General features: G+C 35.5%; 4 protein-coding genes across 4 annotated transcripts; 3 read left to right on the top strand and 1 right to left on the bottom strand.

The window, feature by feature from the left end:
- The first annotated feature begins 24,268 nt into the window (after positions 1–24,268).
- Positions 24,269–27,587, top strand: LOC143629314 (uncharacterized). Its single transcript, XM_077098621.1, has 7 exons — positions 24,269–24,471; positions 25,200–25,341; positions 25,432–25,579; positions 26,104–26,179; positions 26,251–26,362; positions 26,452–26,543; positions 27,232–27,587. Exons 1-7 carry the CDS (start codon positions 24,439–24,441, stop codon positions 27,277–27,279), a joined length of 651 nt encoding a protein of 216 aa, XP_076954736.1. The 5' UTR covers positions 24,269–24,438; the 3' UTR covers positions 27,280–27,587.
- Positions 27,588–45,023: 17,436 nt separating this feature from the next.
- On the top strand, positions 45,024–47,716 carry LOC143629325 (cysteine protease RD19A-like). Its single transcript, XM_077098629.1, has 4 exons — positions 45,024–45,474; positions 46,240–46,359; positions 46,436–46,679; positions 47,263–47,716. The coding sequence occupies exons 1-4, from the start codon at positions 45,037–45,039 to the stop codon at positions 47,532–47,534; spliced, it is 1,074 nt and encodes a 357-aa protein (XP_076954744.1). The 5' UTR covers positions 45,024–45,036; the 3' UTR covers positions 47,535–47,716.
- A 2,419-nt stretch (positions 47,717–50,135) lies between these two features.
- LOC143629305 (protein FAR1-RELATED SEQUENCE 5-like) lies at positions 50,136–51,290 on the bottom strand. Its single transcript, XM_077098613.1, has 3 exons — positions 50,764–51,290; positions 50,457–50,652; positions 50,136–50,309 (listed from the first exon to the last, which is right to left on the bottom strand). Exons 1-3 carry the CDS (start codon positions 51,288–51,290, stop codon positions 50,136–50,138), a joined length of 897 nt encoding a protein of 298 aa, XP_076954728.1.
- Positions 51,291–63,884: 12,594 nt separating this feature from the next.
- Positions 63,885–65,013, top strand: LOC143629304 (uncharacterized; the record flags this gene model as incomplete). Its single annotated transcript, XM_077098612.1, has 2 exons — positions 63,885–64,526; positions 64,629–65,013. Coding segments are annotated over exons 1-2 (1,027 nt in total), but the record flags the coding sequence as incomplete, so codon positions are not given.
- Between the last annotated feature and the right edge of the window lie 7,076 nt (positions 65,014–72,089).

Below are 72,089 nucleotides of genomic sequence, written 5' to 3'. Positions count from 1 at the left end.
CTCCAGATGTCCCTAGAAGTGTTTCTGGGTTAACGTTGCCCCCGGAATGGATACTGTACTGGGTTAACAGTGTCCCCAGATAATATTATATTCTGATATTGATTTATCAAGGTTTACTCAAATTGTGAAACTCACCAACTATTCGTAGTTGACCCGTTTTCTCACATACTTTTCAGGTACAATTAAGATGAAGTGATTGCTTACGTGCTAAGTGCTTGATGTGTGTAAGATTTGCGTGCAGGATGTTAGGATACATTATAACAAATAGAATTGTGTATCGTATTGTATGATGTGTGTATCACCTAGACGGTAATGAAATACAAGATAATGTAATTTGAAGTATATTAATGTATTCAGTTTTCTTTATAAACAATGTGGTTGATATCAGAGGTGTCTGTTGCATCCCGTTTACGTTTTCGCTGCGGTTGCGGGGTGTTACAGAACTTGGTATCAGAGCCATTGGTTATAAAGAATTAGGATTTCTTTAAAAGATACCTAAAATATAACCAGTAGATCAAGTATTATAGGATCTGAATGTCAACTAATAATTTATAGTGACAAGATCTGGATGAACTTGCATGGACAAGTGAGTTATTATGGTGCGGAACATAATAACAGACTTGTCTGCACGAGGGAATTCGGGGGAAGTCATGGGGTACATTAATAGGTAAAAATGGCAACATATGTGTAAAGTATATAATATTATTTATGCGTGCTAATGTGTGTATTTATATGTATATATCTTGTGGGTACATGTATTGAGAAATAGGACCCGGATAAAGAACCGGGGGATGAAATAATAAAAGTACCGAGGATGCTGAGATTTCTAGAGCATCGGTTGATGATAAGTCAGACTTATCGGGCCATAGTTATGATAGCACCAAGTTAGATCTCCCGTTTGACATTAACCGGAAATATCTAGTAACCGTCACTCCCTTCCAAAATTGATAAATCCCTTACCCTACCAACACCGGTACCGTATATCTTAATAACCCCCTATGTTCACCCGAACCGTCGACCCTCACGTACTGATGGACCTGTACCTGAACCTATTCTTATTCCATTAAGGAAAATAAATAAATAAATAAATAAAATAAAATAATAATAATAATGAGTTTGATCATAAATGAGCAGATAAAAATAATATAAAGAAATATATATATATATATATATATATATATATATATATATATATATATGTATTTCTCACTCTCAAACATATGAGTCATACCACCTCCAGATCGAGAATTACCGATTTTAGCAAACCTAGAACGCCTGAGGACATTGACTGAGCAAGTGATAGAGTTTCCCATAATAGTAATTAATAATATTTGAAGGCAACCCATGTTGCGCGATTACCTTGAACCTTGCAACTCCCTATGTTATCCTTACATCCGTTAGATGCCAATACCCATATATGCTCGAATAGAATGATTACCCATACACAAAGAGGTGTTGGAATCATTATAGCATAGTTGGTTGTTCGTTCGTCGGTGGTATACCGTGTATGACGGATATGCAAATAGACACGGATATTATAACTCCGTGGTACGTAATCGTTTGGTGCTCACGGTGAGCATGTATCGGTTATGCTGACATGCAGAAGGATATTGAAATCAAGTATATTAAACATTAATCTTTGTTGAGAAAGATCCATATGTCGGTTGGTGACAAGGGTTATGAAACATATTTAAACGTTAACCGACGTCAGGTTAAATCCATATGTTATTATACTTGTGGGACATATATACTAGATACTGGTATGTGTAATATGTATGATAATATTTGGTGTGTATGTGTACCTGCTGTTATGATTGAACTGGTAACGAGTTATACGGTGAGATTAGTATTGATTACTGCGTACAGGATGAGTACGGCAGAATGACATAAAAAAGAGTAACTCCAATGATGGAAATTGATATGATTCAATGAATTGCTCAAAGATAGCAGATGATGATACCGAATGTCGTATCACAGATCACTGCTAGTGTTGATGCAAATGTGATTGCAGAATTATAGATTGAGCAATCACATGAATATGAATATTTAAATTCTTAGTGATATTACTAAGAGTGATAATGTCCCACCGAATACTATTATGACTTCAAGTATTAGTTATAAACTAAACATGAATAGTAGTCGTAATGAATTAGATCCGGTATGAATGATATGTTTGTTGGTTGTGTTAAGGAAATTATTAATAGTTTACTGATGGTAAAGGGAGGAATAGATTAGCGGGTGGATAGAAAAGATCGAAATGGTTAAGGATATTGGTAAGAGTCTAGAACATTGTGTAGTGAAATATGCTACAGATATGTTGGTGGATTATGTTGTATCGTGATGGAACACGATGGTACAAAATTATAGTTAGAAAATTTTTACTCAGACGATATGGTTAGAATTTAAAATTCTTGTGCTAGAGCACTTTTATTCGAGTAATTAAGTTCAGAGATTGGAAACTGAGCTAAGGAAGATAGAAATGTTGTGTGCTGATCACTTAGAACACGCTAATCGTTTGAAGGAATGGTCATGTCTGGTAACATGGCTAATTACACCTGAAACTAAGCGAAGTGAGCGCTATATTGGGGACTAACTCCATCGATAAGGAGTATAGTCAATCCTGTAAAATATACAATCTTTGGAAGGGTTGTGTCGCAAGCCAGCATTGATATATTTGACTCTATGGGAAGCGGAATGGAAGGACGTTTGGTGAGACGTCGAGTGTTAAGGAAGAGAAATGATAAAGAAATAGTGCAAGATAGGCTTTTGAATAAGTAGGTATGTCCTACAACCCAGAATTATACTGAGACTAGTTCTGGTGTGAAACATGAACCGCATGAAGGGTCCTTCCCTAAATGTGGAAAATATGGTTATCGGCAGGAAGACGAAAGTCGAGTGATAGTAGGCCACAGGTGTGGTAAAGATGGACGTAATGCCCCAATTGTAGAATTAATTGAAGCCATGTGAACCGGCAACCCCAACCCATTCGTGTACAATCACTCCGAACCCAACAACTTCAATAACAATCCATCCAAAGAAACCAAATTATACCAAACAGTTGTACTTGCTATGAATGTGGCAATACAGAACGTTTCAAGAGAAATTGCCTAAAGTTGAACCAAGGTGTCGTTGGAAGACGAGCCTCATGACAAGCATTAATCTCTGATCGAGCAAGGAGCCGTGCTTTTGTGAGTAATTCGAATAAAGCACGTCATGATCCAAAGGTGGTATTAAGTACGTGGTAGTTTTAAATCAATAGGCTTCAGTGATATTTTTACAGTCGCCGATAGAAGTTAGTTCCTGTTAACCTCCTATCATTCGGAAAGATACCGATTAGTGAAACTATAGAACCCTATACAGTAGAATCACAAACGGTAAACCCCTAATGGTTAACTAAATTGTTCGAAATTGTCCTATTATTCTGAACGATTAACCTTTCCTTATTGACTTACGACCAGTAAAGTTAAGAAGTTTTGACGTAATAGTTAACATGGATTGGCTAACTCAACATGAAGCTGAAATCAAATATGAAAAGAAGATGATTAGAAGCTCTCCTACGGTCGATGAAGCGATTAGATACAGAGAAAAGTGTACGGTATTATGTTACCACTCTAATCTCATCTTGAGATGTTATAATATTTACGACAAGAAGACGTGGTGTATTTAACGAACGCGATTGCCAAAGTATTTAAAAGAAAACATATAGAAGATATCCCGATGGTACGCGAATTTCCAGAAGTTTTCCCAGAATAACTTCCTGGATTACCGCCAACCTGACAGGTCGGATTCAGAATCGATTTAATACCTCAAGCTGGCCCTGTTGCTAAAGCATCTTACCGACTTGCACCAACTGAAATGCAAGAATTATTGGATAAAGGTTTTATACGATCTAGTTGGTCGCCATGGGGTGCACCAGTGTTATTTGGGAAATGAAAGACGGAAGTGTTAGGATATGTATTGATTAGGGAGAATTGAATAAAGTGACGATCAAGAATAGGTATTCACTTCTTCGAAGTAAATGATCTGTTTAACCAACTGCAAAGGGGCGATTTATATTTAGAAAATTGGTCTTAAATATAATTATCACCAAATGAAAAAATCAAAGAGGAGGACGTTGCAACAACAGCGTTTCGGACTCGTTATGGCCATTATGAATTCTTATTTATGCTATTCGGGCTAACAAATGCGCCGGCAGTATTCATGGAACTCATGAACCGAGTCTGTAAACTTTATTCTGACAAATTTGTCATAGCATTCATTGATGATATTTTGATATATTTGCAACGTAAAGAAGAGCACGAACGACGTTTAAGAAAAATGGTGGAAGTGTTAAAGCAAGAGGAGTTATACGCGAAGTTTTCGAAATGTGACTTTGAATACAGAAAGCATAATCCCTTGGTCATGTTGTAAAGCAACAAGGATTTCACATAGACCCAAATAAGATAGAAACCATTAAAATTGTGCCAAGCGCCGATTTTAAGTCTCCCCGATGGAGACGATGGTTTTGTCGCGTATTGTGACGCATCGCGTAGAGGGTTAGGATGCGTGTTGACGCAGAATAATAAGGTTCTAGCCTATGCTTCCCGACAGTTAAAAGTACACGAGAAAAATTACACTACTCACGACTTAGAACTGGGAGCGGTTATCTTCGCACTTAAAATCTGGAGACATTATCTCTACGGTACGAAGTGCACCATCTTCACCGATCATAAAAGTTTGCAGCACATATTCGATCAGAAAGAACTGATTATGAGGCAACGAAGATGGGTCGAGTTTTAAGCGATTATGACTGTGACAGCCGTTATCACCCCGGCAACGCTAACGTCGTAGCCGATGCCTTGAGTAGGAAAGACCGGGTTAAGCCATTGCGAGTGCGAGCGCTGGGGATGATAGTCCAGTCGAACCTTTCGGATCTGATTCGAGTCGCTCAACGTGAGGCGTTGAAAGAGGAACAATTGGAAAAGGAGGGACTTTACGGCAATGAGAAGAATTTCGAACAAAGCGTGGACGAAATGCTCTATTTCAGAAATCGGGTTTGGATCCCGACCCTCCATGACCTTCGTGAATTAATCATGGACGAAGCGCATAGATCGAAATATTCCATACATCCGGGATCGGATTAGACTATTGATGATACGAATATCTGGAAGGATTTTATTAATGGCCGAGTTTGGAGAAATATATGGTTACGTATGTTGGTGAATATTTAAGTTGTGCAAGAGATAAGGCTGCACACCGAAAACCCTAGAGAACGCCACAACGACAGAAAATTCGCCAATGATAGTGGAAATAAATTACAATGGGATTCGGGACGCAGATTCCCAAGATATATCAAAGGCATGATGTAAATTGGGTAATCGCGGATCGATTAACCAATCCTCGCATTTCATCCCAATCCATGACGATTACCACAATGAATTCTCGCCCAAATTCATGATGGTGAAATGGTATCTCGTCGTGGAGTACCATTTTCAATTATCTCAGATCGAAATAGTCATCCTACTTCCATTATTGGAAGGCGGGGAAGAAAGCATCGAGAGCTTGAAGCTTTCTATGGGTGAAGTAATTATCACCAATTTGTTAAATTGAAAATGGGCGACAATCAAGACATAAGATTCGAATTGATTCGAGAAACACCAATCGGATTTATAATATTTAAGATAAGTTGAAAGCAGCGCGAGATTGGCAAAGGATTTATGCCAACATTCAAAGGAAACCATTGTCATGGGAAAGAGGTGACAAGGCATTTTTAAGGCATCACCTTAGAGAGGTGATATGAGTTTTGGCAAAACCGAAAATAGCTCCTTACTATATTGGACCTCATGAGACTATCCCCATGTTTGGTCATTTAGTTTATCGATTAAAGTACTCCAGGGGCTAAGTACTATACATGATGTTTTGCCATGTATACGGATTGAAAAGTACCTAAGCGATGAGGCAACGAAAGTACTAGTAATGGAGGTACTCATAGAAAACATGCTTGATATCATAAATAATTCCGTAGAGATAGTAAACGGGAAAACTAAACAGTTTGGACACATCAAGCTTTATTGATTAAGAATAAGTGGAATTCACAGCGAGGACCAGATTATACCTGGTAACACGAGGGTGAATTCTGAAGGGAAAACCCCCACCTTTCTCTCGGAAGGGGATAGTGGGCGTGTAAAATTTCGAGGACGAAATTTCTTAACGGGGGGAGAATGTAACGATTCCGACGAAACCCGGTATACCCTAACCGGTAGACAATAGTTACGTCATATTTAATGTCGGGTACATGAGTTACCATAGTAATTATACGAGAATACATGGTTCACTGTATTGATTGTACGTGAATATATAATTCATCGTATTGAATATGCGATTAATCGATCGATAGTTATTGAAACCCGAACGAATCGAGGGTTTAATTATAGACGAGATATATGATATTTAGTGATGTTTACGAAGTATTAAAGCTTCGGGATAAGTGAATTAAAGCACAGAAAAAGAATTTCGATTTAATGGTACGTCGGTACATTAAACGAAACCTTTAATACCAAACCGAGCAAGAGATGATCGATCAAGCCGAAAAAGATGCGCGATAATTAATGATATGATGTTTTAAGTTAATAAATGTCATGGTTTAAGTTTTTAAAGATTTTAAATCGGTTTTATATAAATTTCATTTTTAAGCCGAAAAACGACCGTTTTAGCCTCGTTTTAAGCCGAATTAAACATTTAACCGAAAAACGAACTGAACCAGATTATCCAAAACATTATCCAGATTACGGGAATCCAATTGTGTGGCTAGGAATGGAGAAGTGGGTCCCACCCCACCCCTCCAAGAAGCCGATCGGACCACCACCCCCACAAACTCACTTCATTTTCTTTTTTTACAACAAACATATCAACAAACCTTCATCTTCTCTTCACATATAATCCAAAACCGAGATTTTGGAGCAAGAAAACAAGGTAAATAATCGAGTTAATCACGTTTCCGTCTTCGTTTTTTGAGTTTATTTGCAAGAAAATGAGGTTTCAAAGATGAAAACCGAATCTTGCATGATCAAGTAATGTATACGGGTTATACAAGGGATCTTGGTCCAAGAAAGGAGTTAAACGAACCAAAAACAAATTTTTACGGTTTAAATCTTTGTTTTTGAATCATAACCGAAACTATAGTGTAAGAGGCTTGATCGTGAGTGTAACTTACTTGGTATTGTGGTATGTTGGTTGTAGGTTCTGTGTTTAGTGGTAGATAAGGCGGAAAGACGAGTTTGTAGCTTGTAGTGGCGGAAAACGAAAGGTATATTCGGTTTTGGAGTTTTTGGAGTTTTTGGATAGATTGTTGATCGTTTGGAGTTAGGTCATGAAATTTTACAGAGGTGTTAAACACATGAAAATAATAGTTCTGTGAATTTTTGGTAATTTTTGGATAAAGGATGAATATTTGGTGAATTTAATGCTCGGTTTTGGCCAAAAATGGTGAAAAATAGTTAAATATCATGACAAATTCTGGAAAATTGCAGATAAGCTTTTTATATAATATATACATCACACACAAAATTTGAGGTCCGTTGGAGAAGTCTAAGTAGGCTTTTCGGTTAAACGAGTTCTAGGGTTTTCTAGATCGGTTTTAGTGAAAATGGCATGTAAAAGGGGATTTTGGTTCTGGAAAAATTACAGGGGACTATGTGGATGGCAGGGGACATCCAGGAAAAATTTCGGATTTTTCTAAGATCGTTTGGTATTTACGACATATTTAGTGTTTAATTGGTGTTTAAAAATAGATAAATAAATTTTAAATATAGAAATTAATTCTGGAAATATTTTTATAAAATTCCCCACTGTCAAAAAGTGATTTGTCCAAAATTTCAAGATCCGAGATTAAACGGATAATTATTTGTGCTAATTATCAAACTTTTAAAGTTAAAACGCGTAAACCGGTGAAGTTCGCTTAAGCGAGCTGACTGGTGTATAAAAACCCTAAAAATGAACTATTTTCATATAAATGAGTTAAACAAGTAAAAATAAATCATCCGAAAATAATTCGGATGATTTGAGTAATTTTTGTCTGATTTAACAGTTTCCGGTACGCTAAATACGGAAACGGGTCCCGCGGCCAATCGAGGCGTCTAAACCGAGCTCTAATTTCACAACTTAAACTAAATTATCGGTCAACAACTATTTTCGGGTCGTGTGTGACCAAACTCATTTTTGAAACATAAAAACGGGTAACCGTGCTAGGCACGCAAAACGGGGAAAACAAGCTATTAGAAAATTTGACTGTTGAACTCTAAACGACATCACAATCTGAGTCCGGAGAAGTGTTTCTGGGTTAACCTTGCCCCCAGAGCGGGTACAGTGCTGGGTTAACAGTGTCCCCAGATGTACCGGTTAACTTGGTTAAAGTTATATTAATAATGAGTGTATAGTAACGATCGTAGGGATCATATTACAGATTGGACGTGCTAATTGATAATGATTGTTGTTACCTGCTTGCATGTGCTAAGGTGAGTTTCGCGAGCCCCTTTTTCTGAATTGTTTTAAAATATTTTCCCGGGGCGGAAGCATGTTACTATTGAAATGTTTAAGTACATACTGAACGCATGGATTTGCGTGGATTTATATATATTTGATTGTACGGGAATCGTATGGAATGGGTACAGTACTGGGTTAACAGTTGCCCCAGATGTCCCTAGCAGTGTTTCTGGGTTAACTTTGCCCCCGGAATGAGTACAGTACTGGGTTAACCGTGTCCCCAGATGTCCCTAGCAGTGTTTCTGGGTTAACTTTGCCCCTAGAATGAGTACAGTACTGGGTTAACCGTGTCCCCAGATGTCCCTAGAAGTGTTTCTGGGTTAACGTTGCCCCCGGAATGGATACAGTACTGGGTTAACAGTGTCCCCAGATAATATTATATTCTGATATTGATTTATCAAGGTTTACTCAAATTGTGAAACTCACCAACTATTCGTAGTTGACCCGTTTTCTCACATGCTTTTCAGGTACAATTAAGATGAAGTGATTGCTTACGTGCTAAGTGCTTGATGTGTGTAAGATTTGCGTGCAGGATGTTAGGATACATTATAACAAATAGAATTGTGTATCGTATTGTATGATGTGTGTATCACCTAGACGGTAATGAAATACAAGATAATGTAATTTGAAGTATATTAATGTATTCAGTTTTCTTTATAAACAATGTGGTTGATATCAGAGATGTCTGTTGCATCCCGTTTACGTTTCCGCTGCGGTTGCGAGGTGTTACATAAATTGAAATTCAAGTATAAATATAACGACTAACAGGAAAAAAGAAACTGAAATCTTACATATTCATTAGAGATAACTCCCCAATGAGCATCAAAAGCTTGATCCATTATTCAGCTATCATAAAACTCCTACAAATAAACATCCAAATAATTAACATAGCAAATAACTAATGCAAAGTATCAGCACAATTTGTACAAAGCTAATATAACGAGTTCAAAAAGAATGTAAAAAGGTATCACATACTCATAGTTTCTGATATTTAAACATTCTGCTTTTATTATGCCTATACATATTTCATATTTCAAACATCTCCTAATTTTTTCTTTGCTAGGACTCAAAACCACATATAACAAACATATAATCTGTTACATATAGAGATACAAACAAACATGAATTATAATAAGACACAATAGAGTTATCGTCAATTTCTTACAAGATTTAAGAAGTGGGGTGTGAGTAAATTATCAGGGAAACCAACAGTTTGAGAATATATGTATCATTCTTATTCATAAAAATAAATTGTAACCATTTGAAGGATAATCATATTGACATAACCATCCACAAATAAATTAAAATTCAAAACAAAGTTAAAGATGATAAATTCCATTAACTATCATATAGCACTATCAATTTGTGATTGGAGTGAGTCCAACCACATCAATCACTAGCCCAACCGCTACAGCCACCACCTATCACCACTAATAGACATCAAACTAATTAAATGAAAATAATAACTTTTTACCACATAATTGAAATTCGAAAACAAACTGTGTTCAAATCGAGCATATTTGATGTGGTGGAGATTCCCTTTAGTTTTAGAGAAATTGAAGGAAAGCAACATTGATTGAGAAGATGTTGAAGAAAGATTCAATGGCTAACAGAGAGGGAGAGCGTAGGTGTAAGGCCTCGTTACCGGTGTCTCACTTTAACGTCGGATTTACTCATAAACACTGTTCTACAAATCAGAGTTTATTAAAACTTTCGCGGAATATAAAACTTTAACCGTTTATTACAAAACATTTAATCTTTTCTTTAAAACCATAACATAAATCATTATATTAAAACATCATTTTTCCATCTTCAAATGCCAGCCGTTCGATCCATGTCATGTGCCAAACTCATGCTAGCTCTTTAATCATATTCACCTGCGTGCATACTAAAAGTCAACTACGCTGAATGAGTTCTAGTTAATCAGGTGACATACATTACATAAACATATCTTACATAGATACATATCTTAACCTTGTATAGATATCCATAAGAGGAACGTCACATAATATCTATTAAAAGAACTATTACTATTACCCATACTATTTATATTCTCCATAGAAGAACACTCTATATATATTCTCCATAGAAGGAACATCCTATATACTTCCATAGAAGGAACACTATGCTTTCCATCAAAGTAACACTGGACTTTCCATTAAAGGAACACTATGCTTTCCATTTAAGGAACACTTTATATATTATCCGTAGAGGAACTCTATATATAAGTTATCATTTAATATCCATATAAGGAGACAATCATCACTATTCTTGGCAATACTTGCAATATCTGAAGATCGTTCACGTATCGACAAGCAATCAATCGTATCTATCACATATATCATACATGGCATACACTTACCATTTAAGGTAAGTGTATTAACTGTCACATCGAGTATGCACACAGCCCGGAAAACATAACAAGGAAATGGGGCTAGAAACTCACCTGAACTCAGTTACTTCTTTAGTTAATGGTTACTCCTTTCTTTGGCTATGCACGGCTAGCTGTATAACAATTATGCGTATTGATTACTATCACTTTTCATATCGCGTTTCTAGTTAAATTATTACCCTCAACGAACGGGGTCCGGGGGCAGAGCCCCTGGCAGCAGGGTCTAGGGGCGAAAGCCTCTAGCAGGGTCCAAGGGGCAGAGCCCCTGGCTGGGGTCGAGCTGCCAGATCAGCTTGGAAAAATTTTATTTCTATTAATTGTCTTGTCACATTTTCCATTAGGATTTTAAATTATTATCAAATTCTCCATCTCATTCGTTATAACGAATTAAGTCTAATTCGTTATCAGATCACAGTCTAATTCGTCATCCTTCTTAAGTTGATTCGTTAATCTAGTTCGTCATCTTTCATGACCTGATTCGCTAGTCTGGTTCGTTATCTTAGTACGCTGGCCTAATTCGTTATCCTAACGAATTGAGTGGGTAACGAATCACGTGATTCGTTATCTGATCATAACGAACTGGGGAGGCTGATTCGTTATTTGGGCATAACGAATTGGTGAACTAATTCGTTACCTTGCCATAACGAATTGGGTTAATTAATTTGTTATTTTCTCTTAATGAATTACACCCATCTTATCCAGACTTTGACTCAGAGGTCAAAGTCAAAATCGTCAAGAACACCATATAGTCAACATATCTTAGATCTGCAATTAAACCTTCGTTTCTTAACCAAATAAAACGATTTAGGTATCAATGGATTCGGAATACAGCGCCTACAAACCCTAACCCTTTGTTCGTCCAAATATACATGTTTATGGGGTGCGATTTAGGCATATATGTTACGGGTCTTCATACTAGCAATTAGCCTATCAAACTGTAATCAATTTCAGCAAGTTTAGCTTCGTTGGATTCGTTTTTACCATACTAAAACAGATCATTGATTTCTAGGCTAAATCCGAACTTAAACGAACAAGTTCTTGATATAAACGTACCTTAAACGAGTAGGTTTACGAGCACGGTTTAGTCTTGATGTTGTTTTGGTTCGTCTCGATGTTCCAGCACCAACAATCTCGGGTTTTCGCCTTCGGATCTTGACTCGGGTTAGAGAATAGTGTTTATGTGTTTATCAAGGTGTAGGCTATGGTGTAGAGATAAAAATGGAAAGAATTTGGGTTTAAGGGGTTTTTATACTCCCTTAAGCCCATTGACCTAAGGCTCATCTTTCCTTTTTAGTCCATCTTTAATTCTATTAACCAAGCCCGCTACCCCTTAAGCTTTATTATTATATTATTATCATTATCCCACCAACTCAAATAATTTACCTGACGCAGGTATTATATTAAATATTAGTCTAGTTTTTGGGGATGTTACAGTAGGGATGTTGTGAATTGGGAAAAGGGGGATTGAAAATGCGAGTAGGGTTGGGGAAAGTGGGATTGTTGTTATTTGGGGAAGGGGCGAATGAAAATATCAAATATTTTTGAAAAATAAAATGTAATATCAAGTGAAGGGAAACCAACAGTTTGAGAATATCTGTATCATTCTTATTCATAAAAATAAATTGTAACCATTTGAAGGATAATCATATTGACAGAACCATCCACAAATAAATTAAAATTCAAAACAAAGTTAAAGATGATAAATTCCATTAACTATCATATAGCACTATCAGTTTGTGATTGGAGTGAGTCCAACCACATCAATCACTAGCCCAACCACTACAGGCACCACCTATCACCACTAATAGACATCAAACTAATTAAATGAAAATAATAACTTTTTACCACATAATTGAATTTGGAAAACAAACTGTGTTCAAATCGAGCATATTTGATGTGGTGGAGATTCCCTTTACTTTTATAGAAATTGAAGGAAAGCAACATTGATTGAGAAGATGTTGAAGAAAGCTTCAATGGCTAACAAAGAGGGAGAGCGTAGGGGTGTTGTTAATTTGGGAAAATGGGGGATTGAAAATGCGAGTAGGGTTGGGGAAAGCGGGATTGTTGTTAATTTGGGGAAGGGGGGAATGAAAATATCAAATACTTTTGAAAAATAAAATGTAACATTTTTAAAAGCATTCTCGATTCATTTTTTATCTCCATCTTTATAATTACACTAAAAACACTATCTTTTCTCTCTCATTTTTTATTAATAATATTTTTTTATTCTTTTATCGTTACCTTTTATTTCTCCTTCATTTTCAACAAACATTAAAAATTATAGAGGTGAACAATGTGTTTTTTCAAATTTAACCATGATCAGTAATATTTTCTTTATATACTTCTCTGACAACCACTTTTAACCATCTATACAAAATGAAGAACCCCCTCACATAACTTGAAGAATGGATTGAGAATGCTTAACATATTATAACATAAATATATGTAACTATATAAATCTATAATATATATAGAAGAAACCATAAAAATCATATATGTCGCGATGTTGTCGTTCTCCATTTTTTTTGGAGACAATGATTTGCGTGGTTTTTAAATGGAGACTTCTCATGCATTTGATCCAAAACGGGATGGATTTCTTCAAACCCAGATATTTCTTAAACATGTTATAACATCTCATTAAATTATAAACTTATCTCACCAAATATTTGATTTAAAAATCCTATAAAGTAGAGATATACTAAAAATTAATATCTGATTTATTTATAAAAAGATATATATTATTCATAATTAAAAAACCATTTTTATAGTAAAAAAATAAACGGGTCTTAGATCTCATCAAACTCATATAACTTTTAAAACTGGGCTATAACATTGCATTTATTTGTGAAACAATTTATCATCAAACTATATGTATATTAATTACTTTCATACAATAAAAAAATAAAAATTCAAAAAATAATTAAATTAATTACAAATAATATATAACAACCCTCGTAATATGGGGGGATAACAACTAGTAATAATATAATGATAACAATAAATTGTTTAGATTTAAGTGTAGTATTATAAAATAAAATTATAAAATGTACATGATATAAAACCATATGTTTTCATAACGTAATAAGTTTGGAGTTTGGATATGATTGATCCAATTTAACAGTTAATACAAACAATCGTGAACATGAACCCAGAAATGTTTAGGATAAGTAATGTGACAAGTATTCGAATATTTGATTAGCCTTTTATAGAAAATTTGGTATTAGACATTTACATTAGAAAGTTATAAATAACATGATTACCGAAACATGCATGTCACGTTTACCTTACCATATATACCCAACGGATAATTTGTATTGACCTAATGGGTGGATAATTTGAAATGATTTAATGGTCATACGCATTTTCAACACTAAAAGATAAACTAAATACCAGTTCTCAATTCATAATGTTTTGAAAGCAATAAGGATTGATATTAAGTCCCCTATACATTCCCCTCAAAATTAGGGATCGAAGATTAGCCTTGAAGAAATCTTTCCTGCTTTTTCATTATAGATGAATATAATTAAGACTGAAATTTAATCCCAAATATGGTGTCTAAATGTGCTCGACTGATTATTAGTCACTAAAATATGTCACATAGAAATCAGCTCTTAATACTACCAGCAACTAAAAACTCAGTCCTAAATACGTCTAATACCCAAGTATTTGAGACTGAAACACAATCCCTAATATGTAGCTTCTATGTTAGAGATTCACGATCAGTCGTCAAACATTTGAGTACTTTTTCATTACATATTTTGGACTGAATTTATAGTTTCTAATTAGTTTCCATCAAAACCTTATGTTTCTTAAATGCATCTAGGACTGAAATTTGGTCTCAAATAAGGTGTCATCGTATTAGCAACTGATTATCAGGAACAGGCATTAGTCACATAGAAATCAGTCCATAATGTTATTAGTGACTGATAAATCAGTCCTAGATACTATGTATTCGAGACTGATATATCAGTCCTTGATAATTTAGTTTCTAATGGTCACTTTTTTTGTAGTGTAATTAGTGGAAGACCTATGGGTGTTTGGAATTTGATTCGAACTCGATTACTAAGATTCGAATTCGTTTTTAAAAAATTCGATTTGATTCGTATTCGAATATAGTAATCGAATACGAATTTATGATTTATTATTTGATTCGATTCGAAATTCGAATTTAAATTAACATATATATATATATATAGTGTGTGTGTATGTGTATACAAATCATATATATGGCATGTATATATAGGGGAAAGTTAATGTACAAATTATATTAATGTGCTAAATCTGAGAATCAAGTAGTGTAATTATATTTACAATTAGTGTAATTATGTAATTACATCGTAGTGTAATTACATTATGTTGTACATATGAATACACTACTTGATTCTCACAGTTAACACGTTAATTTAAGTTGTATTTGATCCAAACCATATATATGTAACTATTTTTTCTTGAGCCAAATCCATAAATAATAAATGTCCACTTCAAAATATTTAAACCCAATACACATATGTTATTTCTTATTCTATACTATTTGTATTTTTATTTTGAACTTATTATCAAATGGTATTGTAGCTACTTTAAACTAATATTTGGGTGTTTTCCAATTATGATATTGGTTTTTGAAATTTTTAACATAGGTGAACTTGAATCAAATCGAATTTATTCGAATTCGGTTCGTAATCAATTCGAATTCATGTTTCAAATATGAATCAAATCAAATTTCGAATATGGCATATAATATGAATATGAATATGAATTCGATTAGAATAATTCAACTTTTATTCGAATACGAATACAAATACTAGCAAAAATCTAAATTACTCAGATTATTCGGTTCGATTAACCTGGAAATTCGTTATTCGATTCGATGAACACCCCTAGGAAGACCTATGAGGCATATAGATTACAAAAAAAATCATTCTAGAATTAGGTTAATTTTATTTTAAAGTTTTAATAGCCAAGTTTACTTCTATTAAAAAAGATTTTGTTTAATGATATTTTAAATATATGTAACATTCCACTTTTGATAATAATAAATAAAGAAATTTCGTGGATTTAATAATGTGTTATTATTTAGTTAAGTTAGATAAAAATAATAGAGTGTAGTTGGTCCATAAAAGATGGAATAGGGGATGGTAATGGGCGTTAGGTCAATGGGGTTAAGGGTATATAAACCCCTTAAAACTCCCTAAAACCCTCATTTTCATCTTCTAGCCTCCATGCACACTCAAAAACACACACAAACACCTCTATCCTATACTAATCAGATTTGAATCCAAACCAAGAAGGGTTTGTGTTAGATTTTTTTCATACAAGCAAGAAACACATCTAGGTTCACGTGTTGAACCGAACCTGAAGCTTGAAGTAAACCACAAAGATATGTTTTAGATTAAAGGTTATGTTTTTAAGGTTGGTTTGCCCAAAGATTTGATACTAAGGCAAATCGGGCATTTTATACAAGAAAAAAATAAACTTGAACGTAAAAAAGATGTTGGAATGAAACGGGTAATATGGATGACATGTGGGCTAAGTTAAAGGACGAAAAGGAACTCGTTATGGCTCATAACTCGTTTTATCGTTTAAACGGGCAAAACGAGTCAAATGGAAAAGGCTAGAAGGTGATAAGTATGAAACCATATATGAATCAAGTCCTTAAGAAACATGATTCAATAGAAAAGTAAATGAATCGATTTGATAAGTAATCGAATCGAATATAGAAATTAATCGAATCGAGTTGATAAGTAATCGATCGAATAGAAAAAGTAATAGAATTGAGTTGGTAAAGTAATCGAATCGAAGAGAAAGAGTAATCGAATCGAGTTGAAAAGTAATCGAATAGAATTGTAATCGGATCGAATTGGAAAGTAATCAAGTTGAATGGCCATTCGATTATAATTTCCATTCGATTAGAATTATCATTCGATTAGAATTGCCATTCGATTAGAATCTGTCATTCGATTAGAATTTCCATTCGATTAGAATATCCGTTCGATTTAAATCTCCATTCGATTAGAACTATGATTCAATTAGATTGGTTCAAACTTCAATTTTTCGACCCCAGCCAGGGGCTCTACTCCTAGGACCCTGCTAGGGGCTGTTGCCCCTAGACTAGGGCTGCCATATCGTGTATAGGTACACGATAAGACACGAACACGAAATGTGTATACCTGTACACGACACGAAAACTTATCGTGTACATGTAACCCAAACACGAACACTGAACATTTTACTACCTGGTATACACGATAAAGCACGATAATACACGATAATGGACAACAACGAGGGCTGAAGATGGCCGGGGAAGGTTGATGATGGTCGGAGGGTGATGAACTGATGGCCAGCGATGGGTAATGGACAGCGACAAGAGATGGATGATGGCCAGCGACGAGAGATGGATGATGACCGGCGACGGGTTGATGGGTGGCGACAGAATGATGGCCGGCAACGGGCTGAACTCTGAAGATGTAATGGCTGAGAGTGAGAGGCAGTGGACTGTGGAGGCTGAGAGAAGTGATAAACTGAGAATGAAATTTAGGGTTAGGACTTAGGATATAATATAACTATTTATACATACATACATACATACATACATACATACATACATACATACATACATACATACATACATACATACATACATACATATATATATATATAACTTTAAAAATAACTAGGTATTAACATGTATCTAACAGGTAAACATGTATTTTACCTGTTAGGACACGAAAATTAACAGGTAATTTCGTGTCTACAAGTTTAGTACACGGAACATGTTAAGGCCTTACCTGTTACCTGTTAAGGTCGTGTAGGTACGTGTCGTGTATTCGTGTCTCATGTATAAATTTCCAGCCCTACCCTTGACCCCGCTGCAAGGGGCGCTTCCCCCGGACCCCCATTCGTTGAGGTATTATTAAACTAGAAATATGACATGGATGGTGCTTGTTAATTGATACTTGTAATTGTTATACAGTTAGTCGCGCCCAAGTTAAGGAAATGAGTTACCATTAACTCTGAAAGGAATCGGACTTAGGTGAGTTTCTATCCCCATTTCCTTATTATGTTTTCGGGGTTGTGTGCATACTCAATGTGAATGGTTAATACACTTACCTTAAGTGGTAATTGTATGATACGTGGATGTGTATAAATGATATATGTATGAGGTTAAGAGTATGTATGAAAGTATATAATAAAATGTGTACGTAAAGAAATGTATGTATGGTTGTATGGAAAGGAATGACCAGACCCTAATAATATATGAGATAGAAAGGACCAGAACCTAATAATATCTGAGATAGAAAGGACCAGACCCAAATAATATCTGAGACAGAAGGGACCATACCCTAATAATATATGAGATAGAATGGAACAGACCCTACCAATATCTGATATGATAAAGATAGTTTTGCATGTAGTATGAAAGTATGAAAGTGTGAAGGTATAAGGGAATGTATGTATGAATGTATGAATGTACGAAAGAAAGGTAACATGTAAAGTATAAAATATGTATCTTCGGATGCGTATATGAAAGTAAGTGTATGAATGTATGTTTCCTGATTAACTAGAACTCACTCAGCGTAGCTGACTTTTAGTATGCACACAGGTGAATAGGCTAAGGTAGCTCGCTTGAATGAAGACACATGGCATTGGACTGAATATACTGGCATCTTGGGAAGAATTTTATGTTGTCGTATTTAATTACGTTTCTAATTTGAAAAACAAATTTGAATGATGTTAAGATAAGATTTGAAAGGTTATGTAATATATGGTTAACTTATTATATTCCGCAAAAAATTTTAATTAACTCTGATATTTAGAACTGCGTTTATGAGTAAATCCAACGGAATTAAAAGTAGGGCACCAAGACCGGGGCCTTACAATATATCTAGCATATGTAACAGAACATATCTAATGCTAAATAGGCAATTTGGAAATAAATAATCTCACCTTTTTGTGTATAGACCGATAATAATCTCACTTTTAATTATCAATACCAACGATCCAACCTTTTAACTATTATTATCTCAATGGACCTTCGTTAAAAAAACAATTAACGTCGTTAAGATTTCTTTCTAGTTTCTCAAACCGATGTTTTAGTGCTTTTAATCGAAAGAAGGATACGATCGACCGATGTAAAACTTATCTTGAACGGTGATCCAAACGACAAAACAGCGTTTCAATTCGGGTGTTTAAATTTCCAATTAACAAAAATCAAACCATTTGAATCATTATTCCGAGATAAGTTTTACATCAGTCAACTCGTATCCTTCTTCCGGTCAAAGTCCCTAAAAAATCGGCTTGAAACTCGAAAAAAAACTTAACAACATTAAGTATTTTTTTAACAGGGGTCCATTGAGACAAAAATAGTTGAAAGGTTGGACCGCTGATAGTGAGTTTTAAAGGTGCGATTATTATTGGCCAATACACAAAATGTGTGATTATTTATTTCCAGTTTGCCCACTAAATAATAAAAAAAATTAAAATGCATTCAGTATTTTCCATATGGCCTGGTTTCATATGGTCGGTTTCTTGTATAAAACGCGAACTAAACTGTTCTTTATGGTTTGAAAATTTTGAAACCTTCCGAAAGTAAAAAAACCAACAGTGAAACCAAATTGATGACCGGTTTAAACGGTTTCAAGGTTTTAAACTGAATCATAAACACTCATAATTGTTATGTTAATAACATGATCTGCACTCAAATACCTAATGCATCGTGCGGGCACCCGTATAGTATAATATAATAAAGTTATCCCCCACTTGTGGCATAGTGGTAGGCAAGGTTGCAAAAGTCAATAGACGGACACTAGGAGGCCGACTGGGGAGTTGGGAGTTATCGAAGTACTCGGGGAGTACTCGAACATGGCAAATATAAAGAAAATTAATTTTTGGATATTATATATTTGTCAAAATAAGAATAATTTACGTCAAATGAGTATTGTAGCTGACTCGACAACTTTTGAATGACTTTCAGATAACCCTAGCCCCCTAGCATGACTTTTGACTGCCTAGCCTGACTTTTTGTCCGACTTTTTACCGAATTTTAGAAATTCCTAGCCCGACTAGCCCGCCTCACCCGACCTTTGACCGCCTCCGACTAATCCAGGCCGACTTGGAAAAAGTCTCCAAGTTAGGGGTCCGAAGACCGACTTGTCGGCCTTGGAATCCGACTTGTAAGGCCCCGGTGCCTTACTTGGACGTTAGATTTACTCATAAATACAGTTCTGAATATCATAGTGAATTAAAACTTTTCACGAAATATAAAAACATCAAACATTCATTACAAAATATTAAAATTTTATCTTTAAACTTTCAAATTATCTTAACATAAAACATCATAACTTTTCTACACTAGATGGCAGTCAGTTCAGTCCATGCCATGTGTCCCCCTTAAGCCAGCCCCTTCATCCTATTTGTCTGCATGCATACTAAAAGTCAGCTACGCTGAGTGAGTTCTAGTTAATCAGGCAACATACATTACATTCATATATATATATATATACATATATCTGTAGATACATATTACAACTTAACCTGCTTCTTTCATTCATTCATACATACATACATACATACATACATACATACATACATACGTGCGTACGTACGTATGTACGTACATTCATACTTTTATATTTTCATACTTTCATTATTTACATTCATACTTTATACTTTCATACTTACATTATTTCATACTTTCGTGTTTTAATACTTACTAATATACACATAACTATCTTTACGTTATAAGAGCATTTCGTTCTACCTCCTTGAGTATGATTAGGGTCCGATTCCCTCCCGCCTCGGATATTATTAGGGTCTGGTTTCCTCATTTCTCGGATATTATTAGGGTCTGCTGCCCTCATGCTTCGGATATTATTAGGCTCCAGTTCCCTCATGTCTCGGATATTATTAGGGTCTGGTTCCCTCATGCCTTGGATATTATTAGGGTCCGGTTCCCTCATGCCTCGGATATTATTAGGGTCTGGTTCACTCATGCCTTGGATATTATTAAGGTCCGGTTACCTCATGCCTCAGATATTATTAGGGTCCGGTTCCCTTATGCATCGGATAACCATACAACCATACAATAGATATTCATATATTCATATACGTTTACTTGTATACTTCTAATTCATTCTATATTCATTAATTATATTAATATCATTCATATATCATTCCTTAATCATTAATATAGCATACACTTACCACTAAAGGTAAGTGTATTAACTAACCACATAAGAGTATGCACACAGCCTTGTAAAACATAACATGGAAATGGGCTAGAAACTCACATGTGTCCTGCTTCTTTCGGAATTGATGGTAACACCTCTCTTCAACTGAGCACGGCTAACTGTTCAACGCATACGAGTTAACTACTACTTTTGCATTCTTACGTGTCTATTCTAGCTTCTGTCTTTCTTTCTAAGTCGTTCTCATTTTAATCATCGCCTTTATGTATTAATTTATCATTTATTCTTTTCTTATACACCGTATAAGTTCATACACGTCGTATACGTACTTATTCGCCGTATATCTTTCTTTTATCCGAAAATCCACTTATCCAGCGTATATGTCCTCAGCGCATATGTATCCAGCGCATAAGTACATATACGTCGGATACCTACGTACATATACGCCCACATGCTTCCATACATATACGCCTGTATATGCATAGTACATATTCGCCATATAAGTGTTGAACTTATGTGCTCGTATATGCATAACACATATCCGTCGTAGATGTTAGGATCACTTATCCGTTGTATAAGTTAAGCTTCACATATCTGTCGTATAAGTGTTGCACATATCCATCGTATATGTATATACATATACGCCGTATAAGTGTACATATATACGTCGTATAAGTGTTATACTTATACATCGTATAAGTGTTATCTGTTCCTTGCTTATCCGCTAGGCACATATTTATCTGCCAGATATGTGCAGGTCAGCCCTCTTTAACGCGCTTTTAGGGTTTTTCATTGATTCCGGTACCGTCAGCCACCATTAACCACCATGGCCGGCCGGAATTTGATTGTTTATGCCCCAGGTAGCTTCGGTGGTCCATATCCAAGCTAAGATGACCATTAAGCTCGTTTTTTATTGATTAAACACCCGATTAAAGCTAGATCTAGATTTAAAAGGCTCATTCGGCATCCTGGGGCTGCGGTGTCAGGTTCTATAATGCCGGGTCAGGTGAGGTAAATGATTTCTACCAAGTTTCATGCAAAACCGACTTCGTTTACCCGTCCTTTTCACAAACCGAACACTACTCCTTTTACCCGGAACGAACCAAATAACCCATTTACTATCAAGTTCATTACTTTATCAATAATAGTGACCCTTTCAATCTTCCTAACAATATTCATGCAAATCCTTACCCGAAAACTAAACCTTTTTAACAAAAACGTACCTTTGAGGTTTATGTTTGAAATCACTCGAATAGACCAATTCCATATCAAACGAACTCGGAATTGAGTGATTCAAGTGGCCACGGAACCGTCTCGCCCCGATCTACGAACCCATCAGCTCACTGTCACCGGAAACCGTTGATACGGTTGCTGGAAAACCAAAGAAGTTGTCGGAATCTTAATTTTTAGTTTTTATGATTTTGCTGATATTACCCGGACTTCCCAACCTCTGATAAAATATCTGATTGGTGGGAATCCTCATTTATATGCCTTGAATACTCAGTTAAAATTTGAGACTAATTCGACGGTTAGATCTCCAGGAATCGTCGAATCTTCGTGTGTTGTTCTCTCAAAAACGGGAATTTTGGTAAAGAAGGAGTTTGGAGGCTAGGATGGTTATAAATGATATGGTGGCTAAATTTATAGGAAGATGGTAGGGTTTCATGTTTAACTTTTTCATCTAGTGACACTTAGCACCCTCATACTTTAGATAATTACATTTATGTTTTAAATTTCATTTAAACCACGATTCATTTAAAGCATTAAACGAAATTTGGGATGTTACAAATCCGAGGACTGACTTGTCGGCCTTGGAATCCGACTTTTACAACACTGGTGGTAGGAAGCTTGGGTTTTCCAATGGAGACCAAATTCGATTTTCATTATTAACACTTTTGGGTGAATATTTGCAATGAAAGATTTGAGGTAGGCCTTGCGAGGTTGTCAGTACGAATCCCAAGCCCACCCGGTTTTAGTCCCACCGTGTGTTACGCTAGGGAGTTCTGTTCTTGTTGTGGCACAACGATTGTCAAGTGTCAACTTAGGGAATGCTCAAGCCAAACTTTGAAACCAGCGTGGGCCTGGTAAAGATAACTGACTGGTCAGAATGGGATAACGGGACTCTCCAAATTGGAGAGTGCGGTTGCTTAACTTACAAGAAAGTCATTGTTATAAACAATATATATATATATATACACACACACACACTAAAGTTAGGGTAAAGTTAAAATACAAAAGGAGACAAAAATGAGAAGTGTGAGAAGGATTTTTGACCACACAAAAAATCTCTTAAAATAAATTCAAAAAAATTAATAAAAAAATCATAACTCAAAATATAAATAAAAAAAAATTAAAAAACTAAAATGTTTCCGCCATCATTCTCGTTCAAAAAAAAATAAATATGATAAAACTAAGATAAAAAAAATTGGCGAAAAGACACAATGGTGAGATAAAAAACACACTGACGAAAATGAACAAAAGACACAGTTATGTCTAAAAAAAGACACAATATCAAGGAAAAAAACAATCAATGACGAAAATAAACACAAAACACAATGATAAACAAAAAGACACGACGACTTTTTTCACTTACCATTGTATTTTTTATGAGAACGAGAAAGACGGTGGAAACATTTTTTTGTTTTTACTTTTGTCGTTTTTTTATTAAATTTTTAGTTATGATTTATTTATTTATTTAAATAATTTTTGAAGGGTTTTTTTGTGTGGCTAGAAATCCTTCTTATCTTTCTTATTTTTGTTCTTTTTTATAGAATAAATTTACCCACCAAAGTTAATATAATATATATTTAAAAGTGGTAACATATAAAGGAGATAAAGAAAAGGAAAACTAAGGATAGTTAAAAAATGGGTGTTCTTGAGTTTTTTTTAGGATGGAAAGGAAATGAGTATAAAGATTTAACAGAGATTAAATTAATGTATTTTTCTAATAAGTTATCATTTAAAAAATGAAATGATTACTAAGAATATATCCTTGTTATCATTTCCTTTCCTCTAATTTCATTTTAACTCAAAAATACACCTGATTAAAAAAAATTCGTTCATTCTCTTTCCTTTCTTGTTATTTCCTCTCCTTTCTTTTTCTTTACTTGGAAAGCAATAAACATTTTTATAATAATTGACATGAAAAAAAATAATAAAAAAAGTTAACCGAAAATACACACACATTTGAGAACAACGATTTTGACAAATTGAAAGATTTATCGGAGCATGTCTTCTGATTCGTGCAAGAACGAATAATTTCCCCAAAATATCAATCAATTCGCCTGTTGTTGTTGTTGTTGCAGTCTATTCATTTTTCAGCAATTAGCATTTGATTCATCAATGGATGTCGATCCTAGACAGTACGAACAAATCGTAAGTTCCATTCATCCCACTTGTTTTCCATAATATCAACAATCAATTCCTTCCATTAATTTGTTATGATTGATTTTATATTTTACCCAAATGGTATTATTGAAAACCTAATATATGAAATTGCTCAAAATTTGATTGAAAATTTGGTGATGGTTCAACTTTTGAACTTCAATTTGAATAGATTTTAGACTTTTGAGCCTTAATTTAGGTTTATTTAGATGTAGAATTTAGGGACACACATTCAGGTGATTTCATGCAAAGTTGTGATTTTTATCATTGGAATGACTAACTGATGTGTGTTCTGGATAATGTCGAGACGGTTTTGAAGATTTGTTTTAAAAGTCAAGGCTTTTCTCAGAAGGTTTTAATGATAAGAATGCATGTAGTCATTAGAGGCATTCTTGATCATGCCCCATTTAACACTAAAACGGTCAACAATCCACATTTGAAGACAAATTACAAAGTTGACATAGTGTTTCGTTTAACGAGAATGTTTAATTCAACGTTTGAACAAATGCTCTACTGCTTTTTAGCCTGTTAAACTAAGAAATTGATTAAGGTGATGTCAGATGCTAATCGATGTGTACAGACATCATTATATTACAGAGAATATAGTTTGGAGCTTGTATATAGGATGCGCTTTGTTTCAAAGCTTTTATGTTTATTTTTAGTCAGGGCTATAATATTTGCACTTTTATTACTTCATCTTTCTAATATAAACGTGGCAGAAAATCAATGGCAAAGACAGTCACAATATCATCTTATCATATCTCATACACGGTTGCTTTAAAGATACTGTGGAATCCCTTGTTACTTCTACTGGATTAAAAGTATCTGCTGCTCAGTTAGAGGACATGGAGAAAAGAAAACGTAATATTAAAGCTTTATAATGTTTAAACTTTAAACTTTTAAATACAGCTGCATTGTGTTTCTTTCAATTTAATATTATGACACTTTCAGGAATTTTACACCTTGCATTAAACGGGAATGTGTTAGGGGCTATTCAGTTAATAGAACAGATGTCACCCGACCTACTTGAAAATGACAAAGGCCTTCTTTTTGATCTCCTAAGCCTTCGTTTTGTTGAACTTATTTCCTCGAAGAAATGGTGAGGACCAATAATCATATTAACAGCTTGTTTATTTGAAGCGATATGTACTTTTTAAATTAGAACAAATTACTCTTTTCGTCCTTAAGCTAAGGAAATAACAGTAATTATTTTTTATATTCATTTTTTGTCGTAGTGTACATTTTTTCCACCAACGGACTTTAGATTTCTTTTGTTAAGTCCAGTCAAATGCTTTGCACATGAAGGAAATTTAGGCAATTAACCCTTTTAAATGAAAACAAAAATCAGATATATTTTAATATTTTCATTAAATATGTAAAAGGACCAAACTACCCTTATGTGCAAGGCACATGACTACGTTTAACAGAAAAATCTAACGGTTGTTAGAGACTTAGAGGAAACGATGTAAAATGTGGAAAAAAAAACATGAACATAAATGCCTATTTCTGTTATTCACTTAGTTTATGGATGAAAAGTGAATTTTACTATATAGCCGAAGGGCGAAAAATGTTACTTGTTCTTTAAATTATTTAATTTTAATATACATACATAATCCTTGGCAGCACAGAAGCTCTTGAATTTGCTCAAGCCAAGTTGACCCCTTTCGGTAAAATGCAAAAGTATGTTGAAAAGCTAGAAGTATGTTTCTTTTTATTAGTTATATTGACTACCTTTTTAGTTTGGTAAATAAATGACTTGCTTTCATGAAGGATATTATGGCTTTACTAGCTTATGAAGAACCAGAAAAATCACCTGTGTTTCATCTACTTAGCTTGGAATACAAGCAACAAATCGCAGACAACTTGAACAGAGCAATTTTGGGTGTGTATGTTTTATGATTTCTTGTTTTTGTAATTGTTTATATGGTTTTGGTGTTATATTAACTCTCATTTGCTTCATGGTACTGTCAGCACATGCAAGTAAGCCAAGTTATTCAGAACTAGAAAGGATAATACAGCAGGCGACTGTAGTTAGACAATGCTTAAATGGAGAACCTGGAAAGGTAAACTAAAACCTTTTTGCTTTCTTTTGGTTCATGTATAAATTGCTTGATCACTTTGTCTATTGAAAAAAATAGAGTGTAGATATGTAAGAGATTCTTCATTATTGGTTGTTGATGTAAAAGTTATAATACATGTGATTTATGAAAAGTGCATTATCATCACTACTAAACATATTATTTTATTTAAAGCAATTTAAGTGGTCATTTGACCCGTTAAAGCAATTTAGTTATTATTATTATTATTATTATTATACTAAAGCAATTTAGACATATTCTTTTATTTATTCAAATACCTGTACTTGACCATTTTCTTTATAGTTAGATACTTAGATCTTATAATATAGCCCTTTTGACCCGTTAAAGATGAAAATAACCATATCATTTTTGATATGTAAGAGACTGCATTGTCAATTTTTTGAAGTAAACATTGTACAATAGATGTGATTAATCTGGTACTTTTATTTTCTATCTTTTCCGTTTTTTTTATATATTATATCATTATAACAACTGTATTATCATCACCACTAGACATTTTTTCTATTATAGCAATTTAGGTGATCTTGTATTCAAATACGCTTCAGATGACTTTGGATCTGCCAGTTAACCCGTTTCCTCTATAGTTAAATCTATTAATATAAACCCATTTGGCTTGTTAAAGATAAGCATAACCCGTATATTTTTGATACAGGATGTAGCGTCACCCCCTTTCTCTTTGAAGGATTTTCTGAAAGGCTAGATTTGCGAAAACAATATCCTTCTGGTTTGATTTTTCTTACATGCCATGGGTTTGGTTTAACATGGTTTTATGTTTAGTTGAGGTCTCATGGCTCGTTTTCTGTATAAAACTGTTGTAATATTCAACTCGTTGGGGTGGAAGAATACCCTGATCAATACTTGATGTTGTTAGCAGTGTTGTTTCTTGAGGTAAAGATTCATTTGTAAGAAACTGTATTCCCATTTCCATGGGGGTAAAAGAAACTTGGATTGTATTGTATTGTATTGTGGACCATGTTTCATTGTGTTGGTGGTTGATGTGCATGCTTTCTTTGAAGGTTAATATAGCCTCATGCAAAGATGGTGCTAATTCACTTATGTGGCAGACTGGCATTGGATTAGCCACGAATAAAGTGTTTTCTTAAATAAAAATATATAAGTCATGAAAGCATTTCTTTTTAACACTTACCACATTTATTCACCATGAAAGCATTAGACTTCAATAGTTACCATTAGACCCTTGTGAATACTAACAGTTGCATTTAGATCTCTAACACAATCCTAACTCTTTGTATCATTACACTTTAATCCTTTTGAATCCATTCTACATCAACACACTCTTGGTGGTTTTGTCGCGTAATGAACATTTTCAAATTCAAAACTTTGGTTGGTGCTTTTAGAGTAACCGTGAATTGAGAGAGAGAAAGAGTTGCATAAACAGAATGGCAAAAAACCATTTGAATCAATTTATACAACCTTTATATTGTAAACAAAAAAGGGGTTTTTTCGAAGTCGAAGGTGTCAATGGAACAATATATTTATAGTTAAATGTTCCATCTTATTAGTGATCAAATGATCTTAAAAAGTGCAAAAAAGAGTTGTATAAAGTAAACACAATCTTTAATTCTTATGGAATATTACGGGCAAATGGAACCAAAGTAACAGAGCCAAACTGAAACAAATATTCTGTTATGTTTCAAAAACATTCTACTTTATGTACACACTTTTATTGATTTTGTGCAAGTTGTTTTGTAATTGAATATATCGTCTGAAATTGTCGATATTGTAATTACACTTGTCGATATTGAAACAAATATTCTAAAATTGTCGATATTGCGGAATGAATACAAATGGTTGCTGAATGGAATCAAGGCCAAATTATTCCCAAGTTCATCCCCAAGCAGTCATGAACCCTTCTCCTACTTTGCTACTGCCCGACATACACGACCACCATGAAGAAGAGACGTGAACAGCATCGAAAAACTCCTCGGATGTAGTGGTTTCGCCAAGGTCTACCAAGGCAGAGACATCTTCACTGACCAAATTGCCATGAATCTTGATCGAACTCACTTCGCGATTCGAATGACGGTTTTAAACAGAGATGGAGATGAAAACATGACCATAAAATAGTTAATTCAAAATTATTACTTTTTAAATTTTAATACTTTAGATTCTAATTTCTAATATATTATGTAGTTATGATATTATCATTAATGAATATAAGTCTAGTTTGTTTAAAATCTTTTATATCTTTTAAATGAGATTAATACTAAAATCTTCGTAAAGATGTAAAATAGTAATTTTGCATGTTTAACATATACATTCAAGTTGATAATTTAAGGGGTTTTTTACATACACTGTATGATGTTTCCAAAACACTCATCTAATCCGCCACATATCGGGCGATCCGCCACACATTGGTGGGGTCTTTTAGAAATATGTGTTTTTTTTATCTTTTTGTTGTCTTTTTTCATTATTTATTGTTTTTTTTGTCTTTTTGTTGTCTTTTCTTTTCTTTTTATATTATTAATCTTCAAAAAAAAAATACTTTTTAAATATTTTTCATTCTAAACCAAGTTTCAGGTAAAACCGAGTAAAAGTCGAACTTCTCGTTTGAAAGAATGTGTTTTTTTTCCTTCTTTTTGTCTTTCTTTTATTATTTTATTGTTTTTTTTGTTTTTGTTCTCTTTTTTGTATTTTTATTTCTTGATTTTGTTAGTTTTGTTTTTGTGTTAGGTCGTATGTAGTGGGCAGCGAAATAGGGCGAAAAGAAGCGATAGGGAGCGCAAACACCCCCTGGCGGTTTTAGGGGCAATAGGGGGCGGGGTTTTTGTTGCCGTTAAATATTATTATTATATTAAAATTTGACCGTTGGGCCCCAAACGGTCATTTATAAAAAAACAAAATTAATTAAAACAATATATACATATATGCATATACTATACTTCTTCTTCTCCAAACTCATATCCATTTCATACACTACATATAACCAAATTCTTCATAAATACAACAAAAATGAATCCTAAAAACCACCTGAACCACCCATTCCCTCCTTTCGGTCAATTCCATGGTTCGCAAAACCAACCGAACGTAAACATGCAATGGAACCCGAACACCCAAAACCAACCGAACCAAAACTACCAGTTTCCTTTTCCCGACCCGAACCTAAACATGTATGCCAACTACCTCATGCCCCAAAACCTCATGTCGGTGTCCGGGTCTACCCAACCGAGGGAGCCGATGGCTCAACATGATACATACAAGCAATTGACCGAAGAGGAGGAAGTAGCCCTCGCAAGGACTTGGATCGTCATTTCAGAGGATCCCGACGCTGGTAAGTTTTTTAATATTAACTATTTATATAATTTTATATAGTGTTTATTAAAAATGTATACTAACTGTGACAAATAATTTTAATATGTAGCTAACTTTCAAGCCTTCGGGATATTTGGAAAAAGGTATTTGAAGCTTGGCTCGCGCTAACGGGTAAACCCGAAGACTACCGAGGTAAAGAAGCGGTTCAAGCCAACTGGAAGGGCCTTAATTCCGATTGCCAAAAATTTACCGGGTTATACAACCGCTTGCGCGGGACAGGTTGGCGTAGCGGGCAAAATGACGCCGACATTCAATCCAAAGCGTTAAGCGACTTTCGAGCTCAAGGGGCAAACCGGATGGCGGATCGGGAAAGTGTTCAAGCATCTAAAATGTTGGGAAAAAATAAGGCTATGCGCGAAATGGAATGGGGCACCCACCGTTCCGGTCGCTCGACGAGCCAACTCATCATCCCGGCCTTCAAAAAAGTCGAGGACATCGTCGTCGAAAAATCCGAGCACACTAAACACACCCTACGATGCTCGTAAGTTTAACCTCGTTGACGAAAATGACGCGGCTATTTAGACAACGACGACCAAGTACATGAGTTGCCCGCGATAGAGCAAGAACAAATAATACAAATAAAGGGGAGGGTTCGTCGTCTTCACGATTCAATACGACGTTAGGTGAAGAAGTCGAACATCTAAACGAGGTGTTCAGTCGTTTCGAAACACATTCCGTGGAAATGGGAAACGACATGAAAGCATCCAACAAATACCACGAAATGCTAGCACAGACGTTTGAACTACGACAAATGAAAAAATACTACGAATCCCTCAAAGCGGACGTGTTACACGAAGAGGCCGCATTATTGCAACGACGACGAATTGAAAAAATACACGAATATTATGGATATTAGTTTTTTTTTGTTATGTATTTTTTTTGTATTTCTTTTTTAATTTTAATGTATTTTTATTTAATTAATTAAGTTAATGAGTTTTTATTTGTTTACTTTAATTATTAAAAGAAAATAATAAAAAATTGGTGACCCTGTCACACCCCCATTCTAGGCCTAGGAGTATGATCAATAGTTGGTACCATATTTGTGAATAAATCAGAGTTGCGGTTATTAGCGGAAGACTTTATAAAACATAAGGATCGATATTATAAATATTTACATTACAAAAGAACGAGACAAAAGTCTCGTTTAGTATTTACTTGTTTATATGTTTTACAAAAAGATTATATTTTCATATTTAAACAAAATTATCCGAGCCATCGGATTTCTTGAGCGTCTTCGTTCTTCAAGCTCTAATTTACCTGCAAAATGTTATAAAATACGTCAGCAACGAATGCTGGTGAATATGCTGACGCTAAAAATATTTTCTTTACTTGACTACCCCTCGAGACCACGTAAGCCTCGGCCCATCTTGGCTTAGGAATAATCAAATTAAACAATCATTATAAACTCGAGTCTCTACACTAGGTCACCTCAGCAAAACACCGCAGCGTTTCGACGTACTTAGGTACCATAAATATACACAAGGTCATTCTCACTCGAACATACTTTGGTTCGGCCCATCGTGGCTGGAAGTCGTGACCAGGCGTGGTGCGATGTGCCCACCGCATACCACATATGTAAGGATTCAGACAAACGTATACCACATCCTGAGGGTTAGGTTTATACTCTTATTTACAATGTTTTTAGAGACACTTAGTCTCATGTAAAGTTTTACACATAACACGTTTGTTTGTTTGAAAACAAGTTTATAAAAGTGGGGCGTATTCACCTTTCAAATGGGATCGGCTTCCAACACCGTCCGTTGAGTCTTTCTCGCTATCTCGCACCTATAGTACGAGTATAACTTTCATTAGTCGGATACACGATCCGGCTTAAGACCTTTGTAGGCTCCTGGACGAATCGTACACGGGATGTCGCTATCTGCGCAGGTGCGGAATCCCTGCGTAGTTAGATACGAGTGCAGAATACTTATAAATCAAACACACGAGCAATGAACGAACACATTATATTGATAACCGAACCCGTGACTCGAGGTCACTATTACAGACTCTAAAACACGTTACTCACTGAACTAGCTCTCAAAACGCTCAACTGATCAACACCCAAACTGTTACAGCGAACAGTTTATATAAGCACGACAACTTCGCCTCAGGCGAAGTTGTCCTTAACCTCGCTTGTTCAACAAGTTCGCCTGAGCGAACTTGTTGACAACTTCGCTTGTTTGACAAGTTCGCCTAAGCGAACTTGTTGACAACTTCGCACATACAAAAACATAAACATAATCATAAACATAATTACATTACAGACTCGATTACAAATGCTAGACTATGAACTACTGACACACATGTACCAACAGACTCCCCCTTGGCAGTAGCTTCATATCTTGATCTTTAAATCTTGAGTCTTGTAATCTTGCATCTCTACGCGTGTGCTCCCTCTCTAACACACACCGACACCACCCGTTGATATTTCCTAGCTTGATCATTCCAAGCAGGAATGTAGAAGATCTTCTTCTCGTTGAGCACCTTCAGATCAGCCTGCGATAGATTAACAAGATGCATCGGGTCGTAAACCCTAAGCACTTCTTGTTCATCCTCATCTTCCATTACCGCCTCCGCTGTCTCACAATCCACGAACCACCATTTTAGGTCTTTGAGCACGTCCTTGGGCATAAGCTTCATCGGTACTTCTTTAAGGCACCGGATCGGTTTATACTTCATTATCATCCAAGGCTTTCCATCAGCTCCCAGACCTCTATCCTTGTCTTCGACAAGTTTCCCCTTTTGTGGTCTCATCAGCTCAAACTTCTTCTCCTTAATACACTCCTTCCACACGATCTTCCCGATGATTCTAGCCATGTTGTCTTCACTTCGGTTTATCAATCCCAATCTGGCTAAATCTTTTACCTCACATTCAGGCAGTGTGTTTAAAGATCTCAACGTTCTCCTGAAGTACTGAATTCCATCGTATCTTTTGATCACGAAGAGCCGCAGCTGCTTATCATATATCCAGCAGATAATACCTTTCTTTGCTTCTGCGTATCCCTTAATATTGTAACTCTTTTTGAACATTTTAGGGATCGCCGGCTTCTTCGTCTTTATGAACCAGTGAGCACAACCTTCCTTCCAATTCGGTTGTTCCTCCCATTCAGTATCTTCCTCAACAGTCTTATCACCCATCTCTGGCATCTCAACCTCCGGAATCTCGTGTTCCACGGAGTCATCTACAATCTCCCCCTCCTCTATCACATTCTCAACAGTAATTTGCTCACCGATCTTCTCAATCTCATCAACCGGCAGCACATCTTCTTCCAGCATAAAATCATCATCATCCTCATCCAACTCTTTCAATGCGTCGATTATGTCTTCGACATCATCATCATCATCGACCGCTACCACTTCGTCACCAGCTGCACTTGTAGACTCCCCCTCAGCTGTGGAAGCCCCAAGAGCCTGAGAGGTTCTTGGCAGCTCACCACCTGCACCTTCCGGTGCATTGGGATCATCGTCTTGATCTTCTCTCCGTTTTGACCGCAACTCATCTCCCCTACAAGTCTTCTCCCCCTGAGATGCCAAGAATGCCTTGAAGGCATCTATTACTTTCCCGTGTTCGACCAGGAGGGAGGCTTGCAGTTGATTGGATTCCACTAGGCTTTGAATGGTCTTTGACTGTTCAGCAACGATCCGCTCTAGCGATGCAATCCTTTCGGAGTCAGAAGTAGGCGTTGGAGTTGGCGGGACATCAGTAGCAGAAGTGACCGCAGGTGGTACACTTGGTAACCCTGCAGTAGTAGTGACGGTCGACTCAACAAATCGTGCAACTACCACCGGTGGAGTAAGCGATTGGGGTGGTAGAGACACAACTGCTGGGGCCGACGTCTCGACGGCAGTAACCTGTGCTGTAGAAGGAATAAGAGACATACCAGACAAGGCAGGTGGAGCAAAACGTACCAGCCTTGAAGATTCTCCAGCTCCCGAACCCATACCTGTCCGTTCTCTTCTTGAACGCCTGAGCACTAGTTGAACTGCTTCTTCTTCATCAACTTCCTCATCATCCTCGTCAACTGTTCTCGGCCTCTTTCCAGTCGTTCTCTCCCGAGACACCATTAGTCGTCTCGCTTCAGCAAATGTTTCGTCAAGATCGGAGTCAGCTACCGAAGTAACTGCTCTAGTAACCTCCATGACCTGAGAACCTGAGACATCCATATCAAACAATCCATGGCCGCTAAAAGCAGCATCAAGATCTACTTCTTCAGTAGTAGGCACAGCAGGAGATGCAGCAGCTGGCACAGCAGCAGAGGCAACGGTAGATACAACAGGCGCAGCTGGTACAGCATGGGGTGCTGCCGCCTGATGTGGCTGTGGGTCTCTGAACTCGTCCCCTCCTGCAGGAACATACCCCGGGTTTATAAGATACCCAAACAGTGGAGTATGCCTGGGACGCAGCTCAGGCTTGCTACGTGTGCTCGAAGTCTGACACTGAGCGAAGATACGTTTCGTCACACATTCGACGTATCTTATAGGGCGTCTCTGCGGTAGCGACGGAGCGACATGATTGAGGATCATCTGTAAGAACCGAGGATACATAATAAATCGCTCGCGCGCCACAGCCCTCCTCTGACGATCAATCTCGTAAAAAATCAGCTGATTAAATGAATATCGTCGGTTGTAGGTCAGGGCAATCATGGCAGACTGCATCGTCGCGCCCATCCCATCAGTTCCTGCCTTCCTCCCAGACATGCATACAATCAAGACATGCATTAGGAAGCGCCACTGATCTAGTAAAAAACCTTTCCTCCTCTGTGTGTCCCCCAACGGACCTGAATAACCCATCCTCAGGTACGCTCCATCACGAAAAGGAGCTACGAACTCCGTTGGGTCATCCCTTGTCTCTTCTCCAAACTGCAAAGCCAACCGTATATCTTCAGAAGAAAACTGTATAGCATGACCATTTACGGTTGCTCGCATCAACGGGGGCTCAGGCCTGCAATCATAATATACCGTCTGCCAAAAGTCTTCTATGTTAGGCAGTGAAATGGGCAGGGTATTTGTGATCGCATGAAAGATCCTTGAGCGCTGGAGAAACATGATTATCTCCCTGTAGTCTTCCACACCTCTTGCGTCTGGATCTAACGTGATGTACTGGTTATGGGCCGGAAAGAACTGTCTTTGATCATCACCGTCATCACCACCAGCACCGCCAACAGCAGCCATATCTGCACAAAACAAAACAAGTTAGATAACTGTTAAGCAACTCACAAGTTCGCGTTATACCATGTGCGAAGTTGTGATTAAAACTGTATAGGCGAAATTAAAGGTGAGGCGAAGTTGGGAACAACTTCGCTTCATCTTTAAGTTCGTCTAATGTAACTGTTAAACAAATTGATTTAGGCGAAGTTGAAGATAACTTCGCCTTATCACAACATCGCCTCAGGCGAAGATATGTGTTAGGCGAAATTAAGCTTCAGGCGAAGTTGTGGATAACTTCGCCTCAAGCGAAATTAAGCACCAGGCGAAGTTGCGGATAACTTCGTCAATAACCTAACTTCGCCTAAACCCTAACGGCGACTGTTAGAATTCCAACATTGGAATTCCGGTGTTGTCGGCTAAATCCGACGATCAAGAACATCAATACACATGATATTAAGGATGTGAAGATGAAAAGGACGACCATGCACACGTTAACACAAGTTTTTAAGATTTCTGTTTTGAAGGTCCGACGACCCGAGGTCTCGAACCGGGTAAAAAACGATCAAGAAAGAACAAGTTGTGAGAGATATCGACAACACATACCCTCAATGACAATAGAAACTAGGAGCAAAGATCGAAATCGAAGATAAAAATAATGATAATGCTAGTTCGCCGGAGATCTCGCACAAGTTCGCCGGAGAAGTTTGAAAAAGTAATGATATTTTACTGTTTGAAAAGCCTTATATAGGTTCAGTGTTGGTCAGGCGAAGTTAAGGATAACTTCGCCTAGGCGAAGTTAAGCACAAGTTCGCCTGATTCAACAACTTCGCCTATATTTTCAGAATCAACCCTTAAAGTTTGAAAATTTTGCAATTAACATCTGAAACTTCCAAAAAGATTTAAACAAAAATGATCAAGTCTAAGTAACCAGATATAAAATAATACAAAAAATAGAAAAACTTATAAAAATTTAACGAAATAAGGGATCAAATTTCAGTCTTGGTAGGGACAGCTATGTTTTAGAAAAGATCCTAACAGGAATCATACTAACTACGTGACTGTCACATAGATCCGTGTTTAGCTGTATTATGACATATAGAGACAGGTTGTAAGCAGGTAATATACTTAAGATGGTTTTCATCGTTTCTGTGATACGAGTTATGTTCAATTAATCCTTAAAATTTAAGTGGGCAACAACTCAGAAATATTGATGCCTCCTATCTATCCTCAAAGCGTATTTGGCTTTCCCCAAGTCACCCCGAATTGACCTCGACCCATAGTGTCTGATTAACTTGTATGTATTCTTCTTCTGTTTCCCGTTCTTCATCTTGCTCTAAGATAGAGAAGTCTTGAATTTATGATCACTAATATGTTACAATAACTCAATTTTTTTTTTTTTTTTTTTTTTTTTAACATAGACTTCAAAGTAGAATTTTACTGCAAGTCCCGAATCTGGATCACTGCAGTGTCTTGAAACGCTTTCTTCACGGGAATCAGAACACACATGGGCTCGTGTATGACTGGCTAATCGCTTTTCTGCCTATCATTCGAAAAGATATATATGAAGACACGCAAAACTCTTAAGGAGTTTCCACGTAAAATCAAGTAAAATTAGTTTGTATCACATCTATTTTTACGCACCATAAAAAGTTACCATGACATACAATGATTGTCTTAAAGCCTTTTAAGCCTAATAACTTCACCAGTTAAGCACACACAATCAGTATATATATCATTTTCCAAGGTTAGATCAATTTTCTGTTAAACATAGCACATTTACTTCATACGAAGTAATAGACTTGAAAAGTAATTTCATTTCCCTTAACAAAACTTTTGACTTCAGTCACCCCGATCAAGTCAAAGTCTTCCGGTAAACGGCAATCCTGAAGATCCAATGGATCAACTGGACCGACCACATACAAGTATGTGTCCTTCTAACTATGTATGACCGACTAATTTTCAGCGACAGAAAGAAAACACATCATAACTGCCCCGGTCACTTTCAGTCATCTGGTTAATGGCGACCCTCATTTTCTAAGTAGAAACGAGGACCAAAACATATCCGTGGATATGTCCATCAAACGGAGGTAACCGACTAATTTTAAGCAATAGTGACGTTTTTTTTTTTTTTTTTTTTAAATAAACACAAAAAATATGGTTACTCGGGATTGATCATCCCGTTCAGCTCAATTAGGTTTTGAAATCTGGATTTATCAAACGCTTTTGTAAATAAATCAGCGAAATTTTCGAGCGTATCAACTTTTTCGATCTTAATCAGTTTCTTCTCAGCACAATCCCGTATGAAATGATGACGAATGTCAATATGTTTGGTTTTACTATGTTTCACGGGATTGTTAATTACTGAGATGGCTGCAGTGTTATCAATTAAAATAGGAGTGAGTAAGAAATTCAGACCATAGTCGCGCAATTGTTGCTGAATCCACAAAACCTGAGAACAGCAGTTGGATGCTGCCATATATTCAAACGGTGAGATGGGATTTCTTGTGTTGCTTTCCCTTCTTGCATGCAATACATTTGTCTTCAAAGTTAAAACTTTTCAAGGGAACGCCCATCACTAGCCCATTCTTGACAATGAAGTTCATCTTCCGAAGATGAATATGTCCCATTCTCCTGTGCCACAATTCTGATTCTGATTCGCTTGCTTTTGTCATTAAACAAGATTCTCCGGTGGCCATTTCAGTAGACCTCATGTCCATCACATATGTATTCGTTTCATGTGGAGCTTTCATAACTATCCATTCGTCTGGTATCTGAAAACCAGGCTTTAATACGATCGCTTCGTTCTTCGTGAAATGGACAGTGTAATCTTTATCACAAATCTGCGACACACTCAGCAGATTGTGCTTTAATTCCTCCACAAAATTCACATTCTCAAGTGTTATCCTTCCATTTGACACTGTTCCTCTACCAGTAATCCTTCCTCCGCTCTCACCAGCAAAACTAACTCTTGCACCCTGAACAGGTTTTAAATCTTGCAACAAGTGTTTGTTGCCCGTCATGTGCCGGGAACAGCCGCTATCTACAATCCAAAGACTGTTGGCAGCCCTGTTCAACTGTTCCTGCAAAATAAAACAAAGAGTTAGAATCTTGGGACCCAAGACCAATTGGTCTTGGATCGATACGTCCCGTACCCTGGCTTTCTCAAGTTAGCATCAGGATAATTCCTGTAAGTCCTGTTAGGAAATCTCCTTGCAGATGGAGTGTAATGCCTTCCAAACCTATGTAAATTGAAAGTGTTATATCTTGTGGTTTGGTTGAAAAGCTGAGGTTTGTTTTTATGAAAACTTGAAGTAGTTACATTTTGGCATTTTGAAAAGTTTTCATTTTTAGCAGTAACAAAATGACGCTTATCCTCAGTTTTATTTGGCCTCACACCTCTGAATCTCGGCTTCAGAGGGCAATCTGCAACTAGATGTCCTAATTTGTTACATCTAAAGCAACACCGACTCTCCTTTTTCTTGTCAAATGTTGGTTTGGATGTAGAGGCAGTGTTACCAGCCGTTCGTCTCACATAAGGTGGGACGTACGGATTGAGTGGAGAACTCTTTTTAGAAATTTCATTTTTATCTCCACCGGTGGGTAACCCAACCTTCTCTTTTGTCTGACCAGATTCAGACAACTTATCCGATTCCGATAAGACTGGACTCGAGACAGAAACTTTCACATTTGAAACAGGCGAACTCGTTTCGCCATAGCTAACACTTGGTTCTATAGTTGTAACCTTGATGGGAGTTGTCTGAGTAACCTTGAAATCATCAGATTTCTGAACACTCGGATTATAAGTATAGTTGTGGTTAAAGGGTGGTGGAACCTCGTGATAACCGATTCCTCCCCTCTTTGCAGAGGTACCTTGATCACTCACGAGGTGATCAAGGATGGCCGAGGAATTCCTGAACTGCTTAAGTTTGCGGTTCAGTTCCACCACCTTCACCTGGTGGTCAGCAATCTGTTTATCCCGATCAGCAATCAATTTAGTTTTTTCTTCTAAAACTTCATAACTAAGATCAATTATTTCAATTTTCTCAGCAAGTTTAGTTTTTAAGCTTTGAATGTCTTTTTCACATGCTTTTATTTTAATTTTATAACTGTTTTCTCTTGCTTTCGTAAAATGGTGATCTTCTTTAATAGTTTTAAAATCAGCATCTAAACGGACGTACTGATCAGTTATTGTTGTTAGTTGCTCAGACAAATTCTCACAATTAGTACAAATAATCTTATTACTTACCTCGGAGCGATTATCCTTGTCATCTGCCATGAAAGCGGTTTCTTCTTCAGTAGCTTTCTCATTTCCATCAACCTTCTCACATTCTTCAACTTCAGCCTCAGCCATGTTCGCTTGCTCACCAGATTCATTTGAATGCAGGTTCCAGTTGTACTCACCTGCTTCTCTGGTCAACATGGCATTAATCTCTCTGTTAACTCCAAAGTGTTGTGTAGGCCGACCTTGTCCTCGTTCAACCCTCTCATTTCTACATTCTTTGGCAAAGTGCCCGTATTGTTGACAATTATAGCACCTTACCTTAGATTTGTCGAATCCAGGCCTACCACCAACAAACTTTCTCCCAGTTTTCTTCATAAACCGTTTAACTCGCCTCACAATCATTGCCATTTGCCATTGCAAATCCATCTCCTCCAGATCATCAGCATCGATCTGGTCGTAATCCTCATCCAGAACAGCAGGGTCCACAATCTTCCCCTGGATGTAGTTTTCGTAGGAAGCAATAAATGATGCATAGACTGCAAACTGCTCTTCAGCAGATTTTACACTCATAGGCATCTTGGAATAATTATTGCTTGAGGCATTGGCAGAGAAACCACTTGTGGATGCTTGAGGCTTTGAAGTACTTGATCCTCCAGCAATGAAACAGACATCACCGTTCAAGTTCATAGAAACGTTTCCTTCATGAGAAGAGTCAGGACCTGACTCCCCTTTTGAGTAAAAAGCAGCAGATTCAGGCCTCGAACTTGAGCCTGAGTTAACCTTTGCACCATACATACCAGGGTCTTGTATCTGATCTGTTGGTGTTTCTTTTCGAACCATATTAAGCTCATAAGTTCTGAGCTTGTTTACTGCCGTTTCCAGATCATAATTAGGAAAGTCTCTGTCTTCCCTCATAAGAACGGTGTACATTTCCCACTTCGGTGGGAGAGCATCGAGAAGCTTTTCAACGATCTCTTCTTCTCGGTAAGCAATCGAATAATTGTTAAGCTCTGTCATTAGATGATAGTATCTGGTGATAATATCATCCAGTGATTCGTTCTTCAAATATTTGAAGACGGAGAACTGGGTCTTTAAAAGTTTGATCTTTGATGCACGGATACCCACGTTCCCCTCGAATCTATTTTCAAGAGCATCCCAAAGCTCTCTCGCAGAAGTGTACTTTCTGAAAGTGTGGAGAACCTCTTGAGGAAGTGCCATAGTTATAGCTGCATGGGCCTTGCTCTCGGCCTCATACATTTTCTTTTCTTCATCCTCCATTTTGCTGTACTTCTTAACCACATCACGACCTTCGTATTGCATAGTTGGAGGGATATATCCATCCTGGATGCACACCCACATTTTTGCATCCTGATATTTAATGTATTGGATGAATCTGTCCTTCCATGCCACGAAGTCAGTTCCTTTCATCAACCTCGGGGCCTTAGTGGCTGACCCCGCTTCTACTTCCATCTTGACTAAATCGGAGATGTTAATTGACGACATCTTTGCGAAAACACGAAAATCCGAAAATTTAAAAAAATCTTCCAAACAGCACAGTAGGCGAAGTTAAGAATAACTTCGCTTGAAAGTTAACTTCGCTGGAAAGTGTAACTTCGCTGGGCCTTAAATTCGCTTGACTGGGCGAAGTTAAGAATAACTTCGCTTAGAATGAGCGAACTTAGGAGGTAAGCGAACTTGGGAGGTAAGCGAAGTTGAGGATAACTTCGCTTTGGCGAACTTATGAGGTAGGCGAAGTTGTGGTTAACTTCGCTTAATCCTTATATCTTCGCCGAAACCCTACTTCCAGTGACGGCAACTTCGCCTGAAGAACGGTAACTTCGCCCGATGAACAAGGAAACTGTTCAGATCTGATTTCGTCAATCCAGCAGTTTCCGATCGATGTAATGGCTTGAAAATGACTGTCAAACACGAGTATAACACAATCCCAATAAAAACACGTCCCGCGAATAGGTCAAACGAGACGTTTTCTACACCCGCGTGAAATCCCGAACCTCACAATCGAGCCGATGGCTCTGATACCAATTGTAGGCTCCTGGACGAATCGTACACGGGATGTCGCTATCTGCGCAGGTGCGGAATCCCTGCCTAGTTAGATACGAGTGCAGAATACTTATAAATCAAACACACGAGCAATGAACGAACACGTTATATTGATAACCGAACCCGTGACTCGAGGTCACTATTACAGACTCTAAAACACGTTACTCACTGAACTAGCTCTCAAAACGCTCAACTGATCAACACCCAAACTGTTACAGCGAACAGTTTATATAAGCACGACAACTTCGCCTCAGGCGAAGTTGTCCTTAACCTCGCTTGTTCAACAAGTTCGCCTGTGCGAACTTGTTGACAACTTCGCTTGTTTGACAAGTTCGCCTAAGCGAACTTGTTGACAACTTCGCACATACAAAAACATAAACATAATCATAAACATAATTACATTACAGACTCGATTACAAATGCTAGACTATGAACTACTGACACACATGTACCAACAACCTTTAGTCTTATTTATCTCGATGAACCTTTAGTTCATAATCTCTTTTTACTTTAAAACCTTTAGTTGAAAAGTAATATCAATAAACTTTTAGTTTATTTATAAAACCCGACGTTTATTCTTCATTAAGAAACGTACTTTTTCTTTCTTTATTATTTAAGTATACTCATTACACTTAAATAATATATTTCATAACAAATAATATTTATATACATATATATACTCATATATATATTTTATTTATCTTTCTTTATTTTCTTTGTTATTTCTTTCTTTGTTTATCGAGAATAATATCGACTTAGGGTATTAAGCCCTTATAATATTTTATTATTATTTTGGTCGGGTATTATGCCTACCTTGTTTGGCTTAGAAATACCCTTCACACTTGGGCAGCACTTCGACTCTATCTTCCTTATCAATCTTTCCTAATCAACACATTCTCCTTGGCACGCTTATCGAGACATCAATCCTTCATAGCACGTACTTCGAGGTAATCGTCGGGATGTCGGGGCAACACCTTCTTCTTGTTTGGAACGTCTTCGGGGAGTGGTACTTATATCGGGATAATGGACACGAAAAAAGAGGTGACGGGGCACGGTTTTCGAGGTGGATTAATGGCACGTTTTACGAGGTAGTAAGAGAAGTTAGAGAGAGTAGTATGTGATTTTTGGATGTGAAATGGTGAAGACACGAGGCTGCTATTTATAGGGCTTAAATTGGGTCCCATCGCGGTACGCGATGGGTCCCCTAGCTGGCCCGTCGCGGTACCCGACGTAGGCTTGGCCAGTCACACCCTAGACCTGCCACGTGTCGACACGTGGCGACACGTGGCGAACGTGTTGCCACGTGGTGACACGTGGCGGCAGACGTTGCCACCGTGTCCCACGTGGCACACGTGTCACTGTGTGTCAGATACCCCATCGCGGTACGCGATGGGGTGCTCCTCTGATCCATCGCGTAGCGCGATGGGTCAGGAAATTCAGAATTTTCATTTTAGTCCCTGAAGTTTGGATTTTGGCAATTCTGGTCTCTTGACTTTGGAAATTGACATTTTTGGCCTGATATTTTCGTGATGTTACAGACACGGCACTGGAGGGGCTACAACACCATTACACCTCAAAAACAAATTCTTACTATTTGTTGGGTTGGCGCCACGTGTCGCAATTCGCCTAATTTGTAGCCCCTCCACTACATATAGCCTTAGTGGGATGTAACCAATTTTTATTTTCAATAATTTTTTTGTTTTCAATCTATCGAAATTACAACGAAACAACAATTTTAAAATTGAAATCAAACAACATAAACAAAACAAAATTTATATAATAATATTAAATACATAACAACGAGTTCGAAAAAAAGAAAAAAAACATAAAAACAAATCTAAACTGCTGCACCACCCGCACCGTCGTCTCATCTGCGTGTGGTGGGCTTATCCCCAACATCATCGTCGTCGTCGTCGTTCTACCGTCGTGACATCTCGGATTTTTGTATTTGTATTCGTTTATGTTTACACGACTCGAGAATGTAATTCAAAAATTTCTTATTAATAAAAACTTGTATTTATGAGTATTTAATTTTGTTTAATTCATTTTATATCCTCGTATTATTTAAACTCGTCAAACAATACTATTTAAATATATGAATTACCTCAATAAAACCAGTAGCTTAAACAAGTTTGAGAATTTTTATTAATGAAAGTCCCAAACTCGGGTTTAAGCGGATGTAAATCCACTCGATCTTGGTATTAAACCAAGTTTGGTTCCAACACATCACAAACTTAAAATTTAAATAATATAAAATGAAACATAAATTAAAAATGTTAGGAAATATTTTTATTGATTTGAACAGTGACTAGCTCGTTAAAACGAGAAGTTTGACGTTTACTTGGTTTTTACCCGAAACTTGGTTTAAAATGAAAAATATTTAAAAGTATTTTTTTTTTAAATTACTAATACAAAATCATAAACAAACAAAAGAAAAGAAATAAAAGAAAAGAAAAGACAACAAAAAGACAAAAAAAAAACAATATGATAAACGAAAAGACAAAAAAAAACAATAAAATAAACGAAAAGACAAAAAAAAAACACATTTTTTTAAAACACCCAACCAACATGTGACGAATTGCCCAATATGTGGCGGATTAGACGGGTGTTTTTAATATGTGCCGTCTCTATAGTAAGAGCATTCACATCCCATCCCTTAAATTTATGTGATGAGAGTATGTAAATTATAGGGTGAGGTTTTGAGTAGTTGTGAGTGTAAATTATAGGGTGGAGAGAAAAATGTAGTGATTTTTTGTAAATTTGGGGAACATTTGGGAAACATTGTTTGCCCCTATTTATTTTTTAATATTTGTTGGATTGGTTGTGAGTAGAGTTGAGAGAAAACTGTAAGGATAAAGATATAAAAAATATTATTTAATTGAACAGGAGAGAGAAATATAGTGTTTTTTAGTGTAATTATAGAGATATGGATAGGGAATGGGATGAGAATGCAGACCCTAAGGTAGTGTTTGATATGAAGAAATGGAAGGTGGAATGGAATAGATCATTTCATGAGAATGAAATTAGGCATGTTTGGTTGTCATGAAGTAATGGAATTGATCATTCTTAAGGAATGAAATTCTTTCCTTTTTAAGCATTTTCATTACTTAGTAAAAGGTGTTTTTTTCCATTCCTTCAAAAAATGAAAGAGCCAACAACAATAATAATAATATTATTATTACCGTTGTTTCTTTAATATTATTAATTGGTATAATACAATGTAATATTATTATTATATTATGAACATTATTATTATTATTGATTTAAATTTGGTGAATTAAAAACATTTCATAACATGCATACGTGATTCATATTTTTACGATTATTTTTATTTGGTTTGGTAATATCATCACAATGCATAGGTCCAAAAACTAGTTATTATTAATATTTGTATTATTATTATTGATATTAATAAATTAATGAATCATTTCATTCCCATATAAAAACCAAACAAGACAATAAAATGATAATGATCCATTTCATTTCATTGTCCATTCTATTCCTCCACTTCATACCAAGCAGACTCTAATTTAATTCGGTACCTATTCCGCAGTTGATAATTTAGAGGTTTGGGTTTGACCTTTATTTAGGGAAAATATGGTGATCCAGCAACACGTGTGATGATCTCAATGGGTCATTTCATCTTCCAAAAACCATAATAACCTGAACAATCCTCCACCACACCACCCCATCATGAACCAACTCTCCATATTCCTGATCCTATTCTCCATCCTCACCATCGCCGCCGATGACTTCGCCTCCGACCTATTAATCCGGCAAGTCATCCAAGATGAGCATGAACTGACCTCCACCGACCACCACTTCACCCTCTTCAAAACCAAGTTCGGCAAGGCGTATGCCACTCCAGAGGAGCACGATTACCGGCTATCTGTCTTCAAGGCTAACCTACGCCGCGCTAAGCGTCACCAGCTGTTGGACCCCACTGCCGAACACGGTGTCACTAAATTCTCCGATTTGACGCCGTCGGAGTTCCGGAAGACTTTCCTCGGGTTGAAGAATCCGGTTAAGTTTCCGGAAGATGCGAATAAAGCGCCGATTCTGCCGACGAACGACCTTCCTGAAGACTTCGATTGGCGCGATCATGGCGCTGTTACTGCTGTTAAAGATCAGGTATATCATGTGTAATTCTCTATTTGGAGAGTTGACCTTTTTACTTTTACGGTTAATTCAAGAGTTATCGGTTCATTAGTATTTTTCCGGCCATTGGTCACTAATTATAATTATAGAGAATTATGAAATCATCTAATTTTATTTGATTCTGATTTTGATACAGAATTATCAATTATATATATGTAATTGGTATCGGTTATCGGTCCCCATCTGAAATATGGATACCGATGTATTTTCAATATCGGTGTTTTAAGTCCTACTAAGTTCCTACTTGCTACAATTGTTAGTGTTTTGCAACTTGCAAAAGGTTAATTTGTTAATGGTAGGATAGTGTATTGAATTGTTAGTGTCAAATTGCTATATGTATAAATTCTTCATGATATTTAAATTACCAATATCCGCCGCGATAACCGATATGGTCCTTGACTAATATCCAATATTTTTCCGCATTGGCTGCATAGGTATTTATAGAAAACTATGAAATCTTTTAAATTTATCAGTAGTATTTATAGCGTGTTATAAAATTATCTAATCTAATCTGCTCTGATATTGTGTTCCTGAATCTGATTTTTATACCGAAACCCTGAATCGAAACTGAAACCGCGGTTGACTTTTTAGACCATTGACTATTTGCGTTCTCAGTCAATTTGATTGGTCACAGGTTTCATAGAAACATTTTTAATTGATCAAAATAGTATTTTAAGAGAATCATTTAATCTATGTGATATAATATTGTGATTTCTGAACATGTTGGATATTATTTAGGGTTCGTGCGGATCATGTTGGTCATTCAGTACCACTGGAGCTTTAGAAGGATCTCACTTCCTCCAAACCAGCGAATTAGTCAGTCTCAGTGAACAACAACTTGTGGATTGTGATCATGAGGTTTGTATATTCATCTGTTTGAAAAGATCTAGCACACTTTGCTTTGTTAATCTGTTTGTTTATGAGCTTTTTGCAGTGTGATCCAGCTGAAAAAAATTCATGTGACTCAGGCTGCAATGGTGGTTTGATGAACAATGCATTTGAGTACATACTCAAGGCTGGTGGAGTTCAGAAAGAATCAGATTACCCATATACTGGAAAAGATGGCACGTGCCACTTTGATAAGAGCAAAATTGCGGCTTCTGTCGCCAATTTTAGTGTTATTGGCACTGATGAAGACCAGATCGCTGCCAATTTGGTTAAACATGGCCCTCTTGCTAGTAAGTATTGTACTACCTTCGTTTAAATCCGAAAAAACCGATGTTTAACCAAAAAACTGACATAACTGAAAAAACCGAACCGAAATAACTGATCCCAAACAAAAACCGACAGTTCAGTTTTATGTTTTAGTAAAAAGCGGATTTTCGGTTTTGCATTTAATTAAAACAGAAGAAACAGAACTGAAATAACTGAACCCAAACAAAAAACAGACGGTCCGGTTTTATTTTTTCTTTAAAACTTAACTTTTTGTTTGGTTTTGGTTTTGCATATAATTAAAACCGAAAAAAAAAACCGAATTTATGGATTTTCATTTTTTATTTTGAATGTTAACTTGTTAAGTAATTTATAAAGTTTTAATAAAACAGTGTGTGCAAATATCTTGGTTTCAATGTGTAATAATCAGTTATTCATTAATCAACAAAAGGATTTAAGCCATAATGATTTTTGGCCAGTATTTATTTTTCGTCCGAAAAATTTCAAGCCTAAATGGTAAAAAATTGAGAAAACCCAAAACCTAACGATTTTGGGTTTTCTCAATTTTATAGTTTTAGTTTAAAATCTTTGGTTGTTTATTTGTTGCAGTTGGAATCAATGCGGCTTGGATGCAAACATATGTCGGTAAAGTTTCATGCCCGTATATTTGCTCAAAGAAGCGGTTGGATCATGGTGTTCTTCTTGTTGGATACGGTTCGGCTGGTTATGCACCTAGCCGGTTCAAGGAGAAGCCGTATTGGATTATAAAGAATTCATGGGGATCAAATTGGGGGGAAGATGGATATTACAAAATTTGCAGTGGTTACAATCTGTGTGGTATGGATACCATGGTTTCAGCTGTGGTTGCTACAAACACTTGAAGTTATGGTTTGAGTTGGTGAATGAATACCACAATTTGTACATATGGATTTCAAATTACAACAATGTGTATTGTTGAAGGCTATTGTGCTGTATCCATAGTGGGTTTACTATGAACATTACTTGGTTTCAATGTTTTGTAAAAAATGATAGTTTAATGTGATCTTTGTTTTCTTGTTTTGTATATCAATGTTGTTATTAAGTTTTGGACTTGCTATCTAAATAGTTAAAATTAATATAGGCAGGCATCAGATAATTATTAACTAACTACATCTATCATAGTCACTATAAACATTGTAAAAAAATATACTTGTGCCTCTCTCTACTTAAGAACACCTCATCGCCTCTCATTTCACACACATTATAAACATCTCAATTGTATACTAAAAGTGTTTAATTATAAATAATAAATAAATATATAAAAAAGAATCAACGCTTGAGAATTGGAGATGACGGAACTTTTTTTAACGACCAACAAAGATTAATATATTAGAACTAGCAAGTAGCTAGAAAAAATACAACACCAAAATACCAAACAAGAAAGAGCACCCATAACAAAATCACCCAACTTTACACTTTAAACCGACACCAATTCTCCCCAGTAAGACTCCTTATCTTACCCCTATTTTGACCCAAAGAAACCCAACACTTTTATTTCCTTCATCAAGCCCGATAGATATATGGGAACTCCGCCGTGGACAAGGGCATTCCTTTTCTTCCACAAGCACCACATCGCTATCAGACAAACGCTTGAAAAACAGTAGCTTTGTCTTAGAAAATTCCAAGAACTTGTGAAGCTCCAACAAATCCCGAAAACTAAACAACAAAATAGTGGGGACTTTACACCAAAATGAGATTAGGCTCTACAATGATTGAGCAAAACCGCATGAAATAAAAATGTGTTCTACTGACTCCTCTAAATCGCCACAAATCAGGCACAGAATCGAACTAACAGGGATATTCCTTTTTGTCAAAGCATCCCGAGTTGGTAGACGGCCAAGGTCGGCCCGCCCGCCACTCAATTTTAATCTTTGAAAGATGAACTAATCTACGACGAGGTGTAGACATGATAAAAATTGAAAAAAATGAACTTGTAGAAAATAAGGATCCTAGTATCATCTTTATATAATGAAAAAGTAAAGAAGGTTAGATGAAGATGTGATGTGTTATAAATATGGTTGTTAAGTCCAATGTGATAATACACTGATTTTATTAACAAAAAAAATGTAACAAAAAAGTAAGTTGAAACAAATAAAAAACACAAAATAACAGTACCATTAGAGTACTTGTAATGTCATACATGATAATAGGGAACTAAAAAAGAGCATGCTTAAAAAATAACAAAATACGAATCAGAAAACTAACATGCCTTCCTATGAAATTTATTTATTAAGTCCACAATTCTTGTTGCATCCAAAATGGCTTCCAGAAACTATCAAAACATTATCACTTGTTTCGGGGTAGGCCAAAGACTTTTTCTTCTTCTTCTTGGGATTTAAAGGGCAATTACGAGAATCATGATAAACATATCCACCGCAAGTAGGACATAACCTAGCGACTTTACTTGCCTTCTCGACATTTTCTCCGTCTTACCCACCACTCGACGAACCTTGCCACATCCTTTAGTTCGAACAACTGGATTCTCAATAAAATCATCACCTTCATTCTCATTGCCAATAATTTCTTCAAAGACAGTTTCATTGTCATCTACAGCATCTGCATTTTTAAAACGTTTTTGAAAGAACACAGATTTTAATTCTTTAATCTTGATAGCAAAAGAGTTAAAACCTTCAGAATCAACCCTCAACATGTCAACACATTGACTAACCATTTCCAAAATCTCAAAGCGTAAAACACTTTGAGGGTTTGAATCCACATATAACGATTTGAAAGTGAGAAAACACTTCTAGGTAGAATATCCCGTTTCTACCTATGACTTACTACTTCAAAGGGATCTTGTCAACTTTTTAATTCTATAAACACAAAAAACATGGCGGCATAAAAACCCAATACGAGTGAATCCCATGCAAGAACAAGACGCAGAGTTGTCAGCATGATCAAAGTTAACTTGTAGGTTAAAAACAAAATGTATGATTATATCATATGTTAACATAGAATTAACTTATAACATATGTGTTGTATTTAACTTATAACATACTCTAACAATATAACATATGTTAACGTGTTAAAACATGCTACTTAACTTACCAGAAAGACGTTGGTTATATCCTTCCTTTTGTCCAAGTGTGTCACAGAATATAAAACATGAGCATCAATGGATTCAGTATTTGTGACGTAACAACAATACTTTCCTTTCATTATCTCCTTTCTAACTTCATTAAAACTGTTTGAGTGTACAACTCAAACGCATGTTTTTCTATTTCTTCACCAGTAGAACTTTTAAATGAAGCAGATTAAGTCTTGTACTAAAAACTTCTTTGAGAATAACGTTGACTGTCAAGTCTAGACTCCATACACAACATGAATTGCACAAGCGTATTAGCGCTAGTTGAGTTGACTTTAAATGTTGTGTTAGAGCTTTCACAACGAGATGTAGTCTTCATTAAACGACAAAATGAGATATCACAAAAATAAGCAGGAACCTAATGATCTCGGATATCAAACATATCATTCAACCACTCGTTGTCTTGTAAACCAAACTTCTCAATAAGATAATGCCATCTGGACTCAAATGTTTCAGGGGTGATAAACAAATTCCAAACCAAACGATGAATCCTCGAACGAATGTTAGTATTTTCAATAGCATCACCAGATACCTAATTTAAAAGAAAAAAACATATATCTAAAAGCATAACACATATATCAAAATATATAAAATTACTCAAAGTTAAGATCACAACCTTGGCCAACAATTTCTTCATTATGTGCCACATACAAAGCCTATGACGTGACTCAGAAAATACTTGAACTATTGCTTGCCGCATAGAAGGATCCTGATCACTTAAAACTAAATTGGGTTGTTCACCATGACAATTAAGGAATGATTGAAGCAACCATTTGTAAGAGTCGATAGTCTCACTACTGATCAAGGCAACTCCAAAAGTAACACATTTTTTGTGATGATCTACACCAGTAAAAGGAACAAATATCATTGTGTACCTGAAAAAGTAAAATATTAAAATGAACAATATAAAAATATGTTATAATATAACTAGGGTACAGCATACATATGATAAATAAAAAAACATAACGTGGAATCATATAACTGACCTATTAGTCTGATACGTGGCATCAAAAGTCAAAAAATGACCAAAAGCTTTGTCATTTAACTTGGATATCTCATCGGCCCAAAAGATAGACCTTAACTTGCCATTTTCAACTGTAAAATCAAAAAAGAATTCTGGACAACCCTCATAACGATCTTTCATCGGGTCAATAGCTAACTGGGAATCTCTATTACCTATGAAAATCCTCATTCCATTGTAAAAGTTCTTGAAATCAATAGGAGTACCTCTAACGTTATGATGACCGCCTTTTATTGAGACAAGTAAATGATGAGCAACAGTAGGACCAATTCTATTTAAACTCATTTGGTGGATAAATTTTTTGGTTGAAAATGAAAGCTTTCTAGATATCTTAGTCAAGTCACGGTTAAAAGTTTCAACCAGAGAATGATTGTGCTCTTCTACAAACTTTAACACAATAAACTTAGATGTGTCACGACAAAATGAAACACCTAGGTGAACCTTGCAATCAGTTAATGTCTTTTTCCGAACATACATTGAGGGTTCAGACATGGAATCAAATGAACGTTTACTTTGGGGGGTACCGCACTTGTTACACCTCAAATACTTGTGTGTAACGACACCTTTCCATTTCTTAGTTTGACCTTTCCGGACCGAAAAACCAGATTCTTCAGCATACTTATAATACATGGTAACAACATCTTCCCAGGAATTAAAAACAGTGCCTACTATAGGTGTAAGTCCCAAATCTGGATCACTACAACTATGATATCAACCCGAACACGATGTTAGTGCGGAATCCTAACACCGTGGTGATTCAAGAACAATATAAATGAAGAACAAGATGAACACGATGTAATACTCCAAATGCACACGATTATATTATTAAACCGTTCGGTACATGAGATTACACAATCTGTATTGCTCTCTAGATGGTGGCTATGATTTACGTTTTCGCTCACCAAACACTGAACTAGCCCAACCTAAACTGAACTAGCAACCTAGAACCATATACAATGCATTCTATATATAGGGTACTCAATACACAAGCCCAACAAAGTCCAAAGCCCACCGAGATCCATAAGGATCTTGGTTTACATTCATAGCCCAATACGAAACCCAATAAACGTATAACTAAGTACAAACCATCAAATATGAACCCAACAATAGGTTTCAAATTATTATCAATCTTTGGACGCCAAACTTCGTTCCATTAGGAGAATAATAAACATAATATGCATCCTCCTCTTGAATAATTGTTGGTTCTATGGCAATAGGTGATACGATACATGGTTGGCCTAAGGATGTTTCGTTGGTAAATACATTCTCTATAAAAAGTAAATAAAAGCATTTAAATATAGTAGACAAATATAATTTAAAAGTAACATGAGGAAATACATTAAAAAAAGGACTTTAACTTGTTAAAGAATTAAAACAAAACCATTTATAAACAAATGGAGTATTTATAAATAATGAAAAATCGACATAACATGGATATGAGTTAATGAATACTACCTTGTCTGGTGGGATTAATGTAACACCCCGTAAGCGCAGCGGAAACGTAAACGGGATGCAACAGACGCATCTGATATCAACAGCATTGCTTATAAAGAAAACACCACTACATTAATTTACATCGCAATACATTGTTCCGAGTTTCGTTATCATCTAGGCGTTAACACATAAGTTTTACCGATAATACGTTAACATATTCAACACAAAATAAAGATCACTAAGCCTCCACAAAAGCACGCATCATCAAGCACGTATCAATTATTCCAGTTTGGGAGTACCTAGAAAGCATGTAAAGAAAACGGGTCAACTACGAATAGTTGGTGAGTTTCACTAATTTAAATAAACCATGACAAATCATTATAGTAATCATATATTAGCGATGAAATTATGCTGAGCCTACAAGTGAAACCTCTGTTAACCCAGAGACACATCCAATAACCTCTGGGGACACTGTTAACCCAGAAACACATTTAATAACCTCTGGGACACTGTTAACCCAGAAACACATTTAATACTCTCTGGGGACACTGTTAACCCAGAAACCCATTTAATAACCTCTGGGGACACTGTTAACCCAGAACACTGTTTCGGGCCTTACACTGTTAGCAACTCAGACAATTACCATCTTAATACATTACCGTACAAATCCCGTACAATAAACATTATATAAATACATTCATTTCCATGCGATCAGCATGTACTTAAACATTTTGATAGAAACATGCTTTCCGCCCCGGGAAAATATTTAAAACAGTTCAGTAAAAAGGGGCTCGTGAAACTCACCTTTTCGTGAGCAAATATGTAACACTGTGCACGGCTACCGGTCCGGATTTGTAATACGATCCCTAAGTCGTTACTATACAATTTCTATTAATATAACTTAAATTCGTGTTAACCGGTACGTCTGGGGACACTGTTAACCCAGTACCGTACACGATCCGGGGAAAATGTTAACCCCGAAACACTTCTCAGGACTTAGATTGTGATATCATTTAGAGTTCTTTAGTCAAAACTACCATTAGTTTGTTTTCCCGTTTTGCGTGCCTAGCACGGTTATCCGTTTTTATGTTTTCAAAAATGAGTTTGGTCACGCACGACCCGAAAATAGTTGTTACTGATATTTTAATTAAAGTGGTGAAATTAGAGCTCGGTTTAGACACCCCGTTTGGCCGCGGGGTCTGTTTCCGTCTTTAATACACCGGAAACTGCTAAATCGGGTAAAATTACCCAAATCATCCGAATTATTTTCGGATGATTTATTTTTACTTGATTAACTTAGTTTCATGAAAATAGTCCATTTTTAGGGTTTTTATACACCAGTCAGCTCGCTTAGGCGAACTTTGCCGGTTTACGCGTTTTAAGCTTCAAAAGTTTGTTTTTATGTTCTTTTTAGCACAAATAATTATCCGTTTAGTCTCGGATCTTGAAATTTTATACAAATCACTTTTTGACAGTAAGGAATTTTATAAAAATATTTCCAGAATTAATTTTTATATTTAACATTTATTTATCTATTTTTAAACATCATTTAAACACCAAATATGTCGAAAATACCAAACGACCTTAGAAAAATCCCAAATTTTTCTAAGATGACCCCTGCCATCCACATAGTTCCCTGTAATTTTTCCAGAACCAAAATCTCATTTTTCATGCCATTTTCACCAAAACCGAGCTAGAAAACCCTAGAACTCGTTTTACCGAAAAGTCTACTTAGACTTCTCCAACGGATCTGAAATTTTGTGTGTGACTTTTATATGTTATAAAAAGCTTATTTGGAATTTTCCAGAATTTTTCATGATGTTTAACTATTTTTCATCATTTTTAGCCAAAACCGAGCATTAAATTCACCAAATATTCATCCTTTGTCCAAAAATTACCAAATTTTCACAGATCTCATATTTTCATGTGTAGATCCTCTCTGTGAAATTTCATGACCCAACTCTAAGTCTATCACAATCTGTCCAAATCATATAAATCATACGAAAAACCGAACTACCTTGTGTTTCTAGCTTTAGATCGCAAAGATCTTGCTTTCTAGCCTTTGCTAGCAACTAGATATAACACCTACAAGCACAATAACACCACACCAAGCAAGTTACACCCACAATCAAGCCATTTCTTTCATGGTTTCGGTTATGATAAAGAAACAAAGATTTTAACCGTAAAAATTCTTTTAACTCCTTTCTTGGACCAAGATCCCTTGTATAACTTGTATACATCACTTGATCATGCAAGAATCGGTTTCATCTCGGGTTTTCACCCATTTTTCACTTGAAACCTCATTTTCTTGTAAATAACTCGAGAAAGGAAGATGAACACGCATATAACTCGGTCTTTACCTCGTTTTCTTGCTTAAAAACTTGGGTTTTTGGATGAGAAATTGAGAGAAAGTGATGGAGTTTGTGTTTGTATGTTTAAAAAAAGAAATGAAGGCCAAGGGGTAATCCCCTTGGTCCGATCGGTTTGTATAAAGGGGGTGGGGTGGGGCCCACTCCCCCATTCTTGGCCACACATTCAGATTACGCAATCTGGATAATGTTGTGGATAATCTGGTTCAGTTCGTTTTTCGGTTAAATGCTTAATTCGGCTTAAAACGAGGCTAAAACGGTCGTATTTCGGCTTAAAAATGAAATTTATATAAAACCGATTTAAAAACTTTAAAAACTTAAACCATGACATTTATTGACTTAAAACATCATATTATTAATAACTGCACATCTTTTTCGGTTTGATTGATCATCTCTTGCTTGGTTTGGTATTAAAGGTTTCGTTTAACGTACCGATGTACCATTAAATCGAAATTCTTTTTCCGTGCTATAATTCACCTATCCCGAAGCTTTAATGCTTCGTAAACTTTACTAAACATCATATATTTCGTCTATAACGTAATCCCCGATTCGTTCGTTCGGGTTTCAATAACCGTTCATCGGTTAATCGTAATTCCAATACGATTAACCGTATGATCGAGTATAATTCGTACTGTGAATCATTCATACTCGTATAAATTCATTATAATTCATATATTCCATATTAAATAACACATAAATAGTATATACCGGCTAGGGTATACCTGAATTTGCCGGAATCGTTACAATTAATTAAGTTGTTCAGAAAAGTAATTGAAGTAGACTCATCAAAAGGAATACTAAAAACTTGTCTGGTGGGAGTAACTAATGTGATATCATCACGAGAATTACTATAGCAGGCATGAAAATTCATTCATGATAAACGTAAAGTGGGTGAAGGAGGGTGGATAAGAGTTAATGGTGAGTGTTAAATTGTGTTTATAGAATAAGGAGTAAAACAATTATAGGAGAGAAGTATGACAAGACATTCTATAACATATGAAAAGACAATAACAAAAAAAGATCTTCCAAAACCAATAAAATAATTTAAAATATATGGGGTTCAAAATGGTTGCACAACATAGGGGACCACATAATGAATTAAACTAGTTAGATAAGTGAAACAAGTACAACCACTAGTAAACCTAGTTAAAAGAAATTAAGTAGTTAGATGAGTCTCATGGTTTAGTTTCAAGAGGTTCAACCAAAAAGTAAATTAAAACTAGTTATATGAGTCACCTATACCACCTACCTAAACAAACTAGTTTGTAAAATCAACTTCTTAAAAATATGGGTTGGGGCTGAGGTTAAAAAGGTTTTCCATCACACTATTAGTTAACTAGTGGATGAGAACGGATTTTATAAAAAGACAACAAACATACAACTGATATTATAAAAAATAGAAAAAAAATAAACCTAAAAAACAAATTGATAACAACAAACAAATTCACAGTAATATGGGTTTAGCTCATAAGCTGATAACGTTACTCTCAATTTCATAATACATGGTGAAAAAGTAATTAAAAAAAGCCACACTAAAAAAACAGTGATAAAGGACATATGTTGAGAGCATACTAATATAACATATGCTAACATATAATGAACATATGTTATCATAAAAATGACATATGTTAGGTTCACCAACAACAGAGATACGTTTACGTCTTACAACATATAAGGAGCAAACCATAAAAATATGGCAAGATAAAGGGAAATACAGTAAAATAAAAACAAAAACAACAAACATCTAGATTATATTAATAAAAAAAAGAGTTCAAGATTACAACTAAAAATACAAAAGTAAAATTAAAGTAAAAGAAACAACATAACCAACTAATAAAAGGAAATGATACTAAACAAATAAAATTAGGGTGATACATCAGGACTGTAATCACCCCATTGGTTATAACGAACTGGACTGAGTCGAGCCCACTGCCACAACAAGCATTTCACACCCAAACTTGGATATGGATGGTCACCATCACACAACACGCAAAAACCAAAATCTTTACCAACATAAGGAATCTCATTTGTTATTGTTATGTCTTCAGTGGCCGGAGGAGAAACAGTTATAACCTCAGATGCAAGTTGATCGGAAACATGAGAAGCATCCAGATAAGAGAACGCTAGGATGTATGATTAACATGTTGAACAACTGGAACAACATCAACAGACACAGAAAGGTCAAGTCTTGGATTAACAAGTTCAACAACTGGAACAACATCAGCAGACACAGAAAGATCAAGGCTTGAAGATTGAATATCAGAAGAAACGTATGGTGTTACTTGATGTTGTTTCTTTGACGGAGAAAACCTTGAAAAATCTAACACTTGGTTAGCTTTGGAAGACATAAATGAATTATCGTAAACTAGAAAGAGAAAATGAAAATATGAAGATAAAGAGAGAAGATATGAAACATGAATGGAAGAATTGAAAAAGAAAGTGATAATTTGACAACTTGACATAATATAATAAAAATAACCAGGAAAAAGGATTGAAGAGGTCGAAAAGACTAAACAACCTTCTTATTAAATAAGTATTAAATATATCAAATGAACACATGGCAAAACCACAACAACATACTTGAGTTTTTAGGGTTTTCACTATTGGAGGAGGTTTTCATCTTATACTTGCCCTACATACATACATACATACATATATATAAAAGGGTTAAAATAAAAATAGATAGTTTCCTTAGAATGGTAAGAAGAGCATAAAATTTGAAGTTAGGAAACTATGTAGTCTAAATCCTAGATCCTAGAAAACTATATGGTATTTTGAAAACTAACAATCTCAACCACTAAATCATAAATCCAATGGCCAAGATCTATTCTTACTCTTCCTAGAAAACTATCTATTTTTATTTTAGCCTACCCCTATATATATATATGTATGTATATGTATATATATATAAACTAATTTTTTGAGTAAAAAGATCCAACTACAATACAGAGGTAATTGAATAAAATTTATGTTGTATGGAGACATACCGGAGAAATATTGGTCAATCAAGCTATTTTTGATAATCAGGATTGTAAACCAAATAAGAATCTACCTATCTAATAAAACAATGGGTTTTCAAACAACTTTTTTTTTATAATTAACCTAATGCCTTCAAAATGCCACATGACAATTCTTAAATTTATTTAATTAATTAACATAAACTAATATAATCCAATATTATATTTATCATCATCATTCAAATTCAAATCATATTCAAATTTCTACAGCGGCAGTAAAGAGAAATCAAATATTGAAAACCAAATTCATCATTCTAATCAAACCTGCAATTCATCATTCAAATCAAATTCCCAATATTATATTTCACCCCTTTTCTAATCCCTTTTACATAATCAAACCTGTTATTTAAAACCCAATATCTAAACATGTAACTATCATCAAATGTTCAATTTTGTTACTTTGATTTGCAGGTTCAATCGCATCTACAATCGGATTGGGATATCATCACATGTCGCAAAGTCTAACTATTCACCTTCACATCACAAGTTAATTCAGGTTCAATCAAATAAATCATTTTTGTTGTAGTAATCGGTAAATATTATATGAAGATCGTTAGATTGGGATATCATTTATCGGTAAATATTCTATGAAGATTGTTACATGTGGCCGTCACTTTGCTAGATATGCTTATACTAATATTATCAATTATCAAATATATAACGCATATTCTTTAACGGTATTCGGTGAATTGTGTTACTTTATTATGCCAACTATATGATATGTCCATATTATGCCAAATACTAATATGTTGTTTGGTTTAGTTGATTAAAATATATTGTCTGGCACGGTAACTTTTGTTACATTTTTTCTTTAACGGTATTCGGTGAATTGTGTTACTTTATGTTGCCAAATATGTGATATGTCCATATTATGCCAATTACTAATATGTTGTTTGTTTTACTTGATCACAATATATTTTCGGGCCCGTATAGTTATGTTACCTTTTTTTCTTTAATTGTGTTCGGTGAGAACGCCAATTGCAAAAGTTGTGTGTATATTTTATTCATTTTTATTAAATTGTGTTACTTTATTTCTCTTTTTTTTTAGTTTTCTTTTTTATTTTTGATTTATACTTTTCATTAACAAATTTAACGCAGTTCCCAAACAGATTATGTCTTCTTCATTCGGGTAATACCGGTTCCAAAGACCTTTATTTACAATAGATCTTTCATCACTCTGGTTAATAATAAAGGAATAATTGTTTTTTAGATTATCCACTAAATGTCTTCGGATGGGCAATGCCAATGATGAAATTCGGAACATGACATCCTCTGATTTAAAAACAAACAAAAACGTCAATAAGGTTTGAATTTATTATATTTACTGAATTTTTAATTAATATTTATGGATTTTAATTGTTTTTATGGAGACGATGTCCTTCAATGGTGACACTTTAATGTATTCTACATCTACCAATATTGCGTCACCTTTATCTAATAGTAATGATGATATATTTCTATAAACTTTAATTCTTATTATTCATTATTGATATTGATTACATCAAAATGTTTATTTATTTGGTAAAATTATCATATTCACTTTTTTTACGTAGGTATCACCAATGACATTTTCGCCTCTACACAACAAATTGCACAAGGAAGATTGACCAATCATTGTAAGCTTAATTTAATTATTTTACTGGTTTATGAACAAAATTTGACTTGAACTTTTAAAATAAGAAACTTTATTGGTTTATGAACAAAATTTGACTGTGCTTAATTTTGCATTTTCCGGCAATGCTTTACGGGAAACACGTTTACATTGGTAGTTGTTGTTGTTATTATTATTATTATTTGGTTTTATTAGCTGCGTTTGCAATTATAAGCTTTCTTACTTTTCTTTTCATCAAATTAATAAAACATTTGTTTCCCTTATCAAACCCGTGTGTTACACGGATTATAACCTAGTTCATAATATATAAGTATAAGTTAGTAGGTTTTCAAAAAATATCAATCAGCATGTGAGTTTGGATGGGGCTTTGAATTCAAGTGAATGGTGTATTAGCTTGTACTATTGTGACTTTCATGCTTAGAAACCTTTATGGTAATGAGTTAAAAAGACATTTGGTAATGGACTAATTACTAACATGTATCATAAGTTATCATCAATATCAAACAAAACTAGCCTGAGTCTTATCTCTTAAATCGTTTGATCATTTGAAAATGTACATCAACAGTAAGATATCCCCATACAACATCGTTTTTTATTCTAATATAAACTATCCATGTATATAATTCTATTTATACGATTATACATGTTACGAGTTTTAAAAATGCAAACAGCACATTAATTTAAATTATACAAAACACACAATTCTATATCTAACTATCTATATAATTACCTATTATAAAATCCTACGTATGCTCCAGATGGATTTGAAGTGAAGAAAAGGGAAGAGGCCACACCTCACTAATTAATGTTAACCCTTATCCAAATAATATAAATATTTAACTTATCATATCATAGATTTATTCAAAGGAATTAATATTTGATGGAACCAAAGTTTGTCCCCAGCATCATGTGTTGCCCACCAAGTGGTCACCACCTCATAACCTGAGATTTTGTCCCTTTCTTTATACTTTTTAGAGAGCGAATTTCAAGTTATTTGTTTAGGTTTTTCTTTCAGAACGGCATTTGTTTAGTTATAATATAATATCATTAGGATTTACAAACACTCATATTATTTAAGAACGGCCCCCTCAGCGACATCATACTCATTCGGATCTCACAACAGACCGATCGATATGCCATTCATCGGCATCTCTTCTTGTAACGTATTCAACGCCTTATCTCTCTTTTTGACGTTGAAATAGTAGTTTTGATACATATGTTTCTAAATCATGTTTTTAAAGACATTAATTACTGTTTTAGTAATGTAACATTTATAATTATTTTTAACATATTAACTATAGACTAAAACTAATATTATTGTTTGACAAACAACGTACCAGACCCTACTATTAAATGGATCACATTTAATCCATTTTCCAGCACGTGAAGCCGGTCATTTAACTTCCAAGCATATTCCAGTGCACTTTTAAATGATAAAATATCAGGAAAAATAAGAATATCTTGTTCGGATTTTTTTTTATCTATAAAAGTTATATTTCTAGTAACGGTGGGATATGAAAGTTTTATTATTAAAGGGCTTCTTAATTTGACTTAAAAGACACGTAACCTTTAGCATGAAAACAAATTCTTTTAACTTAACAAATTTGGAGTTGTAATACACTAATATACAAAATAATAATAATAATAATAATAATAATAATAATAATAATTGAAAATCCACGTTAGGTCATGTAATTCGTATTAACATGTGAATACTAGAGCCGTGATTAAGTTTGTGTCTTTCCATTTTTTCATATTCGTATGATGTTGGGGTCCATGTCCGATTTGCATATTAATGAGTATGTATTTGATAATTACTGGGATTAAAATATATGTAATGTGGTTGCTTTACATAGTTCTGGTAAAAGTCGCTGGACAAATGCATGATTAAAATAATTTATTGTTTATGCCAACACCATTAATTATGAAAAGTTCAAAACAGTTGGTTTTGATTTTATTGTCATTTTATAAATAGCCACTAGTAGAATACTTAGGAAAATTCGTAAGATAGTCTAAAACGGGAGAGATTTCTAAATTAGTTCAAAACCAGGGCCGGCTCTGTAAAAACGAAAAATGTTTTGGGTCAAGACGAAATTTTTTTTTGTCTTGAATAAAAGAAACATTTTTTTTTGTTTAACCAATTTAATTTTAAGTGGGCTTCCATACTACTTAATTATGATTTGAGTTGCGTAAAAAACTTGTGTATAAAAATAAACATAAAATGTCTCAACTAAGACTAGAACCCATAACCTCTTGGTTAGATGTCATACCTCTTTGCCACTAGACCAAGCTAGTGATTATGAAATTATGTTGAAACATTGATTATACATAACATTTTTTTATAAAAATACATAAAAAAATTTATAATTTTTTTCAGGCCTAGCGGGGTGTCGGGCCTGTGGCTGTCGACTACCTGGCCACACCCCTAGGCCAGCCCTGTTCAAAACTTTTTAAAAAATCAAATATAGTCCACTAAAAACCATCGCCGTCAATGCATTTGAATTCCCGCCAATGGTTTTCACCTTCCAATAAAGTACTTCACATAACCCGTTGGTTTTGTTCTCAAATCTATCTTGGCCGATTGTTTTGGACTGAAATCTATCTCCACAAATTTAGACTATGCAGCGAGTTTTCAAAAAACCTTGAATTCCGTATTTTTATGAAATTCATCTCCTCAGATGAATTTTAAGTGAATTTAGACTTCCAAGATGATTTATTTGTCTCTTCATTACTTGCATTTCTCATAAGTTAACAAAAAATTTGGTTGGTTTTCTCAAGCACACCACCTTCAACCGGGCCACCACCTTCAAACGGGCATTGCGCAACATCACTACAACCAGCCACCAGTTGCAACCTCATCTGCTACAACCGTCGCATCTCCACTACCCCATCTTCAACCTCCTCCTGCCACCATCGTCAACCACCATGGAAGCACATGCAAGTTCAGATCTGGCAACCACACTAGTTTTCATCTTTTTTTTTTTTTATGTTCAAATCATGTATATTGAACTTTTGTATAATGTTTAGCAAGAGCTCTGGTCGTCTTTGTACTTTTGTAAAGTGTTTACCGATTTTAATGAGAATTTAATCATCTTTTTGTTTCATTCTCAAGTTAAACTTGATCTCGTGCAAATTAGTCGTGTTTTAACACTGAAATCTGAAAATAGGATTTTTTTCATGCTTTTTCGAAAATTATCTCAGAAGTCTTAAATTCAGTTGAAATTCATCTGAGAAGATGAACTTCATAAAAATGGACCAGAATATAACTTTTTTCTTCATTTTCCTTAAGTTCTTTTTCTATTTGTTCCATTCGTTGCACTCGTTCTTCCAACTCGTTTCGTGACTTCCTTTCATTTTCTTGTTATTTTTCCATTTCGGCTCTAACTTTTTGAACCTAAAATTTTTAAAATATTAGCATCATAACTAGTAAAGGGTTAATGTGAGGCGAAACCTCAAAGCCAAGTAGTAAGGGGTGTTCACGGTCCGGTTTTCGCTGTTTTTCGTCAAACCGAACCAAACCAAACCAAGCAGATATAAAATAATTAACTAATATATTACCCGAAAACGAGCAAACATACGAGCGATCACATTCTTTGGCATCATTCTGAATGTAGCCCAATGTTCATCATAGTGCTCGATTAGTATTAATATGATATTCCTATATATGAATCTCATGACTCGCAATCCTATAATATTGAAATAACTAAGTAAGTATATTTGTAACATAAAAATGAAAATATTAAAACTAAAAGCATACCTATCCCAAATCTTTACAATAAATTTCTTCTCAGAGTTATCCCGAGGCACGATAGATGACATGTCTCCCACAAGTATACATTTGTAGACCATCGACATCGCCACTACCAACACCATCCTCATGTGATCCAGCAAGTGATGCCCCACAATGATGGTGTTGGAAGTTTTAAGTGTGTGAATGAAGGAAGTGGTAATGTTTGTCCGACATCGGTTTGGGAACAAATTAATGAATGGTTATAAGGTGGAGCCCTTACACCAATTTGAATTCTTTGTGATATGTTTTACCACAAGTTCTACGCGCGCGCAGGGGGGTGTGCAAATTTGGGTTTCTGGACTAGAAATTCATCGAACTCGTGCGTGCCCGCACGTCCCGCGGACACGAATGCAACTCCGAAAACCTGAGCTCGCGTGAGACAATTTTTTGAATTTGTTTTTGAAATTCAAAACTGGTCTAGTCAATACAATTAATAATCATTAAAAGAATGATTATGATTTGCATTTTTATAATCTGCACTAATGACCATTATTTGATATTATCATTATTTAATGGTCATTAACAATATTGATTATCATTATTGTGATTGTATGGCTATATAAACAAGACCAGCTCTTCAGTTTAGACACACCGACTCAAAAACACACTTCATCTTCTTCCTACTGCAACAGTATTATTTCCGATTTCGTTTCAGGCAAGTGTCCGAGTCCGGCAGAGCACCGATTCTGTTTCGAACCGGAGTACCCTGGAAACAGACCGAGAATCAGTTTAAGGGAATTGTGTTAAACACAAGCCCGGTTTACTGCTGCGTTTAATTTCGTTTAATTTTCTGGATATTATAATACAAGATTTCCAACAAACTTAAACAGAATACTTATTATTTTTCTTGTATTTCGTTTCAGAATGGAATCCCAACCCATGAGTGCTGTCGTTTCTGCCATCGTGACTACATTTGTTGCTGCGACAATCGGTTTGGTCGCTCCGCTGCCTGCTGCAGTCACGTCTCATGCTGAGAAACCGGAAAAGTTCACCGGTGTGAATTTTAAACAGTGGCAACAAAAGATGTTCTTTTATTTGACCACTTTGAACCTCGCGAGGTTCTTGACTGAAACCGTTCCCCAAGTCGATGAAGGGCCAACGGATGCGCTGTCGGTAAACGCGGTTCACGCTTGGAATCATTTGGATTTCTTGTACCGGAACTATGTCTTGAATGGCATGGTTGATGCACTTTATAACGTGTATTGTAAGGCCAAGACTGCCAAAGAATTATGGGAGTCGTTGGACCGCAAATACAAAACCGAAGATGTCGGTACTAAGAAATTTGTGGTGGCTAAGTTCTTGGACTTTAAAAGGATAGACTCAAAAATTGTTACGGGTCAAGTCCAAGATTTGCAAGTTATTCTTCATGATATTCATGCGGAAGGGATGTCACTTAGTGAGACATTCCAAGTTGCTTGTATTATTGAAAAGCTACCACCAAGTTGGGTCGATTTCAAGAACTATCTCAAGAATAAGCGAAAGGAGATGACCATTGAAGATCTTGTTGTTCGTCTTCGTATTGAAGAATATAACAAAATTGCACTAAAAAGAATTGACGGTCCCGGAACAACAAAGGCCAATGTTGTTGAACATGGCCAATCTTCAAAGGGTAAAAATGGTGGAAAGAAAAATCATGGGAAATGCTTCAACCTTGGTCCTAAGGGTGGAGTTGGGAAGAAAAAGAAGTTTCAAGAAACTTGTTATAATTGTGGAAAGCAAGGCCATAAGGCCAATGAGTGCAAGCTTCCAAAGAAAGAAAATGCTCGACAAGTTAGCATGGTTTGTGAGGTTGAGAACCTTGTTGCGGTGGTCACAGACCTCTCGATTATGGTCACAGAAGTTAACTTGGTTGGGCAAAATAACAAAGATTGGTGGGTCGATACGGGGGCTACCCGTCATGTGTGCTTTGACAAAAGTCTCTTTAGCACTTTCAAAGAGGTGACTAATGGAGAAAAGGTGTTTATGGGAAACTCTGCTACGACCGAAGTCAAAGGTGAGGGGAATGTGGTTTTGAAGATGACTTCGGGAAAGGAACTTACTTTGTCAAATGTGTTGTATGTTCCCGAAATTCGTAAGAATCTTGTGTCGGGGTGGCAGTTGAACAAATTTGGGTTCAAAATGGTGATTGAGTCTGATAAGGTCGTGTTGAACAAAAATGGTGTGTATGTTGGTAAGGGCTATGCCCTTAATGGTATGTTCAAGTTGAATGTAACCGTGTTTAACAAAATGAATGAGAATGCTACTAGTTCTGCTTATATGCTTGAGTCTTCTAATGTTTGGCATGATAGACTAGGTCATGTTAATTTTAATTCCATTCGACATTTGATTAAACTTAATTGCATACCAACATTCGATATCGACTCAAATAATAAATGTGAAACTTACGTTGAAGCAAAACAAACGAGATCGTCATTCAAAAAGATTGAACGATTTACCGAACCCCTCGAGATGATTCACACCGATGTGTGTAATCTAAAAGCAATTCCTACTCATGGTGGGAACAAGTACTTCATCACATTCATTGATGATAGTACAAGATATTGCTATGTTTACTTACTTAAGAGTAAGGACGAGGCTATTGATAAGTTTATCTTATTTAAAGCTGAAGTTGAGATTCAACTAGATCGAAAAATTAAAAGAGTAAGGAGTGACCGAGGAGGTGAATATGTTTCACCTTTTATTGATTTGTGTGAAAAAGAATGAATCATACATGAAGTCACGCCTCCTTACTCCCATCAATCAAATGGTATATCGGAACGTAAGAACCGAACCTTGAAAGAAATGATGAATGCCATGATGATAAGTTCTAGGGTAAGCCCGGACATGTGAGGGGAAGCAATCTTATCGCCTAATTATGTCTTAAACATGATACCGAATAAGAAGAAAGAACTAACTCCATATGAGTTATGGACGCGAATTAAACCACCATATAAATACTTGCGAGTGTGGGGGTGCCTAGCCAAGGTAGTGGTGACTCCACCAAAACGCCTACTAATAGGACCCAAAATCGTGGATTATGTATTTATAGGATATACCCTTCCCGGTGGTGCATATTGATTTCTTGTGCATGATTCCAAGAATCCCGGAATAAACAATGGCACTATAATAGAAGCAAAGGATGCATCATGGTTTGAATATAAGTTCCCATGTTTGGATAAAGGAAAACCGAGCTATTCTAGACCGGTTGAGGAAAGTATTCAAAACGAGAGTACTGGAGATGAACCTCGGGAACAATCTGAGACAGAGGAGGTTGAAATCAGAAAAAGTAAACGGCATTGACTGAAAAATCCTTCGGTCCTGATTTCCTTACCTACATGGTAGAAGAGGAACCTCAAACGTATCAACAAGCGGTGAATTCCGCTGAAGGACCTCAGTGGAGGGAGGCCATCAAATGTGAGATAGACTCTATCTTACAAAATCATACTTGGGAACTAGTGGATCTTCCTCAAGGGTGTAAACCACTAGGATATCTATGGATCTTCAAGAAGAAGATGAAACCTAATGGCACCATCGATAAGTATAAGGCAAGGTTGGTGATCAAAGGATATAAACAACGGGAAGGTTTAAATTACTTTGATACATATTCGCCGGTTACGCGAATAAAATCTATAAGGTTAGTGCTTGCCATTGCCGCCATTAGAAACTTGGAAGTTCACCAAATGGATGTAAAAACGGCTTTCTTGAATGGAAATCTAGAGGAAGAGATTTACATGGAACAACCCGAAGGCTTCATAGCCGTTGGGCAAGAAAAGAAAGTGTGTAAACTTGTGAAATCCTTGTATGGATTGAAACAAGCTCCTAAACAATGGCACCAAAAGTTTGATCATGTCATGCTTGATGCTGGGTTCAAAAATCAATGAATGTGACAAATGTGTATACGTGAAGGACACATCCGATGGATATGTAATTTTGTGTCTATACTTAGATGATATGCTCATTGCTGGAAGTGATGACAAAATCATAACGTCCACAAAGAACATGCTAAAAGCAAGATTTGACATGAAGGACATGGGTTTTGCGGATGTGATTTTGGGAGTGAAAATCACACAAACCCAAAATGGACTTGTTCTAAGTCAATTTCATTACGTGAGAAAAATTCTTGAGAAGTTTAATGCGAATGACTCTAATGTAGCTAGAACTCCAATTGACGCAAGTCAAAATCTAGCTAAGAATACAGGTGAACCCGTTAACCAGTTGGAATACTCAAGAATTATTAGCAGTTTGATGTATCTTATGAGTTGCACTAGACCCGACTTAGCATATGCTATGAGCAAGCTAAGTAGATACACAAGCAACCCAAGTTCAAGTCATTGGAACTGTGTGATTCGGTTGCTTCGGTACCTAAGATACACTAGAGAATACGGGTTACATTATAACAGATATCCGGCAGTTGTCGAAGGACATTGTGATGCAAATTGGGTATCTGACACGAATGATTCCAGAGCAACAAGTGGGTATGTATTCACACTTGGAGGTGCTGCTATATCGTGGAAATCGTCTAAACAAACAGTTATAGCTAGATCCACGATGGAATCAGAATTCATCGCCCTAGATAAGGCGGGCGAAGAGGCAAAATGATTACGTCAATTTGTTGAGGATATACCAAGATGGCCTAAGCCGGCATCGGCCATCTGTATACATTGTGATAGCCAATCAGAAATTGGCAGAGCTCATAGCACAATGTATAATGGTAAGAATATACATATTAGACGTAGACATAATACGGTACGACAACTAATATCTACTGTAATTATCACTGTTGACTACGTGACGTCAAAGGATAATATTGCGGATCCGCTAACAAAAGGCCTAAGTAAAGAGTTAGTTCAGAAGTCGTCCCTGGGAATGGGACTGAAGCCCTTGAAAAATTAAAGTTCATGCGAAGGAAACCTAACTCAACAGACTGGAGATCCCAATAGTTGAGTTCAATAGGAAAACCTAATTGTATGAATTAGTGCGGTCACTGTGTGGGGGGGGGGGGATAACCCTACAATTTTAACAGGGAGTTTACCACATAACAAGGTAACCTTCCTAGTCCATTCCTAAAAGTGACAAGTGTGAGGCTAAGCATATGGCTTTTAATGATTCAACCAAGGTAGTCATACATGGTGAATCACCTATGTGAGAGAGAAGTGGGGTCGCTTCGACGGGTGTTGTTTGGCACAATACTTAATAGCTCTTGCAGAACCAGGCACATGTTCATGACCATAACGAACATAACTATGAGGACTTGACTTTGTCAGGAAGAGTCTTGTGTGAAGTGTATTGTCGTCTACACAAACGGCAGACGAGTTCAAAGACATCATTGTATTCTCAGAGCCAGTGGGCTAAGTATGCTTCATAAGCAAATGTACAAAGGATAACACCTACCTATTGTATGCAAGATTCAACTGCTGAAATCTAATCGGAATAATGTTGTTGTTTCGACCTCCATTCATGTGGGGGATTGTTGGAAGTTTTAAGTGTGTGAATGAAGAAAGTGGTAATGTTTGTCCCACATCGGTTTGGAAATAAATTAATAAAAGGTTTATAAGGTGGAGCCCTTACACCCATCTGAATTCTTTGTGACATGTTTTACCACAAGTTCTACGCGCGCGCAGGGGGGGGTGCAAATTTGGGTTTCTTGACTAGAAATTCATCGAACTCGTACGTCCCGCGGACACGAATGCAACTCCGAAAACCGGAGATCGCGTGAGACGATTTTTTGAATTTGTTTTTGAAATTCAAAACTGGTCTAGTCAATACAATTAATAATCATTAAGAGAATGATTATGATTTGCAGTTTTATAATCTGCACTAATGGCCATTATTTGATATTATTATTATTTAATGGTCATTAACAATATTAATTATCATTATTGTGATTGCATGGCTATATAAACAAGACCAGCTCTTCAGTTTAGACACACCAACTCAAAAACACACTTCATCATCTTCCTACTGCAACAATATTATTTTCGATTTCGTTTCAGGCAAGTGTCCGAGTCCTGCAGAGCACCGATTTTGTTTCGAACCGGAGTACCGTGGGAACAGACCGAGAATTTGTTTAAGGGAATTATGTTAAACACAAGCCCAGTTTACTGCTGCGTTTATTTTCATTTAATTTTCTGGATATTATAATACAAGATTTCCAACAGATGGTTTTCACCCTTCCTAGGTATCGTGGTACGTCCACGCTTAGCACGACGACTATCACGCACAATCACATTAGACATAATGTATACACAAACACAAACTTGAATCGACGACTCGTTGGTGATAATAATCAATGTCAACTGCACAAAAAAGTCCTAACATGTATTCACACATCGTATCATGGCAAATCAACCAAACATTCATCATACAACTTAACTTATGATCACTTAGTTCACGAGACAGATTATAGCATGTACAAACTGATTTTATTCACTAAGAAAAGATTAAGTATAAATTCTACAAAATTTACCACGGTAGAATATATGAATTAGGTTTCTCAAACAATTTTTATTATATTTTTCTCATGCACACAAAACTCACAATAATTCAACCATTACAGGTATGCACCAACAATTCAGCAGATTGCACAACAAACACTTGTTTAATGGTTCTGTCAACTCAATAATCCAAATTACTCAAGACCAATTTGGTTGTGTTCAAAACACATAATACTAATTTTCAGAACTGGAACCAATCCGTTTAGTTTTGTCATTAGGGAGTTATGGTGTCGGAAAGACAGACCAGAATATAACTCCCCGAATCAGCTTTGACCAGTGTTTTTGTAAAATCATAAAAACTATTCAAAACTCGTCCAAAAATTACAACCTTTACCTTTTTGGAAACTAGACTCGTAGAACTATATTCTAGAATCAATAATCGTTCAATAATCATCGTTTAACATCAAGTTACATACCAATAAATAAACAAAAACGAATCTGTCAGCAAACTATTGTCATCAAAACTCAAACCCTAACATATTTATGACATCTCTAGGGTTTCAATTCATCAATTAACCCTTTAGCGATGAAAGAAGATGAACTAAGCTTCAATTACAAGTGAAATACATACCTTTTTAGCGATGAAAGAAGGCGTACTAAGCTTCAATTACAAGAAATAACACTTAAAATTGAAAATCCTCAAACTTGGTTCTTGTGGTTCTTCACACTCAACACGAATCCGGCAAAAATATAGATAGAATTGATGGAAACCGACACCACATGTAAGAATTCATCTCACAAAAATAATAAGATTAGAGCCCGGAATCAAATGATTTGGTTAAGAATTAAGTGAGTTAGAGAATTAAGGATGAAGGATTATGGTGGGTGTAAAGAGATGAAGAAGAATAAGAATAAGAAGGAATGAAGAAAAAGAAAAAAAATGTATGTTAAATATGTGGTCAAATTAGATTTAAAAATGGGAGGGTAATTCAAAATTTTTTGAGAAAAAGAGAGGGTGAATTTAATTTGAAATTCTGAGGGAAGTGAAATTAACAGTAACTAAATAGAATTATTTTTTTTTTATTTTAATAATTAAAATAAGGATTAATTCATATATACCCTTACAAATACATAAAATATCATATATACCCGACCAAAACTGAAAATATCATGTATACCCAACTTAAATGAATTTTTATATAATGACAATTGTACCTTTTCTAAATAACCTTTTAAAGTACATAAATAAGAGCATTCCCATTAGGTTCCCTATTTCTATCTCTATCTCTAAAATTTAAAGAAAACATTTAAAAAATGGCTCTAATTCATTACCCATCTCCAAACTCCATCTCCAAATTTTAACAAAATGCTACAAGAGATCTCCAAATGTAAAGCAATGTCAAAGCACTCCATTTTCGACTCTCTCCTTAATAGTTTGAGATATAAATGAAAGAAAGAGAAATAAATAATAAAAAAAAGAATATAAAGATAGAAATGGAGAATGGGTTAGGAGAGGTTTTTAAAAAATGGTGTATAAATTTAAAAAATTGTGGTTTTTAGTTAAATTTTAAAGATGGAGATGGAGAACCCATTAAGAATGCTCTAACAAAACTTAAATAAAGAATTACAGTATTAACTAAAAAATTGTGGGCCCAAGATTGATTCCTAACCGCTCCCACCGCCTCCAAATTTTCCAAATCCCATCAAAATCGAAAAGACCCAGAATCTAATATTTCGAATCTGACTTCGAAATTGTCGTCACCGGAGGTCAAAATTGGTACAACCGAACAAAGTTTGTTGGTTTTTCAAAGCGTCGTTAAATGGATGATAGAATCTTGGGCGGCGGCGTCGACTATTCTGAACTTTATTTTGATCAACGATTTTGTTGATTTGAATGAAAAAGCTTAAAAATTGTTGTTGATTCGATTTAAGAAAAAGAAGATATTGGCTTAGGGTGCAAATCATAACACAGGCGATATGGGTGGAGTACTTGGCGGTGGGGATTTTGGTGGGTTTGTGGAGTTTCAGTTTTGGAGAGGTAAAACAAATTTAAATTGAAAATGGCAAATAAATTAAAAAAGTAAGGGTAAAATAGGTATTTGTTAAACCTGATTTTAATAAATTGGGCATATATGATATATTAACTACTTTTTAAGGGCATATATGATATATTTAGTTTTACATGGGTATATATATGATATTTTCAATGTTTACAAGGGTATATATGAAATTGTCACTTAAAATAAAGAGTTGTTAGTGTGTGTGTGTGTGTGTATGTAACGGATCAGGATCATGAGAGAACCTTTTTGATATTGAGAACTATGAGAACCATTTTGGACCACAAAAATCCCAAAAATAAAAAAAAATCATAAAATAAAAAAAACACAAAAATCAAAAAAGTAAAAAAACCAAAATTCTTATTTTATCATCCTGGTTTCATATAAAAAAAACTCGGTTTAGCTAAATTATATACACATATGTATAATATATACATATATGTACATTTACATGTTTTTTTTGTACACATATGTATAATTTAAGATAAATGATACTGTACATATGTGTATATTACGTAACTAAAGATTAAATAACATTATACATATGTGTATAATACGACGTTTTTTTTATTTTTTTAATGAAACCGGAATGAAAAATA

Source organism: Bidens hawaiensis, unplaced genomic scaffold, assembly GCF_021521415.1.
Source record: "Bidens hawaiensis isolate Kalapana, Puna unplaced genomic scaffold, B.hawaiensis_p1.1 tig00005181_1, whole genome shotgun sequence".
Classification (NCBI taxonomy): Eukaryota; Viridiplantae; Streptophyta; class Magnoliopsida; order Asterales; family Asteraceae; genus Bidens; species Bidens hawaiensis.
Note: the sequence above shows the minus strand (reverse complement) of the source record. Positions and strands in the feature narration are given on the sequence as shown.

What these genes read in the sequence shown, in the direction of transcription:
- LOC143629325 (XM_077098629.1), top strand. Translation starts at nt 45,037, where the DNA reads ATGAACCAACTCTCCATATTCCTGATCCTATTCTCCATCCTCACCATC. An exon ending in TTACTGCTGTTAAAGATCAG is followed by an intron (nt 45,475 to 46,239) that starts GTATATCATGTG and finishes GATATTATTTAG; the next exon opens with GGTTCGTGCGGATCATGTTG. An exon ending in TAAACATGGCCCTCTTGCTA is followed by an intron (nt 46,680 to 47,262) that starts GTAAGTATTGTA and finishes TATTTGTTGCAG; the next exon opens with TTGGAATCAATGCGGCTTGG.
- LOC143629314 (XM_077098621.1), top strand. Translation starts at nt 24,439, where the DNA reads ATGGATGTCGATCCTAGACAGTACGAACAAATC. An exon ending in CTAGACAGTACGAACAAATC is followed by an intron (nt 24,472 to 25,199) that starts GTAAGTTCCATT and finishes TAAACGTGGCAG; the next exon opens with AAAATCAATGGCAAAGACAG. An exon ending in CTTATTTCCTCGAAGAAATG is followed by an intron (nt 25,580 to 26,103) that starts GTGAGGACCAAT and finishes AATCCTTGGCAG; the next exon opens with CACAGAAGCTCTTGAATTTG.
- LOC143629305 (XM_077098613.1), bottom strand. Translation starts at nt 51,290, where the DNA reads ATGTCTGAACCCTCAATGTATGTTCGGAAAAAGACATTAACTGATTGC. An exon ending in GCCACGTATCAGACTAATAG is followed by an intron (nt 50,653 to 50,763) that starts GTCAGTTATATG and finishes TTACTTTTTCAG; the next exon opens with GTACACAATGATATTTGTTC. An exon ending in TGCGGCAAGCAATAGTTCAA is followed by an intron (nt 50,310 to 50,456) that starts GTATTTTCTGAG and finishes CTTTTAAATTAG; the next exon opens with GTATCTGGTGATGCTATTGA.